We start from the raw sequence: 72,089 nt of genomic DNA on the forward strand, positions 1-72,089 counted from the left end.
TGCTATGGGATTTTTGCTTCATGCTCCAAACACTTATGCAATGCTTCCATCTCAGTCAAGTTAGCTGGAGTTATAGCTTACCGGATACCATAATTTTACTTTCAAAATAAACTACAGCAAGTAGCGTTGAATAAACCAAATTTGTATTAAACTTACCACAAATATTGCCATAATATTATTATAATATCAAACTGATGATAACGTCTGAAAGATTTATCCTGTTCAGGCTATTTGACGGCTAAAACTACGCCGTCTAAAGTATAACCAGCTTGCACGTTGCACTCGTAGATATGTAAATGCATTTCAAAACTGTGTTAAAATGCTTAATTTTTCCTATTTACTAATATCTCTCTATTTTCTATTCTTTCTTTTGGTGTCTTTTGGCTCAAGCGCTCGCGGGTAGGACTTTTATTTTGAAAGTGTTAATCTAACAGAGGTTGTGTCTGGCTTGATATTTGATGTCCACACACACACACACACACACACACTGAGGAGGAAGTCCGTGAGAACCTCACACTACGGTCGATGTTCTGAGCGAGAAGTCGTTCTTCTGGCCCCAGTGTTGAGCAGACATGACGTGAAGTGTGGAAACTCGTCGGAGGTTGTTAACAGCGGAAAAAGGTAAAACCTCACTCATTATTGTCTTTTCTAGGGGAGAAGCAGAAAGGTACCAAGTTCAGTTAGCCTACCTGTTTGGGTCGGTGAGGTGGGGCTGGTAAGGTGAGCCCCCTCTTCCTGTCTGGAAACATTTCCTCTGGCGGACAGGTGAGAAGTGGCGGCGGCCTGGAGTCGAACATTTATATTTAAATTCATACGTATGGAAAGAGGCTGAGGTCAAACTCTGTGCTGCTAATACTTTTTTCTGTAACACACCGACTTGCATGTCTTGTGCAGCAGCATTTAAAAAGTTTTCATGTCGACAAGAGGCTGTCGTCAATGATATCAAACAAAACTGTTTCAGTAAGAATGCAGTCTTGGCCACCTACCTGTACAACACACTGGACGCAAAGAGGTGTTGCTACTGTGAAGCTGGGTTTCATTTTTTCTCTCCGTAACTCGTTGATCAATATGTGCTACATGCCGAATGAAAGAGCAACCCAATCGACTCGTCTATGGTTTTGAGATTGAATATTATGATTTATGTTTTCCAATATGCAGAGAATATTACCTTATTTGCATTATTTTAAAATGGAGATTGGTCTGGTCTTAGAGAGCCGCGGGTCACTGTAAAGCAATGCTGATGCAGTGTGTGGATGGCGTCGACGGGACTAATTTTTTGAGAGATACTATTATAAATATCATAATTTAAAGAGCCCACTGTCACTAACTCCGGATGCAAATTGAAACCTGTTTGAGGTTATTTCTATGTAAAGGGTATTTCCCCACAGAAATTCCAGCATCTCAGTGACCCAGAGGTCTTGCTAATGTTGTCCCAGCGTGCAAAAGCTTGTAACCACTAAACGGACAGCCATTAAGTTTGCAGTTCACTGGACGTGTAGATTTTTCACTGATGCATGGGTTATTTTAATGTTTATTGCGTGTTTTCTGCAGTAACTTCAGTGTGTTCCATATCAAAGTGTAGAAACCACAAACTGTGAAATAGTTTCAGGAAATAGCTTTATGTCTAGCTCTAACAAGACAGAGCTGTGATGCTGTTGCTCAACTCAGCACACTGACTGGGTAAAAAAAAAAAAACATTAAATGCCTCAGAAGACTGTTACCATTTTATTGTTATATGATTATTAGGCATTTGCTATCAGGATGAGGATTCACACAGAGGTAATTTCAAAATTGTACTAGCGCCTTTATTATCGGTCTGTTTGGCCAGACAAAATCATGGCTTGTTTATCTTTAGATCTCTAAAATCAGTCCTGTCAGGAGTGCTTTCATGTGTAAAAACAGATTAACCTCCTTTTTTAAAACACAACCTTTTGTTATTTGTCCTCTCTCAGGCGTTTTGTGAAAACACTGTCTTCGTTTATTCAAATGGAGGTGAAGTCATTTGGGAAGGAAAGTAGAAATACAGTAGAAGTGCATGGTTTTCTTACAGTCATCAGTACAGTTCATGTATCAGCTTGTTCCAGCACCTGTAATAACAGCGGCTGAGGCTCATTGCATACAGAATCTCACCATTTCCCCACTCATAGCTGTCTGATTTGTGGCAATGCAATCCCAAGTGTGTAGAGCTGCAACGATTAATCGATTTACTGTCAACAATTAAATTAATCACCAACTAGTCTGATAATCAAGTAATTGTTTTAATTTCTAAAGAAAAAAAGTCAAAATTCTCTGATTCCAGCATCTTAAATATGAAGATTTTCTGGTGTCTTTACTCCTCTATGACAGTAAAATAAATATCTTTGGGCTGTGCACAAAACAAAACAGTTGAGGCTGTCATTGGCTCCATATGTATTTCTTATATTTGATGACGTTTCTGCTTTTGGGCCTTCTTCAAGATCGACAAACATCTTGAGGGAGGACCAAAGGCCAAAACATCATCAAAATAAAAGAAATACATCTGGAGCCAGAGTGTGCGACACTTGTTTTCTGCAATCAAGTCTATTGCCAGTGATCAGCATCTCATTATAATTTTTGGTGTGCGTTACTTTTCTGTTTTAAATTTCTCGTTAATCATCTTGGTCATTTCGTGTGACCTTTATACATTCTTTCATCCCTTATCATGTTAGGTTCACAGCCATGTTTGATAAACGCTGAGACCTTTGGCATCTGCCGTGTCGGCTGCTTGTTCATGGTGATGTAGGAGTCCAGTGTGGTTTAATTCTGGCCATCTTACTGAATTTCTCTTTGCGTAAGAGAGTCAGATAAACTGAAATGTGATGCAAGTGAGGTTAGTGAGACGGGTGTCTGGACAAGGTTGTCTGGATGGATAGATGCTTTGTCAGTGTTACCTTGAACTGGGCTGGCATTGCGTTACAGCCTTCACGTGTCCACAGATAGGGCTGGTGTTAGAAGTGAACTGTGAAAGAGACGTAATTTGCCATTTAAACTCAAACTTGAAATCAACATTTAATAAAAATGTAGTTCTCCCCGTTGAGAAAGTGGAATGTTGGCTGGTCTGACCGTATCTGTCCAGCTGTGGAGTCTGTGTATTCAAACTCTATCTGTTTAGTCCAGGTTAAGTCTGACTGACCCCTCTGGCTTGACTGCAGTTTGGATGAATGTCATGGCTCCCTCAGCTGTGTGGCCACCTGGTTGTATATCTCAGTTACACGATTACACCCGCACCCTATTTATTAGCGGTGGCCTGTTTTTTTTTTGGACCACACCAACAGTAAACACACATTATTAGCTGAACTCATTTTATAGTCAGAGCAGACAGTCACTTTCAGTGACGCTTCAGTAGTAGGCTACTGTTAGTACACATGGTCGTTGTGGGCATTTTGTGCTCCGATGATGCTCTCTGTCTATCCTTGTAGTTAGTACAGGATGCGCTGGTTATTGGCACTATTTAGAGTATTTATTGATATGGAGGGTCTTTGTATAAAGACTGCAGTGTACAGCGCATAACTAAGATCCACCTCAGCACTACAGTTTTGATCCCAGTCTCAGTAATGAAGATGTTGGCTAGAGCTGACTATGCAGTAGGCATGAAAAATTAATTGGCTACAACAGCTGCTAAATACCTCCAATACAAAAAAACGTTTTCTTCATGTTGCTTAGTTGCTTGACTTTTACATAGTCTTTCGGGGGTCGTAGACATATTCACTTCTACTGACCTTTGACCTCATTTCTGCAGGTTGCTTATAAAGTTGTTGGTCCTGGAAAGGTGACTGTAAGATGCTCTGACACGAGTGTAAGTTGTAAAACACCCTGCCAATACAATTCAGTGACAAGAGAGATGCCTGCTATTAGACCTGTAGGTGGTGAAACAGGTTTGACTTCTGTGGCCAGTAATAATGGTTGATTAATGACATTCCAGTTTCCTGTTTTCTAAGTGGAACTACAGCATGGTGCTCCCTTTAGGGCTCCTTTTTCTGATAACCAAGTCACCGTTCAATTGGGCTGAAATATTCATGCAGTCATGATTTTAGTGTCAGTTATTAGAAGAAGTAACAGAAGTATCATGTCTATATTTAGTGTAAGAGTGGGTTTTCTCCGAGTTCTCCGGCTTCCTCCCAAAAACATGCATGCCACCGTTAATTGGTTACTCTAAATTGCCCGTAGGTGTGAATGTGAGTGTGAATGGTTGTCTGTCTATATTTGTCAGCCCTGTGATTGTCTGGCGACCTGTCCAGGGTGCACCTTGCCTCTCGCCCAATGTCAGCGGTGATAGGCTCCAGCCCCCCCGCGACTCTAACAGGATAAGTGGTTATGGAAGATGAATGAATGAATACTTAATCTTTATTTTAACAGGTAATGTCATTGAGACATAGAGTCTCATTCTCAAGAGAGACCTGGTCAAGTAGGGAGTGATAAGATAAAAATCTCAAATAACTGTGTGCTCCAGACATCATCACCTTAGATGCCGTCTGAACTGACTGCTGTTTAACATTGTCAAAATCTAATGAAAGTTTCAACAGAAAATGACTTACTGAATACAGAAAGATGTGTATGGTGTTTTAGAGCCAGTGGATCTGACCTGCATTAATAAGCCACAAACACCTCAGAGACATATTAAAATCTTCTAAAATTGAAATAGCAACAGCCACCTCCACCTAAAGGAAACTTTGGTATTTTTTAAAACTGGACCCTGTTTATGTGTCTGAGTGACTAATGGGGACAACAGTTTCAGAAACTGGTCCAGTATTGAGAGCGTGCTGCAGCAGGCAGCCATGAAACAGGCTGCAGCGTACCTACTTGGAGTAATTACACTACATCAGTCAACTAAAAGTGCTTGTTTTTGCAATTGACAGACTCAGATTGTTTAATATAAGTGTTGACAACATTATGCAAAGGACCCTACAGAGAAAAAAATGTTTTTCTTTACTTCATCCTTGACTGGTCCATTTGTTAGCACATGTAACCAAATCTCGCTCAAGGAGAAGTCTCGTTCTGAATTTTTGCGAGGGGTGACTTATTGCAGCAAAAACAATGGTGGAGATGTCAGTGACAGTTGGAAAGAGGAGTGCTGGGAGGCGGTTGTTGTGTTGTAGTACAGAAAGTATAGCATAGTGTTATCTGAAATATTTCCAACATCAAGTTTTTGCTGATTTTGACAATGCTGAAAAGGTCTCTGAGAGTTCAGAATGAGACATCTCCTTGAGCGAGACAGGTTGGACACCATAAGAAACAGATTGGATCAGAAAAAGGTAAAGAAAAATGTTTTACTTCTAACCCTAACCATCACTTATGATAACAATGTGAGCATGTCAGTGGTAAAAACAAGTACACCGAGTGGTGGTAAACTGATGGTGCCACGTACTTTGGGTGGGCAAGTTGCAGCCTGTTTTGCGGCCTCTGGCTGCTGCTCTCTTTCTCAGCACTGGAACACTTTAAAAAATGATTGTGTCCATAAGTTGCTTTGACACAAAACAAGAGAAGAAGGCACACGGGTTGAAAAATAATAAAATTAAACCTTAAAACACAGTTATTTGATCCATTGTTAATATAAAAACATTGATCAGGGCAGCTTTTATAACAACTATTTGTAGATTTTGACCATTTCCAACTCCAGTGGCAGTTTCAGAAAGAGATTGGCGGACAGAATGCCCTCTGTTAGAGTCAAATCCTTAAGATGTCAGTGGATCACAAAAGTAGATGAAGGGAGTATGGAGAAATACAGAGCTCTGGAGCTGCAGGGGACTGTTAGTATTTATATACACCTCCCTTACCTGTGTTGTCAGCTGTAATCTGTGCAAGTGTAAAGAAAGGTTTACCCGCTAATATATTACTCTGTGTACTACCTATGACAGGGATATTGAACTTGTTTGCATGCCACTATCGCAAAATGACAGGAGGCCAGGGGCCGGATGGAACAGCCCTGTACAGCTCGTTTGAGGCATAGACCAGACCTCTGTCAGGGAGTCCAGGGTGTCCTCTCCTGCCACTTTATTTTATAAACAAGCTCTATTTTGATTCATTTTTATGCATTCTGACACTTTATTTATATTACAAGTACAAATAACCCAGTAGGAATCATTTTATTTTTGTTGTCAAATAGAACGCTGCACGCTGTAAGTTAAGTATCGCTGACCTCCAAGCCCAGTGAATTTCTTTTCTTTTTATATGATGAATGGGGTTAGCTTGTCACCCCCATTCATATTTGATTCGATAACTTTATGTAACCACCACTGTGTTTAAGATGAGTCATTGAAAAGTAGTTTGTAGCAGTAATAGGAACGAGATATTCTGATTTAAAAATACTAAAAAATATATTTTGAGATGTGGACATTGAAAAAAAAAATTAATTTCACTGTGACTTAAAAGTTTTAGTCAACTCAAACCTTAACAATTTGTAACTATTTCGACACAGCAAATCTGTTGAAACACTAATGGACCGGATCATGACAAAACTGTATACTTTGTATAAAGGATTCGTCTCAGTCAGTTGTCACGTGAATAAATAGACAGATCTGCTGTCAGGCCGCTGTCAGACCTCTGCCTGCTGTCTCTCTCTCACCCTTTCAGTCATCCACCATCTAATCCTTGTATTTGGGTCAGGCTAGAGAATTCTGAATCCAGGATATCTGAGTCATTAGTTTACCCATTCTCTCCAAACTAGATATAGAGATAAGTGGTTGTAGACTAATTCCTGGCAAAACAGCTTTGGCCCTCCTCTAGCCTTAACTGTTCATTCTGAAATCCCTTTTGGGGAAAAAAAATTTGTGAAAACTTTGATTACCTGCTGTTATTGTCGATGTACTTTTTTTTTTTTTTTATCAGTGTCTGACATTAGATGTTGCATTTAAAATGCTTTGACGCTAATTTCCAAGCTGTATTTTCATTTTCACTTCAGGGATGCACAATTAGTTATAATATTGTTGGAATCACAACATGGCAAGGTGAGATATCCAAAGTAAGCTTTAGTAAAAGGGAAGATGTGTCACAGCATACCATTATAAATGAAATATTGTGGTGCTACAGAGATGCTCCGGCCTACAAATCATATTCCAGGTGCAAGGGAAAGTCTCTGTGGTACAGACCAGCTAAACATTTTTCACATCACTTTTATACAGTTTTTTCAGTGAAGAAGAAATGCAGAACTCACCATTCCCACCAAAATTGCAACTCATATTGCAGTTGCGATATCTGTCAAAATAACCACAATATAGATAAATATTTTGCATGGCGTGCAGCCCCATTATACTTCCTAACATCTGTCATCTTTTCTGTGGGTTCTGTAAACACTGATGCTTGTCTTGTTCTTTCATCTGTCTCCTCCCCCTGTCTTCCTCCACTTCCTCCTACCAGCTGATAACATGGCGGGTCACTGGTCGCAGTTAATGACAGTACAAAGTATGAGGCCAGTAAGAGGCTTATGGGGCTGCTGCTGTACAAAATCAGGTTTTGTCAGAAGCAGCAGCGGGGCAGGTACTGTGCTGTTTGCTATTACAGAGATCATTTAGAGAGATGACAGCTTAAAGCATTAATGACGCAGCACAATATGCACCGACTGCTTTGTCTTCCTCCCTGCTGTTTGTTCACTTCATTTTAAATGGTGATAGAGATGTTTTACATAATGAGACTGACTCTACAGTGGGTAAACTGGATGACTGATGAATGACTCATCTAAATACACACACACACACACACACACACACACACACACACACACACACACACACACACACATTTTAACTAACAAGCCATGAATGACATTGTGAAACTGCACGCCAAGAATGACATTCGACGAAAAACACACCATGTTTTTATTGATAATCACATTAGGCAAGCCTCCAAAAGGTGGAGTGAATACCTGTACAGTGTAACACAAAGCAATTCAGTGGCATTACATAAAATACTTCCTCCATCACCTGGAGTCAGAGGTAGAGTTGTCAAAAATATTGCTTGATCAATACATATCAATTCTGATTATTTGAAAATGTTTCACTACTCATTTTTTGCAGTCTCATGACAACACTAGTCAGAGATGTCAGAAGACACAAGTTTGTACTGTGATGTATTGTTGTATTTACTTTTATCCACCACTTTCATGCATAAAATGAAAGGAATACTTCACAGGAACACACAGCAACATAATGTAGAGACGTAACAATTAGATGATTAATCAATTAATCATTGACAGAAAATGATTCTCCAAATATTTTGATAATTGAAGAACCATTTTAGTAATATTTTAAGCAAAGAATCCAACACTTTGCTGGTTTCATGCCACCTGTTTGTGAGAATTTGCAGCTTTTCTTTGTCATACATGAAAATAAACGTGAGTGTCTTTAGATTTTTGGACTTTTTGGACACCGAACATGCAATATGAAGATGTCACCTTGGGCCCTTGGAATTTTCACTATTTTCTGACATTTTATCGACAAAATGATTAATCGAGAAAGTAATCGGCAGATCAGTCAGTATTGAAAATAACCGTTTGTTGTAGGCCTGATGTTCCGTTGATTTAACCTGTGCCTTTAACCTGTCCCCGACTTAATTCTGGGATTAGGCTCATGTCTAGAGAGAAACGTTCTCATGTGGCCAATGAAGCAACAGTGATATTTTAAACTGGGTCTAAATAGCCCTCAGTATGCACACAGTTATTAAGCCCCACATCATATATTTGTTATGCACTGTGCTGACGGTGCATAACAAAAAGGAAGTGTCCTGTTCTTCCACCAAATGTTTTATTTTATTGGGGTTCATAGTGACTACTTTGAATTAAGGCACAGGCTTTATTGCATAAACAATTCAACATACTGTAATGCACAGCTTTAGTGTGAACACCACTAATAAATCAAGTCTGAAATTTAGGTAACAAAATAAATTTACATCAACCGCATTTCTCAAAATCTCATTGTCTTCTTGACTGATGCAGTGGAAAGATTTTAAGAGAAAATAGGTAGAGCTTACATTGTTTACGCAAAGGTCAACAAATTTTTCTCGATACTCAAGTGTATGAAAGTAATTTCTTATGAGAGGAAGGGTGGGGAAAAAACAATTAGCAGTGTTATTGTATCATACACACATTCTCCCATTCATGTTCACCTTGCAGTTTCTGCATAATTACAGTGTGTGAATCACACACAACACATGCCAAACTTGTTGTTTAGGGCGTTTTAGGGTGTGATAAATCTGCTGGATGATGTCATTACTTTTTGATTGATTGTAGGCAGCAGGGCCATGTCTATGTAATGTGTAGATTTTGTGGCTGGTCTAATATTGGAGGAATAATCTTCCATGAGGTTACGTACAGCTGGAAGAAAAAGCATTTAGAGTCACGTGTGAAAGATGCAACTGATTCTGGCATTTGCTGTCAAGATGTTGTCCTGCGTGTATGTAGATATGTGGCTGACAGTAAGAATACATAGGAAAAATTTTCAGCTGAACCCGACTGTTCTGGTTGAAAGACTTCTCTAAACACCAGACCATAATTTAGCCTCCTTGCTGTACTGTATGTTCTCTCTTGCTTATATGTCAGAAAGCTTATAGAGTCATGTTCAAACAGAAGCATCGCTGAGTCATGTGTTCTTTAATCTGAGACATTTCGACCTGTCACAGTAGGAAAAGCACAAGTGTAAATAATCAGACTGATGATTGAATTCTAGCTGTTTCCTGGTGTTGTGCACGCTGGCTCACTTTCATAACTACCTGCGCACTTGAATAGAACAGACACATTGTACATATAATGTGTAGCAGCTGTGCTTTTCCTTTCGTCAAAATGTCTGCTATGAAAACGAGTCTGTGTGTGAAAATATTTAATTATGTAAGTTCTTATGGATTAGATCCAATTACATTAAAACAGGCACTGATTACAATGTGTCCCAGCTCCACATGCTGTAATCTGGTGGTTGCAGGTTGTTGCATACAATTTGTTTTTTCCTGATAAGAACTCACAGTTAGGTTTTTAAGATAATATAAAATAAAGTTGGAAGAGAACCAATTTCCTGCTAAAATCTGCTGACATTTGACTCGGACGAAAGATTTATTATTTAATGATTATCTTGTGTAACAATAGATAATCATTAGTCTCCTGACGACTGTTTACATTGATGCTTGCTAAAGATTTTTTCTTTTCTTTCTTCCTGACTTCCGTCTCTGCCATTTTGTTTCTATTCCAAGAGCTGATAATGTGTTGTCTATACGCAATGGTCTCTGACATCACAGTATTTAGGCCTCTGTTCCTGAAGTGTGGTGTTGATTGCGTCAACAATGAGATATTTTCTGTAAATACACTGTCAGTGTAGGTATTCCAGTAAAGGTCAGCACTGTGCATTACTGAGGGTGATTGTGGTCACACATAATGATGACTGTATGTCTTAGGGATGACTCAATAATGAAAAAAAAGGACTTAAATGAAATTGATATATTTCTGGAAAATGCATTTACTTTCTTGGTTGGATACCGTGCACATGTTTCTACACTAAGTATGAACCCTCAGCCAGCTTCACATTTAACAGATTAATGAATTAATTTCTCAAACTATTGATATCAGTTACTTTCAAATCAGTTTCCTCATTTGTTTTATGTCTCTCATTCCATGGAGGATAATTATTTGAGGGCTGATCGAGACCTGATGGAGCTTTATTGTATGTACTTAACAGTTCTTATCAGTTACTTGTGGCCAACAGAGGAATATTTTAGTCAGATTGAGAGTTTCTCAGCCAGTAGTGAATGTCTGGAATTGTAAAAACGCTGAGGCAGGCATTGATGAATTGCAGTTTTATGTCATAGCTGAAGATAGATATGACAGCTACTGATTCCTCTCTGTTTGTTTTACTGTAGCTGTTGGTGATGTCCAGATCTTAGACAAAGACTGAAACTCTCTCCCATCATGGACTCCAAGAAGCCGGGCATGTTGCAGCATCTCCGCCAGAAGATGCTGCCACACCTCCGGCGAGGCAAGACAAGCCCAAGAAAGCACCTCGTTCAGCTGGAACACAGCATGGACCACCGGATGAGCTCCTCTGTTCCTGACATGAGGGACATGAGGCAGGAGTACCCTCAGGTCTCCTACAAAATGCACCTCCAACAGTACAACTCTCCCAGCTACAGCAGCCCCTCCACACCACTTGTCAAACCTGCTGGAGGCCTAGGAGGAGGTGGGAGTGGCCTGGTGATGGGTGTAGTGGGTGGAGGAGCTGGGAGGAGTGTGCCTGCAGACTGCACGGACTGGGCTTCCTCTCAGGAGTCATTCAACAGTCTCTGCGAGGAGGAGGACAAGAGCTCTCTGGAGACAAACTACAGGCCTGTCGGGGGCATGGAGCCTGAGGAGCTGGCCCTGCCCGAGATGATGACCGTCTACAGCCCAGACCCTCCCTCTGTGGAGGTGTCCCAGGACAGCTCACAGGTACAGACACTGCATTTGAAATGTTAAAGCAGTATAAAAAAGAAAGGATCAGTCCTCCAGACAAAAACAAAGGTCTTTACAATGTATAAAGGGTTTAACTACTTGGGTGATAGCATTCAGAGAGAGATATTTGTTTCCAATTATTACAGTGGATTAATATTTCATTTTTTATTTAAGGCTTTTGTACAATCATTAACAATTAGCATGACAGTAGAATACGCTTGTATTTTGTTCCCCTGTGACACACAGGTAAAGCGATAAGGTACGTCTACGTCTACCTGGTTTTTGTACATTGGTGGTGTGAGGTGTATTTGCATAGGATGTACAAAGTTTAACTTGGAGGAACTGGGTGAAGATAAGCAGTCCTTTCAAAATAAATAGTCTCCAGCAGCACTGAGCAAATGCTGTTTGAGTTTTTATACTACCCGTGCTTGAGATTGAATGACTCATATTTCACAGCATGGGTGCCAAACTGTCATGTTCACATTTAGAATGTGGTACACCTTGATTTTTCACTGACAACATTTAGAGCAAACCTTTCTTCTTCCAAGACAAAGAAAGGTTGTTCGAGATGTGATGACCTGTTGCTATTTATTTATATTATTAATGCCAGCCATGAGGTTTAAAATCAGCAGGAATCAATAGTTTATGTCTGAAATGTTTTCATTGCTAAGGATTTGTAATTTGTCCAGAGTTCCCAGATTCTGGAAAAGTAATTTGGTAATTTCTAGGTTCTGTTTACTTTTTTTAAATACTCCAAGTGTGTCGCCAAACCTGTAAATGTTTACATATGACAAGGCATGGCAAAAATGTCTGTCACAGTGTAAATATTGCAGTATTTGATGGGAGGGGGGGCTGGTAAATGTCTGGCATGTTGTTTTTGTTATCTGATAGTTAACAAACCACACCTGGTGTCAGGTAGATACTCAGCTGACCTGTCAATCATGTTTGCTACTTCACCCTGTAACAGGAGTTGAATAAGCTTGGCTTGCTAAATTTTGCAGCCATCAGAAATTTGTATATATCCCCGATTTAATCAACCACTATGACTGAGCAGTTATATGATATACTTTTTGCTTTTTCAGTGTTGCCTTGCATGATTTCTGAATTCTGTCTTTATCTGTGTTACACTGGAGACTCTTTGAGTATTCATTTCCTCAAATGTGTTGTCTGGATTCTTTTACTAGTCATGCAGTTATTGGCTCCTCATAGTCACTAGATGGACTAAGGCATGAACAATTATTGCCACACAGAGACATCCTGTATGTTAATCAGATGATCTTGTTGAGATCAAGATCTCTTTTGCACAAGAGGCCTGAGTACAGCAGAAAGAAAAATGAACATAGTCGGACAAACAGAGGCACAGATACAAACAAAACACTGTAGATGAATCGGTTACCAGTTTAATGGGAAACAGCTGTAAAAGTCCCAACGTTTATTAGGCCTATTAACTGGACACAGGTGCAGGTGCAGCCTGCAACGTGGCTTTGTTTTGCTGTTCCCTTGTTTACAAAGTAGGTGTGCAGCAGGTGAACCCAGTAATGCTACTGGTCCCCTGTTGTCATATGCAGTGACACAAACACTGGAGCAAGCATTTCAAAGACAGGCTATGTTAAATGCGGATGTACATTTAATATTGTTTTCATATGTTTACATAGGCTGAAGTATTAGCTGTGTTAATATTTTAACGTTATGCAAACTGCTAATTTGCTAATTTTATTTGTAGTTTTAAAAGCTCATTTTTACAGTACCATGATAATACTGATCACAATACTGGTCACAACATGATATGAAATATTCAGATCATTTCTTCTTTACAAACACATATCATCATAGCATCAGAGGCAATCGCAGTCATCCCTAAATTGGTTTGAAGACATGCATCAAGGGCAGGCTCACAGATATCCTTCCTTGACTTCTCCTCTTGACATGTAAACTGGACAAGATTATATGGTTCAAAATGATGTTGGTAGTGTTTGCCTTAAATTCTGGGTAGTGCAAAGTTCACACACTGAGTATCAACATCAACTTTTTATATGATTTATTCACATTTTTAATTCATAATTTTGCATTTTTATATAGGACTCAGGTCATTTCAAGACATTTCCACACAGTTAGTATTATAAGTAGCTGCATTACCTGGAAGTTAAGTTCTGTGTGCCTTATTTTCTAAAGCTGATTGTTACATTAAACTGCTTTAGGATTTCATACCTGTTGGACCAGTGCTGGCATTTAACTGTCACGCTATAAGGTGGCTGACTTTAGGCATCACAGCAGTCTATATTTCCCAAATTATTAGGCAAAATTGGACACAGAGACTTAAGTACTACAGCACTCAGGGTCTGTAAACTGTACCTTCATGATATAGTCTTGCCCTTGTTTACATGCAGAACAAAGTCTAGAGACATCAGTGAAATCATAATCTGATGGTCTTGCCATTTCATCATGTTTGCCACTAACATTTGCCAAAGTTCTTAGCTCAGTAAATACCTTGTTCACTGGATAATACTATGAACAAAGGTAAACAGTAGTCCCATGTCATAGATTCCAACCAGTCACTGACATTCTTATCAGCCTCAGCTGCAAGTGTTAACATGCTAACATAACATGATAAACTAAGATGGTTAAAATGGTGAACATTATATCTGCTGAACATCAGCATGTAGCATCACATTCGCATTGTGAGCATGTTGGCAAAGCTGACATTAGCATGTCGCACCACTGCGCCTGCAGCCCCAAAGAGCTGCTAGCTGCTGGTTGTAGACTCTTTTCAGTCCTGTCAAGATCAGTTTTAAGGTCGACATTATTTTAGCTTACAAATGTACTTACATAGCGTGCATTCCTAAATTACATTTCGTTAAAACAGTTCAATACAAGCAGTGTTTTTGCAGCATAGGAATACTGCAGTTCAATGGATTTAACATAATGTAACATACACACTAGATGTATTGTACACAACATAAAATCAACAGGATTTATCAGGTTTATTTTTGCCCCGAGACCCCAGGACATGGTCTCTTGAACTTCAGATACTCATGACTACAAACAGGAAAATCACCATTCTTGTCTTCATTCCTGAAACACTGACTTTTTGCACATGCAAATTTTTTTTCTCCCTCCAAAACAACAACAACAACAACAACAAAAAACAGATACACTTTCTCCTAATTATATGACCAGTCACAGAGGAATAATTCTCTACCTTTTTTTTTTGCTTTTTCAACACTACATTCTCTGAAGCAACATGAATATTGTACCTTAGGGCAAAAAGCTCAGTCCCTTGTGGTTTCTTTGAACTGAACCACGTGGCAGAAAGAGAGCAGAAAAGCAAATTCCCTTTTTCTTCATCCCTGTGTTCTTTGGTGTAATGCTGCTCAGTCCCCAGGATACAGGAATTTTTAATAAATGCTCAGAGGATTTGTGCTGGTGGTAGAAAAGCCAAAGAGAGAGTTCAGTTCCTGAACCTTCAAGTGATCAGCAGGTTGAAACTTTCCTCTTTCATCAGTGGGGACTTTACTTTTTTTCAAAATCCTCTTCATATATTAGGCTACGTGACAGATTCATGAAATGTATTTGTCTTTGTCTTCGCAGTATAACAATCATGATTTCAGTGGTCAAGGTTTCAAAGACGGGGGCAACCAAAATGTAAGTGCTGCTATCCAATTTGCATGTTGATTCTGTGTTGTTGAACTGATGTCATTTTACTTTTACTAAGGATTTATTCCACAAATGATAATATGCTGAGTGAATTGGTTGTTTGATCTTGAGCTACGTCTCTGTGGTTAAAGGACTGTTTCTGTCAAGTGGCTGTGGTCGTGTTTTTTGTTAAGTATCGTGCCAATGGCAGCATTGTGCTTTGGCTGACACACACTCGTGTCAAAGTTTAATTCCAGATTATTGTGTTGTGTTCAGGTCATGATGGGACAGTAGGCAGTGTGTGGTTAAGCACTCAGTGTGTGTGTCATCCTGGCTTTTGTGGCTGGGCAGGGTTTGGATGCTGAGCTGGGTGATTCCAGGCGCCCGGGGTTTTATTCTCTGAAAGATGCTTGGTTTGATGGACAGGCTTAATAGTGATTAAATAATCCATTGCATGGACAGGAAGCATAGACTGCATACATCTGTGTACAGCCTTCCATAGAGTGTGCTTTTTATATTGTATCCAAAACAATATTAAAAACATGGTCAAAACAGAACTAAAAGGTGCACAATACTGTGTAATAGACATAATGCAACAGGTGAATTCCAGAATGTGAAGAAAATGTCACTTTGAAATGAATATGTGAAAGCAGAACAAAACAGCAGAGCTTCAATCAGATGTCACAATGTTGTAAGTTGTTGTAAGCTGTATAGGAACAGCTTGTGTAGCGAGGGACATTGTGGACACAACTAAGGTTGTACCGAATGTCTTTAAATTCAAAGCTTGTATTGAGGTTTTTCAATAAAGCTTCAAATGTGTGTCATATTTAGGGCTGTCCTCAACTAAAGAACATCTTGGTTGAATTTCTACCTACTCTTCAACCAGTTAAATGGTCACTGGGGGAAAAATTCTCGTTATCTCTAGGTTAACTACTTCAGTCACAGTTCACTCAGTGCATTCTTCCTGGTACTGTTAAATGTCCACCAAAGAGTTGTTTTGTTTTATTTCACAGGGCTCAATATTAACACTTGTCCAGGGCAAGTAAAATCTGTGTTCAGGCAAGTGGAATGCCTCAAGTGAAAAATAAATGTGATGTCCACTTAAATATTTTCTGAAAATATACTGTGCACTGCAGCGCTTTTCCACCTGAGCTGTCTAACCAGTAACAAATGTATAGGACACACTGGACACTGTAGATGTTAATTTGGGGTTAACAATCATACAGTCATATACAACATAGCAGTACTAACATTAAACATCTCTGTAACGCTGCATGCAACTTCCTCATTAGCCATCCTGCCGCTCCAACAAGGGCTCCATTGTAATCCAGCCTTGAACTGCTGTGTCTTTTTGGAGTCTTAGTCAAATAAATCCATAGTGATAAACAACTGTTGTCAGGATAAAAGAAAATAAACTGTTTTGTTGTATTAATGTAACACTAGCAATTATCTGAACAATGAGAATTTGGTCTGACAAGATCAAATCGACCAACCGACCAGAATGTGACAGCCCTTAGTCATATTTATGATGTCATCACCTTTAAAAAAAACCCACAAAATCTTCAAATCCTCAATTTAAAATTTTAGTCTTTTTTCTTTCTTTTTTTCCAAATAAAATCCTCTAATAAATAAATTCAATGGTATTTTCAAAGATAAATTCAAGATATTGGCCTGCTCACTAGCAATATCAAGACTGTCTCTAAAAATCTGGGTATCCTGTTTGAGCATTTGAACTTTAGATGATATAGCAGAGATGTTGAGCCCCTGTTCCACCAGTTGGGTACTTGGATCATCTGATCAAGGCCTCCTGTCTGTTCCCTGTTTCTATTTTAAATCCAGAGATGACTGTGCTTTTGCCTTCCATATTTCATCAGTGCTGAATCTCTCTGTATGTCATTAGTTTTGTTCATTTTGGTAATGTAACTTTTGTCTATGTGCTATCCACATGTATATGTATGTATGTTTGTGTGTATGTATGTGTACTTGAATATTTATGTGTGTTTCCTGCCTAAATGTGAAGCACTTTGTAACTCTATGTTTTAAAAAGTGATATTTAAAAATATTATTGTTTTAAAATCCCAACCAAAATGTGTCTGTAAACTGTCAAAAGCTGTGAGGCACCAAAAGCTTTGGTTTTTAGAATCTGTACTGACACCCGGGTAGCTTTGCTCAGAAAGTATAGACGTAATCAGATTAAATCTACCAGTTGTGATGACATAAATAATGATAATGTAATGGTGTGTTTGTGTTCAGTCTGAGATGGGCAACGAGGGCTTGAGGGTGTCAGAGAGCATCAGTGATCTTCCCAGGTCCTACCTGCTCACCATCAACCTAAAGGAAGGATGTAACCTTGTCATCAGGGACCGCTGTGGTAAGAAGACCTTTCTCTTACTGCTGCTACCACTACTGTACCACCATTAACACTATCAGTAACACTACCACTATAATAGTTGCATCATCTGTGTGTATGATGATGATGTTGCATAACAAGGAAATGCAAAAGGGACACACATTATTTTACATATGACAAACAATGTGTACAGCAGGTTGGTCTTTGTGTATTCATGTTCTTTAATGTTGTTTGCAGAAGGTGAGTTCTGCAGCTCAAAGCTATGGGGTAGTATGAATCAACACAGTGCAGGTAGATTCATAAGATGTTTGTAGTCTGATATAAAGCAAACAACACTAAATCAACAGGATCTTAAGCAACCACAGTAACATGAAACCTAACAGGTCAGAGCAAGGAAGCTGGGCCAATACAGGAGCAAATCATCCTTTAGCACATTAGGAAACACAATGAGAAGGTATATTTATTTTCATATATTACTTTACCCTTCTGTCCTCAATGTTTGGCGAGAACTTCATCACTTTAACTTCCCTGCTACTTGATCAGCCCTTTACTTTTAAATACAGTAAACACTGGAGCTGTCATATTGGTCTTATTCATATGTTCCTGTTACTTCTGACACACTGTTTAACAGTTTGTCACCTGTGTCATCGTTTATGACACCCACGTGCTTATCTTTCCAAGTGAGTAAGTGCTACTACTGTTTTCATTTACTCCTCCTGTTCTCACACTCATGTTGTAACCACTGCTTGAATGTGTCTTATTCTTTTTCAATTCAAAATCTTGAGTTCTGTTTCACTTCTGAAATACAGAGATTATTTAGTAGACGTATTAAATCTCATCTTTCCAGTTTGGTTTCCTAAACTTCCGAAACTTCAAAGACAGTTGGAACCTACCAGAAAACCTGTGTCCTTCTATGCCAGTGCGTGTTTTCACTTGCATTGGCCTCAGTTTGTGTGTGTGTGTGTGTGTGTGTGTATGTGTGTTTAGCCTTAGCTGGTTAATGATGACCAGGAGTGTCTGTTTGATTACACACAGGACAGCCGAGCCTCAGGTTGGCTGTGAAGCTCCTGCAACAGCCGGGGCAAGATTCCTCACAGCATATTAGAACCTGTCTGAGCCGCACCCAGCATTCATTACAGCAGGCCTTTCACTCTAGGCATGTGTCTGGATTATTTTTCTCTTCTCGTGTGTGGCTTTATATTTACATAACCAGGCTCTGGGTAAAAACAATGCAGAATATAAAGGGGAGGATCGAGCTGTAGGAGGATTTAGTTTCTCCCGCATTATTGTTAAGAGCATAAGGTCTTTTAAAAGCAGTGCGTGAACAGCTTTTATTTTTTCTGTTTGATCAGCTTATATACACTGCATGCGTAGCTGTTTGCTGAGAGATAACTCTGATTTGTTGTGTATTATCTTTGTTATGCAGTGCTTGTATTGTAACAGCAAAACCATACAGAACCAGGCATGATCATAGGACGTGGATGCAAAGGAGTATACGTTGGTGGTCCACTATCTTTGTTTGGTGACCTGCTGCCCTCAGCTGGTCTATTGACAGCATTGCTAGAGGGCATAGAGTGTACTTTCTAAAAATGATTGAACAGAGCAGCATCAAATGTGACATGTAAAAGTATAAAAACACCCTAAATGAAACCTAATAATTAAAAAAATGAATGTTGATGTGAATCCAGGCACTTTCATCTTCACCTGTTGTTGTATCTACACATGACACATAAGATACTAATAAACACACAAAGTTTTTAGCAGTTTTCACAAGAAGCTGGAAGCCGAAATCTGATTGGCTACCAATTCAGGAAGTTGTGGTCCTGTCAGTTGGGGAGGAAAGAAACCACATCCTCCGTACAAACACATGAGAGATGACATTACAAGTAGACCGGTCCACCCTTTAACTGGAAACCAATACACGTCCCTAGAAGTTAAGAAACAAGGTGTAACGGCTATTTAGAAACCCGGTGCAGACATTAGATGCAGAGTCATTTCAGTGTCATTCATTTCAGGCAGTCACAATGACGAGTCAATGCCGCTTTTGAAAGACAGCAAAAGAAGGAGTGGTGTACTCATGTCTGTCGAACTATGAATTTCAGAAGTCAAACCGATGTCCTTTCACAGCTCTGAGGAAATGTTTTATGGCTTATAAATTAAAACAAAACCTTTGGGGTGTCGGTGGCTTAGTGGGTAGAGCAGGCTCCCCATGTACAAGGCTGTTGCTGCAGCGGCCTGGGTTCAAGTCTGGCCTGTGGCCCTTTGCTGCATGTCATCCCCCCTCTCTCTCTCTCTCCCCCCCTTCAAACTTACCTGTCCTGTCCATTAAAGCCAAAATGCCCTAAAAAATATCTTTAAAAAGAAATCCATCAAAATCATAATATAGTATATTAATTAACTTGATTCATACAGCACTTTTTAAAACAAAGTTATTATGTTCTTGCCGTGGTTGAAACAGGAATAGAATCAGACAATTACAGCCATTCAAATTAAAATGGAAACAGAGTACTCAAAAGTCATATATAAATAAAACCAATAACGATAAAAAGATGTGCTTGCATTAAAAAAAAAGTGTTTTGAGACAATATAAAGTATGTCGCTGACTTTGCAAGCTTCATGTTGCTAAATTCTCTCAGATAATAAAATTATAAAATCCTTAAGCCCAATTTTCAGTTGTTGTCAGTGGTAAAAACTTTCTCCATCAACAGCTATGTGTCCTGGTGAGGTGTCATTTAGCAAGACAATAACCCCACTACCAGTCTGATCAGTGTGATGAATACCAGCAAATAGTATGAGTGAATAATCTGAACTGCATTGTTTTTTCTTTTATATCATTTTTCAGGTACCAGCGACCCTTATGTGAAATTTAAATTGGAGGGGAAAACATTCTACAAAAGCAAAGTGGTTTATAAAGACCTCAACCCCAAATGGAATGAGACCTTCTCCCTCCCTGTGAAGGATCTGAGCCAGAAGCTGTACATCAAGGTAACCTACCATCACTTTTTACAACATATGTGCATTAATCTGTGAAAAAAGTTCGTTATTTTACCATAGGAGAGTATTACCGTTGTGTTTACAGCAAGAGCCCTGCAGTAAAGGTGTTAAATATGTTAGTCATGTGGTCAGTCAGAGCTTCTTTATAATACACTGTTTTTGGTGTTTCACAGGTTGGTGAGATTTTTTGCAATGAACAGTGCTTTGGGGGATTACAGTGATTGCATGTCAGGTGGTGCTGCCCCAGAGCCATGCACATAGGGGAAGTCTACTTTGAAGCAATATATCACTGTTACAATAACTGTCCCATGATGCTGTCTGTAATAACACTGCCTTGGTGTTTGATGTGACACAGGTATATGACCGTGATCTGACAACTGATGACTTCATGGGCTCCGCCAGTGTCACACTGAGTGATCTGGAGCTGGACAAGTGAGTGATGGGTGTAGTATGTGTTGGAAGCAGATGGAGTGTGCACTGTTAAGGTGAAGCTTTTTAACTGTCACTGGATCCTTGAGAGTTAAAAAACTATTTTGATAATCTGTCAGCCTTATATATATTTTTTATATTTTTCATTTTTTTTTTTATATTTTTCATTTTATAATTTTTTAAATTATGACATTGGTGTGGACTGAATGGTACAGTATGCAGCTGGAACATAAACTTTCAGTGCTCTCTGGTGGACAAATGATAGAATGGAGACATTAGTGTTAAAAATGCACTCCTTTTTAATTTGTCAAATATAACCTCAAGCATATCTTTGGCATTTATGTACTGCAATTGGCTGACACACACACACTAACTATATTTCTGCAATAAGCTTTTATTGGCTAATATATCACCCTAGTGAGATCAAGAGCCAAACTCAGGTGTCCCTTGGAGTATAATCGTTTTTGTTTTTTTTAGAGCAAATTTTAAGTTAATAGTTGAGGTTCCCTTTAAAAGGAACTGGTTGTCTGCTTGAAACCCTTTATCACACATTGCGTTACGTCTATGTTTGGTGGCCATTTCAATTAGAGATTCAGATTGGTTTATTTCAGCTTAAAGATGTAAAATTATCCAGTATTTCACAAGCAAAAAGCAAAGATTAAATAAAGTCTGATAAACTTGTTTGCAGCAAAGATGTGCTTTTGTCATTTCTGATCTTGTTTATCATCTTGAAACTCTTCTGATCTATCTTGTGACACCTGGTGGAAGTCTTGACACTTGGTTGAGAACCATTGTAGTAAACTATTAATCATGCTTAGTAGTGGGGATTCTTTTCTCTACTTTTAGTATGCACAGTGTATGCTCAAGAGTATTACATAAACTGTTAGGGGCTGTTATATGAATGGTTTCCCTTGTGTATTTTCATTAAACCTGAGTGACATATTTTTCAAATAGCAGACTGTATTACAGTACATCATGTCCCCCTTTTCCCTCTTTCCAAAAGTCCAGCTCAATTCTTAACCAGACCATTAATGCACAATCCACCTCTTTAAGTCCATACATTGAATTACCATGTTATTATACAGTAAACAGCACAGGTGCACAATCTAATACAACAGAATGCAATAAAAGCATGGCTAAATGGTTTGTGGAGCTTATTTCGTTCATTTTTGTGTTTTAACTCAACTCTTTGGTAGTTTTGGTGACCTCTCTATTGCAAGCAAATACAAAATTAACACGTGCTGCAGCCTTTAAAATGACCTTTGAGTAGATCCGTGTCAACAAAACTGAACCTGTTGAACTACATAATGGTAGCTTGTGTTGCAGTGCTGTTGTATATGATTTTGTTTGAACTATGCTTGACAAACTGGTTACTCAGTGAATATTTTAGAAAACTAATGTCCGTGCTTCCACTGCTTACATTAACCACATAACCCACATCTGTACCAGTGCAGCAACTACTCCCTGTCCAACAGTAGAACACTACTGGTTACTTTCTTCTCTCTGGTTGATGTTGTGCTGCATAGTGAAACCACATAGTGTTGCATTTTGGGTCTGAATAACCACCACGGGACATGACTGCCCATCTCTGATCTAGATCTGTTGAGCTTCAACTGAAGCTGAAATCTGCTTACTTTTTTTCAGGGTCAATGAGATGTCTTTGCCCCTGGACGATCCAAATAGCCTGGAGGAGGACATGGGGTTGGTTCTGGTGGACCTGAGTCTGTCTCTCAGAGATGGAGACAACAAGAGAGGCAACGTATGGCAGGCCCCCAGCTATACGCACTGCATGTTATCTTGCAGAAGGGATACTTGTTGTGCATTGTATTTATTGCACATGTATGGTTTCACTGAATGTTTCTGTCTATGTCCTACTAACCACAGTGTTGTTTTGTTTTGCTGCTAACATGCATGCTCCTGTCGGCAGCGGTGGCCCCAAAAAAGAAAACGAAGTATTAGGGTAAGGCATGGCAGAGGGAATGCATTGGACAGTCATTAAATTACATTTACTTTGTTTTATTTATACTCTGCAGATATCTGCTGAATGTTAAAGGGAGACCTCATCACATCAAGGATGAACTAGTAAAATGTAGAAAGAGAAACATAGAGCTTCCACTCAGGGCCTAAAATTGTGAGTCAGTGTTAACATGCCGTCATGCTGAGGGTGTGGTCTCCCGCAGTACAGTTCAAAATGGTCAGATTGGTACCACAAGTTGCAGTGATGTTGACCACTGGTGTCCCCTGGCTAACCAACAGTTTATTAAAATAGATATTTTGGCAGTTACCTGTATTTAAGTTGATCAGAATAGTTATAGTCTCTTTGCACAAGAGGGCAGCAAATCACCATGTTTTGTGATGACATTGTGTGTCTTTTGTAGCAAATGAAATCTGATAATTGCCTTTAGTAATTCTAAGATTACAATTTAGATTCATTAACAGTCACTTAGTGTTTAGGTATACCTACAGTACTGAGTAGAACCACTTCTTGACTCCAAAACAACATGAAGTACCTTACTATTAAGTACATTTCTTCATTACTTCAGAGTTGCCCTTTTACACAACACTGTTGCACTGTTGCAACACTGTAGCTCACAGAAGTCTAATGATATTCTTTGTTTTTTTTTCTTATTGTCAACAAATCCCATGAAAAGGCCAATACCTGCCTGTCTATGAGTACTTCGAAATGGGCATTACACACAGTCCTGCTCCTGCTCATGCTTTTATAGGAAGTTATGTTTAGTTTTAGGCAGACTAAGTTTCTATTGCTGATTCAGCTGACAAAGAACCAGATGAACCTGAACTAACAGATAAGATCAGATTATTAATATAATCAGATAAAACACAAACTGCAAAGAATTTTGTTCAGCTTACTGTGATGAAGCTTTTAAACATCACATTTTCATTATTAAACTGACATGTAACTGTATAGTATCTTAATTACTCAATATAAAAGCTGACTAAAAATGGTAACCATGTACTCAGTTTTGGAAACCAAAAGCTGATGCCTGATTACCAGCCTGGCAACCACTTTTAAAAGTTAGTGTTGAGCCATGTCAAAGCTAAAAGCAGTGTCTATTAAAAGTTTGTTAACATTAGCTGCCACAATCTACTGATCATACCAGACCAAATCAGGTTGGAGCAGATAAACCCCTGAGTTTATTGAATACATCAAGGCTGTGTTTTTATTTATTTATTTTTCCTTACAATCTAAATTTTTCATTTAGAAGAAGATTATTTTTTTCAAAGTTAGTGTCACTTTAAAGAAATGAAACAATATAGGTGTGAACTTTTCTAAGAATGTACGTTGTCAGTCAACCAGTGGGCGCAGGGCAGAGTACCACAGGGAGGGTAGGGGAATAGGACATTTTTGAGACAGATTAACACATTATTGGTTTTGTTGTAGTCATGGGATTTTTTTGACAATTAAACAAAGAAAGGAAGAAAGAATATTTGCAGCTTTATCCATGAAATGAGTCTGGTGGTTGTGTTCTCCTCACCGATGTGGTGTTTTCACCCACAGAGCAGCTGCTGAATGCATGGGTTTTTTATTGCTCATCATGCTTATTGTCTGTACACTCGTTTCTCTGTAGTGCATGAATCTGTGAATCTGAGGATGGCAGCTCTTTCTGTGATGCTGGAACCACCACATCCTACATCTGTGTACAGTCCAGTATGGTTTATAGATCGAGTTGCAGCCACTTGACTCTGTCTTAGTTGTACCTAATAAAGTGGCCACTGAGTGCATGTTCGCCTGCTACTTCAAATGGTAATTGTATTCTGCCAAGCACATTCAGTGCTAATTGATATATAATTTTCCGCCCATGCGTGTGGCAGAACAGATTTAGACAGGACGTCACTGTCGGCTTGATCTTCATGAATTGAATCTGGGTTAAATGTATCTCCCTATAGTGTCTTCATGTAAGCCCAACTAATTGTCTTAGAATATGGCCTCCTATTACATATAGAAGAGAGAGACGCTGCTCTGCATTGTAGCCACTGCAGGCTTTACCTAATCTCTCTGTAAAATGAAGGGTACAATATCCATTCTCTTTTCACTGGAGAAGCGAGATAACTCAGCTGTCTTCCAACGGTGCTTGTTGTAAAAGCACTGATTTGGAGTGTGATGCTATCTCATTTAAGCTTTGTGTTTTATAGGTTACAATTCGTAATTAGAATCTGGTTGGTGTGTTGTTTCCATTCTTTGCATGTATGCATGCATTGTTGTTAAAGAGACCATGGGTTGGTAGATATGTAAAATGAATTTGCTTTGGTTTAAGTATTAGATATCCTGCACTTTTTCTATTTGTATTCTGAATCTCTTTCCCCTTTGTTTCAAATCCCTCTCTTGCAGTCGGGAGGCTATACTCAGAGCCTTCGTCTGTCAGAGACATTGAGGAAGAATCAGCTGTGGACTTCTGTTGTGTCTGTGACTCTGGTTGGGGGTGAGGAGCTGCCGCTGGACTCTCAGGGAGGTCAGCTCTTTGTTCGCTTCAAACTTGGAGAGCAGAGATACAAAAGCAAGGTACTGGAAGGAGGACTTTTCATCTCCTCTTGGATTGTCCTTGTTGTTCTTACACAGTCTCTATTCCTCCCCTGCTCCTTTTTACCACTCTTTTCTTCTCCTCACAGAACAGACTTGCTCTGCTCATTGTCTCTTCTTCCCCTCCAATCCTGAGCATTTTTCTTTATGATTTAACCTCTCCTTCCCTAAACTCATCTTTTCTTTTCTTGTCATTTCCCCTTTCCTTTTGCGAATGTGTGATTATGCTAGTCTGAAAATGTATTTGGTTACTAAATGCAAAGTGAGTGTGATGTTTTGACTGAAGTATTAGACATGTTTATTATAAACAAGATGTTTTTTATTTGTGTAACTGTAGGTGTGACGGTATGCATTTCAAGTGGTCAGTCATCACATATATGTTGTGTATTTAATCACAATGTATTTAATTTTGCATTCACATTTGCCATACTTATAGTGTTTAAAATGACTTATTATTAATACTAAATGGTAGAATAATCTGCCCAAAAGTGCTTAACAGCCCTCTGCCCAGTGATGTGGTCACAGAGCATGTCTCAGAGACAGAGCAATAGAATAAGACGAGATGGATTTTTGGTGTGTGACATGAAAAGCTCTAATCACTGCTCATCCTGGCAGCTGGATGATGTCTGGCACTGATGCTCACTTTCTTGCGCTGCTGGAGCTGCGGCTACTGTCACTGATGATTATCTTGCTGTTCTGCAACATCATCCATTACACATCAAAGCTACATGCTAATGAGCAGCATCACGCCTTTTTCTTTTCTTATATACAGTACAGGTTCAAATTGACAGTAATTACTTTTTATGCCTTCATGTGTGATGGGAATTTGATTGATGATTTTTGCAGCTGCTTAAGAACCAAACACACTAATCTGGTAGAAAAACAAACTCACAAATGTGGTTAAAAAATCTGGACTTACTGCAACTGGTTATTTTTCTGAATAAGAGGTTCTAGACGAACCTTTACAGCTGGAGAACTGCAGACAAAGTTATGCTTTTCTGACATTTGACCAACGTAGAATTGACTTTTACTGCATGTAAACATGATTTATAGGGGAAATTAGGGTATCAGCATTTTCTGACTTTCTCATCTGAACTTTAATGGCTCCTCTCAGCATTTAATGTATATACATGTGAATTTGGAAAAAACAACAACAAAAAAAACATGTATATTTCATGGTCTGTCCTCATTTCTTAGAATCACTGCAAAGTGCCCAACCCTCAGTGGAGAGAGAGGTTCACCTTTAACCAGTTCATAGACAGGCCAGACATCCTGGAGGTGGAGCTCTGGTCCAAGGAAGGACGAAGGAGCGAGGACTGTTTGGGAGTGTAAGTCTGCTTTCAGAACCTGTGTGTCTGTGTGCTTATGTGCTCAACCTACAAAGCCAGTACGGGAACAGTCTCAAACTAATGATGTGATTTGCCTGCTGCAAAGCACCTAAACCTTGAGAATAGAAAAAAACAACTGACTGAGTTGTATTTTTAATTAATTTAATTTAAGAGAATTGACATTTCCAGAGCAGCTGCCTTGATTTTCCACTTGACAATGTGGAAGCAGAGACCAATGTCAGCCCAGTGAGTAGTATGTTTGTCCAGTCAGGTTAAGAAATGGTTCATTAGACATAATGTTGTTCCCAAGCAAATGCCTACTGAGCCTTAACATACAGCAATGAAAAATGTGAAATGAAGTAGGCTAGTGCTGTAAGGACATGATGTACATGTATGTTTACCCTGTGAATGTGGCGTCTGCACATGTGTAAACTTGCTTTTATGACCATACATGTCTGAACATGATGTATGTATATTTTTCATGTTTGCATGACTACAACTATACCTGCATGTGCTGCAGTACATGAAGGCCTGTGTATGTGTGTTTGTGTGCACAGGTGTGAAGTTGACCTGTCCAAGATACCTTTCAATGAGAGGCAGCTGTTCACACACACCCTGGACCAGGGGAGAGGACGCTTGGTCTTCCTACTCACTCTAAACACATGCAGCGGCGTCTCCATCTCTGACCTGTGTGCTGCACCGCTCGATGAACCCCATGAACAACAGCACCAGCTGGACAACTATGTCAGTACCTGTACTGCTGTTATATTCTGTCTGTGCTGAATGGTTGCATCAGTTCACCACCTCCAGTCCAGTCCAAGTGTCTGTTTATCTGACACTTTTATTGGATTGTTATAAGTAAAATCTTTCACTGGATTTTGAAATATAAAAGCAGCGTGAGAAGGAAAGATCAACTGAGCTCTAGAGAATCTGGGTCAGTCTAAAGCTAAGCTACTAAGAATGAAGAGAATATAAGGTAGTGTCTGGGATTATAAACATTCATTTCAAACTTAGTTATAGTCTGAAGCTTATAAAACATGCCTATATATTAGAGGGTTAAAAGTTAGTCAGTCGGTCGGTTAGTCGGTTGGTCAGTTAGTCAGTTAGTTAGTTAGTTATTTAGGTCCAAACTGTTCTTGCAGTACTTTCTGTGTTGAAAGGCCAAGAGGTGGCAGTATCTGCCAGATAATGTGCTGGAAGTCAGTAACAAAGACATCTGCTTTTGACTAAGCTTTTGACATCTAGTTTTTGACATTAGCTAGGCAGCCATGTAGTGAGAAGGTCTGCAAGTGTAACCTTAAAGGGACAGTTCACCCCAAAAAACAAAAATACATATTTTTCCTCTTACCTGTAGTGCTATTTATCAATCTAGATCAATCTTTTGGCGTGAGTTGCAGAGTGTTGGGGATATCAGCCAGCAGAGATGTCCGCCTTCTCTCCAATATGATGAAACTAGATGGCACAAAATTGAAAAACAGCAATGTCTCTTTCCAGAAATCATGATCCAGTTACTCAAAATAATCCTCAGACCTTGTTGTGAGCAATTTCATGGAGAAACTGTTTTCTTTGTACCAAACTACACCTGCCAACTGTTTCACCACACAGAAGAAAGTGTGCATCTGCTCCTAGCTCACCTAGCATCACTGAGCTAGCTAATGCTACAGCTCAACTGATGAGGACAAGTATGTACACTTCCTTCTCAGTGTTCATACAGTTGTTAGGTGTAGCTTGGTGGAAAGAAAACGGTTCCGCCATGACACTGCTCACAAGGTGTGTGGATTATCTTGAGTAACTGGGTCATGTTTATTAGAAAGAGACATTGCTTTTGAGATTTTCAAATTTTGTTTTTTGATGCTTTAAGCACCACAAACGAGTACCATCCATTACCATTATACTGGAGAGAAGGCAGCTATCTCTATGGCTGATATCTCACACTTGGCAACTACCAAAACAATCTAGACTGATAAACAGCTCTACAGGTAATAGGAAAATTATATTTTTGAATTTGGGGTGAATGATTCCTTTAAGATATAGCTACATTGCCATGAGAAAGTAGACACATTGTAAAGCAAAAAGATCCAACGTGAACCCTTCTGGGTTACTCAGTGATGTACACAGAACAGATATTTAGCACTCAGCTGAAGATATCAGCCCATTACATTTTGCCTTAAATATTCATCAAAAGCTGCACTTAAAGTGCAATGCCTGTTTTTTAAGTGTACATTTATTTACTAAAATCCATGCATACTTTACCATCAACCATTTTCCAAGCATGACATAGGTATGTAGATATCAAATCCAGTTAAATCAGACCCGTCTTGCAGCGTCTGGTTGCAGGTCATGCCAAAAAGTATGACTTTAAATTGGCAGTGACTTCACGGTAATACAGTTGAAGGCAAGGGCTGTTTTGAGAGTATATCTTGGTGCATTGAAGTTCTCATGGAAAATAATGACGTGAGATTTCTGAGTCAGGCGCTAAAGAAAAACCTCTCTGCTCCAGAATGAAGAAAGACCTTAATCATTCCCTGCCTTCATCGAGTATGTGTTTTCTGACCGGACATAGTGTGCAGCAGTCATTTCCCAGCACAATGTTTTTTTTCCAACAACATACTGTAGCTTGCAAAAGCCCTGCTGCTTCCAAAAATGTATTTCATTGTTCTTACAACTTTTACAATACCTCGACAAAAACTCTTTTCTTTTGTCAATAGTGGTAAAGAGCGCCACCTTTTGGCACTGAGGTGGTAAACATCTGCCTGTACAGCTAAGCACAAGTCTGTTGTTAATGCTGTGGATTTATTATAAAATATGCAAATAATATGGATGACATGGCTAATTTACACATATTTATAGGCAGTATGAACATGTTATGTTTTTATGATGTGGAAAATTGGGCTTAAGAACACATAATTAGAGTTTTTATATACATAGATATTTTATTCTCGTTTTTTTTTTTTTTTTTTGTATCTCCAAAAAAATTTCTATATTAATGAGACCATTTGAACATTTTTGCTATGTTTTCTGATCACTGCATTTGAATTTAAAGAAAATCTGGCTCATGTATCTTGATACATTAAAAAAAAATAGAGTATTATGCAGGCTTGGTGGCAGTAGGTGCTCTTTCTCTGAGTGTTGTCATATTTAACCGTACCCACACCCTCATGCTACCCGTCTGTCCCCCACAGAGTTTGAGAAAATCCCTCAAAAACCTCCGTGATGTTGGTTTCCTTCAAATTAAAGTTATCAAGGCTGCAGATTTGCTGGCTGCTGATTTAAACGGTGCGTCACACATTTGGATTTAAGTTCATTCTTTGTTCTGTTGTTCCATCAAAAGGGACAAAGGGAGCCCAGTGTGAAAGTGTTTTCTGTTGTTGTCTTCTGCAGGCAAGAGTGATCCCTTCTGTGTGTTGGAAGTGGGGAACGACAGACTGCAGACCCACACAGTCTACAAGAGCCTCAACCCAGAGTGGAACAAAGTCTTCACATTGTCAGTTTGAGTCTTTTTTTCCAAGCACATTTTCTCATTAATACTGTGTGATGTATTGATGCTGTATGTTGGGACATAATGCTGTAGTGTCTCTGCTGATTTGTGAGGAGTATCTGACCTCCTTGTTTGTCCCTGCAGCCCTGTCAAAGACATTCATGATGTTCTGGTGGTGACAATCTTTGATGAGGATGGAGACAAGGCGCCAGACTTCCTGGGAAAAGTTGCCATTCCGCTGCTCTCGGTACACACTACTTCACTAACAGTCCGTCATGCAGACAATACACTCATCTATTTACACTCTGCGTCTAAATTAAAGTGAAGAGGGCAATAACACTCGAGCGCGTTGAAGACTTGCTAAGATGTAATCGAGCATGACTGATGGTCAGGTTCATGGATGAGTTCAACACCTGATGCCCTTTCTGTCCCGCAGATCCGCAGGGGACAGCAGATCACCTACCCACTGAAGAAAGAGGACTTAGGTGGGATGTCGAAGGGGAACATCACTCTGGAGCTGGAGGTTATTTTTAACCCTGTGAGTAAAAGTTCAGCCTGCAATGAGGACATGAGTGCATGATGGCCATGAAAGACAGGCCTGATTCTGTCTGCTTCTCACCGCTTCATGACTTTTTCTTTTCTGTAAATCAGGTAAGAGCGAGTATAAGAACCTTCCAGCCAAGGGAGAGGAGATTCATGGAGGATAATCCCAAATTTTCCAAAAAGGTTTGACCCAGCTCTGATGAATTTACTGTACAATATGGAGTCTGAAAGTCATTTTGCATTAAGCCAAAAAAAAAAAAGTTGCACACAGTACATATAGATTTTAAGTGATTCATTTTTTCATCCAAGGCAGCATGTGCTAACACACAAAATCTAGAGTACTGCTTTATTAGTGCTGAATCCATTTGTAGATAAATAAATTTTCTGCAGATTTGCTGCTTTATTTTCTTTTACAAAAGCAAACTGAATATGTTTGGGTTTTAGACTGTTTGTTGGACAAAACAAGAAATTTTAAGACGTTAGATTTGAGAAAATTGTGAAAATTTGTAGCTTTTCTAAATTGTTTTGACGTTTTATCAACCAAACTATGAATTATTTATTTAAAAAAAAAATGCCCATATTTTTTTTAAAATAAAAAATATGGGCATATTTATTGATAATGAAAATGATTGGTTGCAGCCCTAAACACCATAGCATTAAACATTACAAGCAACCAGCAGTAAAGAAGGCAAGGGTCAGACGTCACTGCACTTTGGACAGTATTTATGTGACGCTTGGGGTAATTGATTTTTTTTTTTTTTAAAGACAGAAGACCAGTTGTACAAATGTTATATGTTTATTATCAATTAGCTCTTTATAAACCAAACATGTTGAACATTATAGTGTCTTTTTTTCTCTCAAAACCAGCGCCTGCGAAAGCAGAGACTTTCCTTTGCCTGAATTAGTTGAATTGAGCTTTAATTGACCCCAACTGTGACTGAGTTCTTGTCCACTGTTCTGCTACATTAGTTTGATATACAGTGTGCAAGACAGGGTGCCTGACTGTCTGTACTTCCCACAAAGACTCATTGTTGTCAGACAATACATTGCTCACTAACGCCGAAATTGGCTTACACACTGAGGACTGGGGCTGTAATTTGCAGGTTTTCCTTCAGATTTAACGTTGAAAATCTTGTTTGACAAAATCAGGTCAGAATACTGAATTCTTTTGCCCCTTGACCACAATGGCTCAAGCATGAACCTACCAGCTACTCTGACTATTACACCAGCCAACTGGATGTTTCCTGTTTAGTATGAATACATTACTCATAAAATTAAACCTGTACACAATAAAAACATCATTAGGAGCTTTTTTATCTATATTTTAAGCATAACTACTGTAATATTTATATGTTTTGCATGTTTATAATCTGTATCTTTCAGGTTCTGGCCAGGAACGTGATGCGTGTTCAGACACTGTACAGGGCTATCATGTCGACTCTGCAGTACATCAAAAGCTGCTTCCAGTGGGAGAGCGTTCAGAGGAGCCTGCTAGCCTTCCTGGTGAAGTGCTTTAACTGCTTATCAACACACTATCTGCATTTCCCTCTGTTTTCCCTCCAAGCTGCGGAAGACAACCGCAGTCTGGCTATCCCCTACTTGAACTCTCCCAGCGAGATTCTTAATCAATGCGGTGTTGGGCTCAGCAGAAATGCAGGCTTGGCCCTGTCTCTGTATTGGAGTGGACTCTCTCTGTGTTGTGTGTCTCGTGGATGCAGAGTTAAGCCTCAGCTGGAGAGAGTAGAGTCCCAGTGGAGTCAAGATAGAGTCTATTTTTGTTCTACTTCCCTGACAACTCATTAACCCTCTGTCCAATCTGTGCTCGGTTTGATTTAGACCCCATTATGCAGACAGAAGTCCAATTAAAAGGCTCTTCAGAGATAAGGCTTATTCTCCATCCTCCCATTGTTGAGTACAAGTGTTAAGCAAGTGTGAAGACAGAAACACGGGAGAAGCCTCTCAGCACTTGTCTTTAAACTGCAAAGTGGAGTGGGTGCTGATCTTTCTGACATTATTCTCTCCCAGATCTCGCTCGATTGAAATGGCATACAGCAAGTTGTGCATTAACTATGCAGGCAATCAAGGTCATGGAAAGTTCTTTTTGTTTTTGCAGCGCACGCCCTGTAGATGGCACTAAAGTTTTGCTCAGCATCTAAAGACTTTCCTGAAAGACTTGTTAAGAGATACTGTACGCCGGCCAATAGTACAGTTTGTTCAATTTGCTGTGAAAAATGGGAGCTGCAACAGAGAGCTGTTATCTGAACAGAAGCCACTATTAAGCTCTGAGTCGTGCTTCTAGTTTTGTAATTTCAGACCACTTGGACATGTAGAAACTGTGTCGTCCAGCATGGGGTCAGGGGTCAGTGTGTTTATATCAGAAAGTGGTTGCAATAGAAATATTTACAGCACAGTCAATGCACAGCTACTCACATTGGATCATAAATGCCTAAGAATACACCCCCTTCCTCTTTTATATATGAATTTAATTATTGGGGATAATATTGCTGTTTTGCCTGACGCACACACTCAAGCACTAATCATACAAGCATGAACAAGCGCACAATGTACACACTCATCCTCCCACTGTATCTCAGTGTTTGAAAGACAGTACCATCTGTACTCATGTTTTCACACTAACGCTCCCTGCCATTTCAAGCCTCAGTGAGAAGGAATAAATGCCTGTTTAATACAGCCACATGAGAGAAATGAATCAAAGCTTCACTCTGCATGACAGAGTGACAAACCACCTGCAACATCTGCCGGTTGTCAGACACCTTCCTGCAGAGTGCTGTAGTCAGTGCAGCGTAGTTTAAATGTATGGGTTATCCCAGTGAGAAGCCTAAATCCTGGCAGTGTTAGTGCCTTGCTCTACTCATTGAACCCTAGCAGGTCACATACACCAGCCACTCTACTTTATTTGTAAGAGGTGGTGAGAGGTGCTGTTGAGATTTTATTTTTTATGATTTGCTCTTTTCTTTTGAAATATAACATCAGTATTGTAAATCATAAAATTTTTAGTTTCCCATTCCACCTGTCTCAAATGTAGAAACAAGGGGGCTCACCCATGGGCAAAATCTTCAGACATTTAGGGGATTCAACAACAACAACAAATATATATATATATATATTCACTGTTCACAGTCTGTTAAGGTTCAAGTAATTGCCTATGTTGCTCCTTTTGGTATCCCAATGCACACACACTTGACACTGTCTTTATATTAAGGTGTTTTGTACAAACAACAAACACTAAGTATTTCTCTGTATTTTTAATATTACCTCTTTAACCAGCAGCTACGTGTGGATGTTCGGTAAAACACACACACACACACACACACACACAGTAGAACGAGTCATGCATCGCAGACAGTGTGTGCTCCTGTGCACTGAATTGCCGCCCATGAGCTTGTGTGCATTTTGACCAACAACACAATGATAAGATGGTTGGTTCACAATGATACAAATTAACTACACACCCAGTTTTCAAAAGCCAATTGACAGTATGAAACTCAAATCATTTTCCAGCTTCATACACTGAAAAACACTGACCAGATGTGTTCATCAGCAACAGTAACACACCGGTTTATATTCAGCATGTGCATCAGAGATGCAGCGATATAAACAGACAAAGTTTTGTGACTGTGCATGGCCAAAACGTTGGCTGACACCAACATGATGCAGGAGGAGTTCAGTGACCATCCAGTGTGTTTAGAGTCAGTTAAACCCTGAAGATTGAGGGAAGAAAATGACCTTTTGGGGGCATTTGATGACTGGTGATTACAAGTATTGAGGAGAAAACATTTCCATAATTCATATATGAGGGGGGGCATAACCCCAATTAAAAGCACTATTGCTCAGTTCAACACGCTCAGCCTTACTTGTCCCAGTATGACCAGTAGCTTGTGCAGGCTAATGTTTATAAACTTTGTGTAGATATTATGGTTCACTGACTTTATGACTTTTGACTTATCCACTTTTAGTATTATCCCATAATTATCCGTAATAATCAGTAGCTGCTGCTGAGCAAAAGTTATCCAGTCCAGCTTTAATACAACGAATGTTGTCAATGATGTCAGTGATTTCTGTGCTCTTGGGTTACTGCTGTGCCATGCAAACCCTTCCCTGAGCATGAGTGTGGAAATCCTGCTGCATTCTGAAAATGTGTTACCCTCCAGTTCAGTAGCTCTCCCAACATTAGGTAGCTTTTCTTTCTTTATTCTTTTTTTCTTTTTTGTCTCTGATCTGGATCGTATTTCCAGAGCGCTTTTTGCTGTCGAAGACTATGTAATGCCTCTCAAGCTGAAATGGGCTGCAATTATCACAATCTTTATGGGCTGGGTATACATTTCCACCAAAGCGTGACTTGGCTCTCCCCCTGTCCCAGCTCTCGCAGTCATTACAAAGTCCTCTCTAATAAAACATAACCCTTTCAGTGAGGAACTGGTTTCATCTCCTCTCCCAGGCCCTGTTTTGGCTTGTGATAACACAGACAAGAGTATGCTTGGCTTTTTGCACATTAAAGCTGACGGAGGTGGTGGTGGTGCAGGGGGGTGGGTGAGGGGAGGGATCTGCCATCTTTTATGTCAGTTGGTGCCTCAGAGGAGAGTGATGTCTTTACCAGATGTTCGCTTCTATTTTTATTAGCATATAAAAACCTGTAAACCCTTCCCCACGCCTTGTGGCTCGCTGCCATTTTGGCCGGCGCTGCCTCTCCAACAGGATTATTTTATCGTTCCATTTAGCCGTGCAATTGAGACATCACAAGCCATATTTCTTTATCCTCTTATCCCTTTTACCTGAGCCACGCACAGGTGGAATGTCCATCACAAGTGCCATTATGGATGCTAATGACATATTCACACACGGACTCCCTGTGGCTGCAGTGAATCGCGTGGTCGGCTTTAATGTACACAAGATAAGAGACGCAGATCAATTAGACTTATGTGGTTAATGTCAATGCATATACAGGGGGTGGAGGGAGAGTCAGGTCCAGCTGAGCAGAGTGGCCGCCCTGCACAGCGTATGCAGAATAACCGCACATAGGCAGCAAGCCTTTGATAGTGGCAGGGTAGCCTTCATCAGCTTGACCACAGCTAATTAAATCAATAGCCGAATGGATCAACCTTTAGCTAGCAGGGATTCAGGAACTATTGAAAATGTCTTTGGATGTGACTTAATGAAGAGCAGTTTGTTTCATACTCTCACCCCCCCCTTGCGTCTGACCCCACAGATATCTGACCTCTGTGCCCTTCTGCCTGCAGGTGTTTGTGGTGACAGTGTGGTACTGGGAGTTTTACATGCTGCCATTCTTCCTGGTCCTGCTCATCTCATGGAACTACCTCCAGATCCGGTCCGGTCGGGTCAGTCAGGACCTGGTGAGTCCAGAGTAGCTCCGTCATCCTCGTTCATCTTCTTCTCCTTCAGCCAAATGACCTCCTGGCTCCCGTTCACACTGTTTTTTTTTTTTTGTTTTTTTTTGTGCAAAAACAGCTCCCTCAACCACATTTTGTGCTCTTAATTAAAAGATGGTTTGTTTCCATAGCAACCAGCTGCACCTAGCTACATAATAATAAAATAACACATAATACATAAGCATAGAAAACTGACTGAATAGACTAATGCAACATATTATTATAGCCTAAGCTAATTTGCAGTGTTTGTCCCTTTCTAACACTGCTCTCTGTGTTCTTTTTTTCCAGTCGGCTTCTTGTTATTTTTCCGAAACCTTCCTCTTCTTCTGTAATTGGTCTGTTGGCCTCCTCTCGTTGTGACTGGTCAAATTAGACAAAGTTTTTAGCACTCTGCTCTGAAAAGGTCACAATTCACAGTGTTATTTTTCCACTGCGACCACACTTAGTTTCTCAGATAAAAGACTGTGTATCTTGTCTGTGCTTAGTGAGGAGTATCAGCTGTATTTACTGTATATGCTTCAACACAGACTACAGGTTACAGCAAATTACATACACAGAGCACTGTCCAGACTCCAGACAATAATGTGCTTTATTATATATTAAAACCAGTGAAATATGTGCTGATATACAACCATGCAGCTAAAGATTATTTTTTATTATTGAGTAATCTGCTTATTATTTTTACACTTATTAATAATTGTTCAGTCTCTGGTGGTCATAAATTGTGGAAAATAGCTGGTCACTAGTTTCCAGAACCCAAGCTGACATTCTCTTAATTGATTTTTTTTCCCTGTTTTTAATCTAACAGTTTAAAACACAAAGATATTACAAAAGAGGAGTAAGCCACTCGGGCTTTCCTCAGGCACACTACGCACCGAGACAAGGAATAATATTAAAAAGCCTTTATTTTAATCGGGCATGTCAGAGATTAAAATATATACGACCAAATGCCAAAAACGCAGACCAGTTTCGACCAACAGGTCTTCTTCAGGGCATTCAAAGGCTTTTTAATATTATTCCTTGTCTCGGTGCATAGTGTGCCTGAAGAAAGCCCAAGTGGCTTACTCCTCTTTTGAACAGTTAATATTTTACTTCAAGAGCACCTCGTGTTTACCTGGAGTTTACCTGAGAGCACCCGGTAATTTTTCTTCTTTTTATGGCTACAAAGATATTACATTTCCAATTATTTAAAATAATGATAAATAACTGAAGCAATTAATCTATTTAAATAGTTGCCTGTTAATTTTGCCAATCCACTAATCAGTTAACTGACTTGTCATGTCAACTCAACAACAGTGTTAATGAATTTACTGTACAGGCATTACTACAGAATATTGCACCAAACGATTTACAATAACAAACAGATCCATCATGTAACATTAAAATCATCTTACACCCGTGACAGATAATGGGAGAAGAAAGCTGATGCTCATGTTAAAGGAATTCGTTGCCCACTCAAAATGACCATTTGTATGTCTATTACTCTGCCCACGTTATGTCAAATTCATGTAGAAATCTTCTCACATGCCTCCATGGTGAACGAAGAATCCAAAAACAGAAAAATTCTTGGTGGATTGAAGTAAAAGGGCACTACGTTTAACAATAGCAAAACTATATCAAGACATCCGTTTACAAACTCACACACAACTTGTGCAGTATAATCCAAGTCTCATTTATCCAGTCGTGTGCTCAGTACTTCCAAAAAACAAGCATTTTTGCTAAAACTTTACTTGCCCAAGCGCTTTACTCGTATGTGGAAGTGTTTTTAAATCACAAGGTTTCAGCGAAAATGCACGTTTGCGAAATACTGAGCATACAACTTTATAAATGACACTTGAGTTATATTGCACAAGTTTGTAAACAGATATTTAATATAGTTTTGCTGTTGTTAAACGCAGTCCCCTTTCACTCCAACTCTTCAAGAATGCTCACCAATTTTGGATTCTTCGCTCACCGTGGAAGCATCCGAGAAAAAGCTTTCTTCACAAATTTAAGGGTATCACAGGGTGAGTAATTGACATACAGATTATATTTTTTTGGGTTAAGTATTCCTTTAATAACTAAATGGTCAACAGAGTTAAATTTGTGAGATATTATTTATCAAGAGTTTAACGCTGTGCTCACAGTGATGAAGCAGATTAGCCAACAACCTATCAAGTGTAATCAGATTTTGATTTAAATGTTGCTCCATCCAGATTGGTGCACAGAAAAAGTGTAACATCACCTTTTTTCACTACAGGTTTGACCCACTTTAAACCAGAGCAAACAAAAATGAGAGAAAGATCTTTCATATGAAACAACCTAAACTGTTTGAACTTTTGAAAAATGTGCGTTCATGTAGGATGAACATTACTCACAGCTGGAATCAGGTTGAAACAAAAAGTGTTCTCAAGGCCAAAACTCAAGCTGAAAATGCTTAATCGTCAATAGAGCTGAGGGGAACTGCTGAGTCTGGTTATTATCCAACTCTTTTCATAAACAAGTAATCATGTAATTGATAGCAAATATTGATTAATGCCACTTCAATATATTCTGGTGTAGAGTGTGAGTTGTCTCACCTTCAGTTGCCTTGGTTTCTTGTGAACGAAGCAAACATGGCCCGTCAGTCAGCTGTCTTGCACTGCTGAGTGTTTTTGGAGGCTGACCTCAGGGTCACTGCTGATCCCTGCATTTTGTCAGATGACGACTCCATGTGCACACTGGAGTTAATACGAGAGTCGAAATGAGACGAAGTTTATATTGTAGCATATAACACAGGTCTCTTTTTTTCCAGGACAGTATGGATTTGGCAGATGAGGAGGAGGATGAGGAGAAGGTATGTACCTGTGGTTTTTTGTTTGCAGTTCTTTGTTGACAAAGCTTCTGTATTTCTATATGCTGATGAATAGAAAAGATGTTAGCTTTATTTTTACATGTTGACAAAGGTATCTGTCTATGATCTATCATTTAATGTCGTTAAGCTCTTTATTCAGGACTAAATCTTCCGATGCATTTTGATTCCTGCCAACCACGAGTTGCATTTCTTTTTTTTAAACTTACCAAAAGACATATGGGCTTAATGAAGACCTCACCAACCCGTTTCCACATGTCACAACACATTCATATGCTAATAGAGGGGCGGGGGAAAAGGTTCTGCTGCATTTGGGAAAGTCCCTGAGCTTAACACACCATATAATACCATCAATATGGAACTAATGACAGCACTTAGACATGCTTTTTCAAAGCTCATTTTAGAAGTTGGCGTTGAAAGTGTTACAATGCTTTTAGGCAATGAAATATTCCTCCAGAATGACAGCAGTTTATTGTAGATGTTTTGAATGGTCTGCCGCGGCACCATGTAAAGTGGTTCTCATACTGGTTTTAGTGGGAATATGACCCTAAAATGGCTGAAGTGGTTTAGTGCAATGAGGGGGGTTTGATGGATATTTGACTGAGGTGAAAGTAAATTGTCTTACATGTGGGTTTTGAGACTGATAAGTCACTGTGCATGTGGAACATCCCAGGTTTCATCCCCTTTTCCCAGGCTCATCCCCAGTGTCTGGGTGGAACTGAGCCAGCAATCCCTCGCTGTGTTTCTGAGCAAAGCACTCGTATATCACAGAGATCACATAGTGACAAAGACCATGGCTTTGGCCAGTAAACAGTCCCCCGATAACCACCACCCCACCAACACCGGCTCCTCTCTTCAGTCCTCTAACCCTCCCTCAGCCTCCCTGTGTTTGATGTGGACATGTGGCCGTGTCTCTGTCTGAAGTCTGGCTCTCACTCCAGAGATCTTCAGAGAGTCTGGTCTTCTCTGTTTACTTTAAAGCCAGCCTTCCCTCCTGGGATCTGGATGAGCCTGAGAAAGAGCCTCGTCTCTTTCATAATGTGAAGTCCAGTCCCATTCTGAAGAGCTCGCACTTTAAAAAGCCACTTTCAAACCTGCCTGTTTAGTATCTGCCTTGATTTTTGCATTTTGCAGATGCAGAGTGGCAGTGAATGAGTCTGATTCAGTGTTCCGGTGTCTTTCTCAGTGACATTTTGATAGACATTATTATTAAGTCAGGTAGGGATGAAATCTGTGGCCTTGAGAATGCGATACGTTGGACCACATAAAGCTGTTAAAGCTTTGTTACTGTATAGTTGAGCTGATAGCGCACCCCCCATCTTTTGATTTTTTTTTAATCCATTTTTTTTTCTTTGTTAAGCAAACTAAAATTAAGATATTCATGATATTCAGATTTAGTCTACTTCAGAAGAGCTCTGTTTTAATTAATCATGTAATAAATAATACTTTAACCTTTTTTATTTTCAGCAGTTTACTTCTTTTTCTTTAGCCTTTCTTTAACCAGGAAACATTTTGTGATATATATAATCTAATTTAGAAAGTCAGGGTGAAACTGTTTACACAAAACCACATCATAACACATACACACATACAGCTCAATAAACAATGGCCAAAATATCTTTGTAAAACACTTTAATGTAAATTAACAAATTACAAATTATTTGGTTTTTTTTAATTGTTTGTGCTTGTATTGGAGTTTCACCTCCTTTTCAGCCATGGATTTAATCAGTGTTATTTGATGCTGATAGTAATTTCAGGAGTAATTTAATGAGCTGCATGTCTGACAGTCTGTCACTATGTATTATAGCAAACACCTCTTTCAACCAGCACAAACTTTTTGTTTGATTCACGAAGGCAGTCTTTTCTTTTATAAGTGTGCACTTGTGTTGAAATTCTAATATAATTAGCTGCTGAAAATGATCCATTTTCCTCTCAATTAAATTCCGCACTAGTACAAACTGTCATGAGTTAACACACCCTTCTGAACCGTATGAAGACTTTGTGTCTTGTTTGTTCTGTTTTCTGCTGTAGGAGTCGGAGAGAAAAGGGCTGATGGAGAAAATCCACATGGTCCAAGACATCATCATCACCCTTCAGAACCTGTTGGAGGAGATCGCCTGTTTTGGGGAGAGGATTAAAAAGTAAGAACTGAAGATCCATTGTCAATTACAGCTCAGTATGTTTGTATTTCAGCCAGAGGCATCTCAAATGTGTATGATTGCAGTATGAAATGGATGAGACTGTCATGAAATATCCGAAATTCTCTTGTCCCGTAATTAACCAGTAAAAAAAAAAAATCTGCATTAGAGTGGCCTCACATACATTTTCATTACCTCAACAAGCACTGTATTTTATGACCTGTCAGTGAATTAATCTGATGCATTCTTCCTCGATACTTACTGATATTTATGATCTTAACTTGGCAGCACTTTCAACTGGTCAGTGCCGTTCCTGTCTGGCCTGGCATTCCTGATCTTTGTCATCGCAACCATCCTTACATACTACATCCCAATACGCTATGTGGTTTTAATATGGGGTGAGTCTCAAGCACTGTGTTGATTGTTTACTGTTTGTTTACTGTGTCATCTGTTTTGTGTTGATGCCTGTTTGCCTTTATTTTAGCTGAGTACCGAACTAGTCTTAATTTGCCATGATAGTAAAAATTCTCCTTCCTCTTTCCTTTTATTTTCATTTATTTCCATTTGATCTTTCTATTATTCATAAGATTTACAAGGTTGCAGGAGTATTTGCTTTTTATATTTTCTGGCTGCTGAGAGTTCTTCCCCATTATCTTTTTAACATTAATGTGCTGTATGAATTGAAGCGTATCCTATTGTTAAAAAGTCAAGGTTATTGTCTGAATGACTAGAGTGTACAACACTGCAAGTCTTCCAGCCAATAAAGTGAAAGTAAAAGAAGAAAAAGCCACATACTGTTGTACTCGCAGCAATAGTTCTTGGACAACGAGAATCTCCTCTGCAGGTATTTGTTTGTGTGGAAACAAAGAGCGCAGCCACAAGAGACTAGTGTTAATGATATGTTGGTGTGAATTTCTGTTTTAGGTATCAATAAATTCACCAAGAAATTACGGAACCCGTACAGCATTGACAACAATGAAGTGCTTGATTTCCTGTCGAGGGTGCCTTCAGATGTGCAGAAGGTAAGCCCCGCTGGATCAGCCGGCCAGGAAGCCCAAAATCCCAGAGCCCGCTTGCTTTGCATTTTACTACAACAACTCCCAGGCATTCTTCCCTCTTGTCTGTATAATTAGCTTCATCTGTATAATTATGAAGCCCTGTATAATTTCTGTTGTGTTTTGGTCATGATACATCCCTGGTGGAGGTCTGCTGTTTAGCTGCTTTGCAGGGCAGGCTGTTCCCAGGCTGAGATAGGAGACGCTGCTGCTGCTGGTGTCTCCTGCATGAACCCCCCGACCTCAGCAAGAGCAAAACATCAGTCTGAACACATACATCAACCAAAAAGAAACAAAATAAGTTTGAGCTAGGGCTGGGCGACACAATGTTTTTGAGTTGACTTTTGGTGCTTTCACCAAATATTTACACGTTGAGATTTATGATAAGTTATCATCAGTAATGTGAATAACATGACAAACATTACTATCATTTTAATAGAAAAAAAAAATACTTGTGATAATACTCTTTTGACAAAAGTTACAAGGGTTGCAGTATTTTGCAGTGATGGCCCCAAATGGCTACCTTATGTCTTTAAACCAGACACCTTTAAAAGGTTAAGCTTTTCACAAGAAAACTACTGGCTTCGCTCTTTTTTCCCCGTCTCTCCTCTTCCATGTGTGTCCCCTTTCCTTCCTTTATTTCCTCTCTGTCTTCTCTGTTTTTACCCACCGTATCTCTCTTTCTCTGTCCTTTTGTCTCTAAGCTGTTTGACCCCATTTGCCTCCTCCCTCTCCTTCTGCGATGCCCCTGGGCCTCTGGGTTTAGTGACGGTGACTCTCCCTAGTTTCTCAGCTGACCACTGCTGTTTTGTCTGTACCACAACCACAGTCAACCTGCTTAGTCGCTGTAGTCCTTGGTCATACGCTTCATCTGTGAAAATGTTTATTTTGAATGGTGGTCTCATAAAAGCACTACGAGATGGACAAAGCGTAATGTGTCAGTGGTGAAAGGTCTAATAGCTTCACATGTATGTTTCTCTGACACTAATGTGACTCTTTTTCCTGCAGGTTCAGTACAGTGAGATGAGAGGCAGCAAGAAGAAGAAACTCTTGTAGGCTTCCTACTTAGAAACTGTTTCCAGAGGAAATGCTTGTCTCGGGGTGCGTGGTAGGTTTGAATCTTAAGTTGCTGTGGTGATTCACAGCTCAGCACCGCTCACATCAACCAGCACCTTTCAACCAAAGATGTCCATACTGAGGACCCCGCACTGGAGGAGTTTGTGAAATTATTTCCAGTGATTGGAGGTGTTTTATTGTATATACAGTTTATTCTTTAAGATTATCAATCAGAAGCTGTTTTGTTTTATATTTCCTGGCTGCTGGTTGTGTCCTAAAACCAGCTGAGATGTCACTTTGTATTATATTGAATGTATATGCTTGGTTTGTAATATTTGTGTGTATATTTTTACATAATTTACATTGATAGATGTGCAGACTCCAAAATGGATTATAAACCATTTGAAAAAAATAACAAAATTGTTGCTGGGATGACAGTAAAGTGCATCAGTCAGAAGACATTATAAGACACTTTTTCAAAATTGAGCCTCTTGTATGTCCACATACAGCAACATAAGTAAGTAGCAAATATTCTGCATCATATCACTTTGTTTCTTACATTTAAGATATACAGTGATGTTCATACAATATTGACTGATTTTACTTCAACATGTGGACTTATTTTTATATGCAAATATGAGTGCCTGCATTATGTGTTTATTCATCCTACATAGAGGTTGCCCTGTACTCTGTTATGTTTTACTCTTTGCTTGTGAATGGGATGGGGCCAGATCTGTACACACTTTATTTATTAATGACAATCAATGATGAAGACTTTGTGTCTCATTTCTAACAGCAATAAATGCACACAATCACAGTTTAGTATATATTCTGCCTCTCTGTCTCAGCTCTGTGCTGCATCTCTTTGAATTCCCCTGCATTCATCCTCTCCGTGCTCCCGTGCTGCAGGATTGTGGGCGTCTAACAGCACAGTTTGCAAGCCCCCCTCTCTTCATTAGGCTTTCATGAAGCAAGGCGAAGCTGTGCGAGACCTCACCGGCACCCGGGCTCCCCGCTGTGTTGATGGCCCTTGGGCGTCGCCATGAGCAGGAGGACCTCCGCGACCTCCTCTCAGCTGCTGTGACGGGATGCCTGCAGCCAGCATCCTATCAAGCACAGCAGCCACACAAACCTCTGGTACTGGGCTGCACGCCGCTCAGGAGCAGGAGGAGGATTTTAAAACCAGCCACAAGCAACAACAGCCGCACCAATTTAGGGATTGGAGAATTGGAATAGCTAAGATGTTGGCGTTCAGAGTAATACCCCGGGATTTATGGCTTTTAAGTCAGAGCGCGTGGGCTCGAAGTCAGCAGCCTCTTAAATGAGAAATGAGTCAAATTAGAGGAAAAGTGCTTTAATGAAATACACTAAGAAATCCCATAATTTTGGTGTCAAATGCTAAACAACTGTGTTGCATCTGAAAGTATTTGATGATTGATCAGATTAGATACTTCAGATGTCGGCATTTAGAGTGTAATTGATGTCTGTTAACACTGGATTGTTTGAGAAATAACAATAACACCTCCTCTAAAGAAGTAATCTATAACTGCTCCATACAACATACACATCATATCCTACACAATGCTGCGCCATAGGAAATAATTTGATGATTTGTCCAATTGTCTTGAGGACAGAGGGTGTGGAGAATGTGGCAGATGATGACCTGTATATCTCTTCATCTAGTTATAATGTTGACTTAGGTATTCAATATTAATAACCCGCTGTCAAGGACACTGGAAGGACATCTCAATTTGACACTTATAGGCTCAGCATGAATATGTATAGGCAGCGAGACGCTTCAAAATTACCAAGTAAAATCACGGTTCACACGTGGGGACTAATGTGATGTGGCACACGCATTCTGATGAGCCACAAATACAGCGGCTGATCGGTCTCAAAAGACTTGTTATAACTCAATATCAGACCTGAGAACACTCAGCTGTGTCTGACTCAGTGTGTGTGTGTCTGTGTGTCTGTGTGTCTGTGTGTCTGTGTGTGTGCAGTCAGAGGCACTGCATATAAAGCTTTGTAGAGGGTGTGAATGTCTATTATTGTACATTAACAGTCTTTACTAATGCATTAATAACTATGTCCAGCATGGACCATTTGTGTGTGTGGAGACGGCATGAAGGGGTCTAATGGGCAATACAGTGTTTTAACTGGTTCCCACCATCAAATAATTCCACTGAGCAACAGCAACTGACAGCAAGCCTGGTTGGTTGGTTTGTGGCTCATTTTGTCTCTATTTCTGTAACACTACACCCTCACACTCTCATGTTGTTGTATTGCCATTAAATTCTAATTATGATTATAATTTTCTTGAGCATCTGAAAAAGAATCATATCTGTTTATTTTATTTGTCATTTCATCACTCAAATTAAAGGAATGCTTCACACACAAATGATCATTTGTGTATCAGTTATTCACACCATGTTCCACTGAATTCGTGAAGAAAACCTTGTTTTTCTCGCCTGCCTCTACTGTGAATGAAGAATCCAAAAACAAAGAAACGTCATGATGAATTAAAGTAAATGGGGGCCACTTTTAACAACAGCAAATCATCTGTTTACAAACACTCACACAACTCGTACAGTATAATCCAAGTCTTGTTTATCCAGCCCCTCGTTTGTGGGAGTGTTTTAATTACAGTAGTAAGGTTTTAGGGAAAATGCATGTGTCTGAATGTGTTACTGAGCATACAACTGGAGACTTGGATTGTACTGCAGAAGTTGTGTGACAGTTTGTAAATGAATGTTTTGATATAGTTCTGCTGTTGTTAAAGAATTTTTGGATTCTTCGTTCACCAGGGAGACGTGCCAGAAAAACAGTTTTCCTCACAAATTTTAGGTAACTCAGGGTGAGTAATTGATATACATTGATCATTTTGTCAGTGAAATATTACTTTGAGAGATGTATAATTATCACAAAATTGCTCTGACAATAAGAAATCATTATTATTATCACTGCTGTTGATCGTTTGCTAGCAACTATTAATCTGCTGATGGGTTTGTAAAGTAGGGCTTTTTAAACTGCTGGGTTGGAATTGGCAAGAAACTGAATAAGTAAGAAATAAGTAGGTAAGATCAGTATGTAAAATTCATTGTCTCAAATGTGTTCAACCATTTTGTATTAAGTTTCTTTCTTTTTTTAATGTTTGGCTTATCACGGTTGTTTTATCCTCATTCAACAATCATTACTCTCAGTAATGAGCTTGATTTTGGCCATGTGGACAGCTCACATGCCCCCCACCACTCCCCGTAGTGTTAACAATCCTTGAGGGAGTCTGGGTCCAGGTAAATCACAGGCGGAGTGTGTACTAGCTGAGCTGCTGCCCAGAGGCTGTGGGGCGACGGTGTCGTCCCGGAGCAGGCCAACATCAAAGCCTTTGATCCAGAAGAGCCTGAGGCTACCAACAGCCGACAGCTCTGATTGACAGAGGAGATGCAAAATGATTTTATGACAGAGACCAACATGCTGATATTAAGTTGGCCTTTTGTTCGTACTTTGTCTTTGTATCTGTTTTGTTTCAGACAGTTCTTAAATAGTACCCATTTTTATCAACGATCTTTTCCTCAAAATTGTGTTCGGATCACACAGTGCCAGGTGTAAATGAATAGAAGGTTCACAGAGATACACAGTGTGTATTGACTTACTTAGTAAAAGTCTGTACGGGGCAACAGACCTCAAACTGCCCTCCAAGAAACTGCAACAATCACAGTCATATTTTTGTGTTTATTGCCATTTTTAAATCTTTTGAAGGGTTTGTTTTTTTCTAAAGTGTTTGCTCTTTTCAACAGGCGAGATCCACTGATCTGCAGGATGTGTGTGATTCACCCATTCTTCTGTGTAACTATTTAAATTAATTACATGTTCCTACTGAGGATGCAGACCTTCAAAAACTGTTTTTATACATAGTTATATGTTTTTCGAAAGCAGCTGGGCACAGTTTGTAGCAAACACTACTCAAACAGGCGTAAATATAGTCCATTTGTTGGGGAATATTTTCAACTATGGACAAATGAGTGTATGCATTGCTCCTGCGGTGTAGTCCCTTATTCACTTTTCAATTTTCGGTTAAATTAAATAAATAAATCTATATACACACACTCAATTTCAGTGACTTGTCAATTTTTTTTTTCTTTCAGTTTGGTGAAGTTTTTAAGCTACCCCTCTGAATGGCCTAACACTGTAGAAATAAACTCTTTGTTTCAACTTAAAAAAGTTAGTGTCCGGACTGCCTTAAAAATTGAAGTCAACTGAATTTTAAAAGACAAGTTGAATCAGTAAGAAATAAACTCAACTTGTCTCAAATTAAGTCAACTTCAAATTTTAAAGCAGCCCCAACAAGTATTTTAAGTTAAAACAAATAGTTTCTCTTTACAGTGAAGCTGGAAACTTCAACTATTCATAATATTTGTACCTCTCTATGTAATTCTTAATTAGGCCTACTTTTAGCTAACTGTTACAACCATTTATCCATTACATTTAGCTATTTAAATCTATTAATTTATCAGTTACTAGTTTTACCACGCTATTAGGCTACTACCATTTATCCATGAATTTGCGATATAGCCTACAGTATTTTCAAATATTTATCCTTTACAAGTAACAGCTAGCTGTTTGACCAATTTATCAATTATCTATTTATTTATCTATTTATTCCAACCATTTATCCATTACTTTTAGCAAGATAGTTAAATCTTTTTCCATTACTAGTTTTAGCTAGCTCCTGGACTACTACCATTTACTTGTGAATTTTAGATAAATATGCAAATCAGTACTAATTACTATTTGAACAATTCATCAATTACTTTAGCTAGCAGTTACAAACCATTTATCCATTAATATGAGCTATCCATTTTAGTCTTTATCCATTACTAGTTTTAGCTGGCTAGTACAACCATTTATCCATTACTTTCAGCTTAGCCTACTGTTTTAACTTTCTGCATGCTTGCTATAATTTTCACACATTCTTAACTGCAACACATAGGCATAGGTGTTGTAGTGGACACTATGTGCTGATATATTTATATTTTCTATGTAGGCCTCATCATTGTTTCTATTTTGTCAGATCATTTGAGCCACTCTCAGTCTTTTCACCTACCTCCTGGCAACAGCAGAGGTACCTCAGATCCTGTTTGGGAATCACTGATGTAGCATTCACAGCAGCAGGACAAGTGGGACTGAGTTAAAATAAACCACAGTGTCCATGCTCATGGTAATGAAGGAAGGATAACTATGGAGGTTTATGACAGAGTGGAATGAGCTACATAAGGCTTTGGATACACAGACAACACTTGTTGGTAGGATCAATTCATTGTTGGTTTTGGTCTTTTCATGGGATTTGTTGACAACAAGAAAAATATATAATAGAAGCTGACTAATCCTTTAAATGAAAACCTGGTGAGATTAGATGGTGGATGTTTCAAGTTTGCAATTTTGCTAGTGTATATGTGAGCTTAGTTTCCTGAGTAGAAATAGATAAATGATACATGAAACAAAAATTGAATGTTAGCTTTAATTTTATTAAGTACGGTATCAGACACTTCACAGATTCATGACTAAATCTGAGATTTTGCTGTCTGCTCCTGAAAGAATATTCTAAGACAAACTTGTTTTCAGAAATGACAACTTTGATCAGTACATTGTTATTAGCAGCTATAGAGTGCATTGATCCTTGCGATGTCCCAGTAGGACAGGCCCTGCCTCTGGCCGATCTGGACGTTGGGGTCGGGGATGGGGGTGATGGTGTCCTTCCCGTACTGGATGGTGAAGGCTGTTCTTCCATAGTGCATGATGGAGGAGTAGTCGTAGGGAGTGTTCAGGTTGTTGGTGGCCTGCTTGTAGAAGTTGTAGGCCATCTGCGGGTTGATGTTCTCCCAGTTGATCCTGACGTAGTAGTCGCGGTCGCTCCTGGTCTGTTCGTGCTGGAAGCCCAGAGCGTGGTTGATCTCGTGCTGGATGATGCCGTGGTAGAGGCAGCCCTGCTTGTTGAGAGAGAGCACCTGTTTGCCTCCTGCTCTGCCCAGAGCGGAGAAACATCCGGCTTTGTTCTCAATGCTGATGTAGTCGTACTCGCTCTGACGGGGGACGAAGCGGAGGCAGGTGCTGCTGTGGAAGGCATTCATGGCGTAGTCGATCTTCTGCCTCTCCCAGCTGCTGAACTCACTGCTCACGGTGAAGGGGATCATCACCATGCCGTTGGAGGCTTTCTTCCACAGGCAGCTATTGTACCAGCACGTCATGGCATTTCTGGTTGTGGGAAGCAGCAGGTCTCCTTCCAGCAGCATCTCATTGGTGCCGTTGTTGGTGGTCAGAATCCTGGTGGTGATGTCCACGGTGTCTGGGACTTCTTCTTCTCCTCCTTCCTGCTGGAGAGGAAGTGCCTGAGAGAGGCCAAGCAGCAGCAGCAGCAGCAGGCTGGCAGAGAGAGTCATCTTCAGGGTCGGTCTGGAGGCTGTGGAGCTTCTGTGGAGAGCTGCTGTGGAGAGACTCCTTGAAGGTTGATGTCTGACTCAGTTCAGTCCAGGGTCTTTATACTCTCCTCTACAGGTGTGTCTGCAGGAGGATTATGGGTTGGGGTCTACACTGCTAGGCCTGAACAAACCTCTGAAGGGAGGACTCCACAGACAAACCTACTTTTTAAACATAGCATTTAATCCCTCAAAAGTTTGTGTCCATTTTGTCCCCTCTGCGTACCACATGGCTCCTTAGCCACACCAAGCTTAGCTGGTTTTATTTTTCTTTGGTTTAACAAATGGCTTTTTAGCAACCTTTACCAAAGTATATATGTTCAAATTAAACATGTGTGACCCAAATACAGTTTCTTCACTCTCTGATGACCTGCGTAATTGAAATCCCCTGTGCGCCTCTTATGACAAGCTGTTAAAGTTGTAGCAAAAGCTGCGTGTCCCTCTGTGAGGATGATAGACAGCCTATTGGAACTCTTGCATATGTAGAAGATGGTAATAGGCTCCTGTGGGACATGTTGCTGTGGCCGTGCCCGAGACAGCTCTCTAGTCAAAAAAAAAAGAATACTAAATTGTATGAAACAGTCGAACCTATTGTACAAAACCATCATGGCTGCCCCTCCATCAGGGAAGTAACATCTGTTTACTGATGCACACATGCTAATTTATTATGCACTTTCACTGAATTAGTTTGAAGCAACTTTAGCACTTTTTCTACTTTTCTGTATATTTTCTTTATTCTGAAATTAATGGGCAAGGTTACATACATGGTTTTCATATCAGCCCAGCTATTGAAAACAGTTTTATTGTATAATACATGTTAAAAATCAATGAGGGATGGTAGTTTATTTGTGTTTAACATTATCGCAGGATGCAATATATCCTCCTGTCTCATGAAAATATGGACTCTAATTTGTTCAATTTAATTATCACATATAAACCGACTACACCTCCCTTGAATCCTGGCCTCATATAAAGTGTAAAGATGAATTGTGAAAAGAATGTGTGTTTTCTCTCAAACCCCCCCCCCCCCAATCTCATCAGCCACCGTGATTAAGGTTTGGCATTGGGGATTGTGCTGTCTTTTTGGAGAGATATTTCAGCTGCATTTCTGACACTCTGAAAGGAGAGGAAGATAAAGGAGGCGTCGGGGAAAAAACTCCTTCCCGTTGTGTGAGTCCTAGAGAGGGCCTTGAACCCTGCCATTCACGCCTTTCTCTCCATCAGCTGAGTCTAATTGCCAGAGAGGACAGGAGACCCCAGGCCCGATCGTTCCTTATCCTCTTTAGCGCTTTCAGGCGAGTGAAAGGCGAGCTTCTGCTTTTGATCTTTTCTCTGATTCGCTTTTTCTTCTCTGTCATCCCTACCATCCTCTCCTCAGGAGTGACACCAGCTCCTTTCACTGCCTGCCCCCGTCTCCATCTGCCCAAAATAATGACCAAGGCCCAGGCATTATTAAACAGAGGTGGAGAAGGGAGGTCAGCACTGGGAGAGGGAGAGGGAGGTCTGGATGGGGACTCCAAACTCGTCTAAGGAGGGGTGCCCCTATTCCAAATCTACTCCGTAGCCTCTCTGTGTTCCCCTAGATTCATCCCTTACAGTTTTCATGGCCGTAGCCAGGAGAAAGCCCATTCTTTAACAGACTACGGACGTGAAGGCTCGTCCTTTCCCAGAGGCGCTGCTACAATAAGACCCCGGGCTGCTTGAGACAATGGGGCCTGTGTGATCTCTCAGCCAGACTCGGGATGAGACGATGCCTTGCTTGCCAGTCCCATGGGAGGGTAGACCCAGTGGTCATTGTTGACAGCTAATGGACAGCATCTTTCCACTGGCAGGCCCCCCTGCAGACTGTGTCATTTTAGGTTGCTTAATAACAACACTCAGGCTGGAGCGACTGAGGAATTCTATCAAGACCAGCAGTTTGTTTGCAGATGAAAATCATTCCCCTCACAAATCTCAAAAGCTAACACTGGGGGGTTATTGGATGAATGCAGCCGGCGAGCAAAGACAGCATTCAGCCGGGGAAATTCAATATAACTTATGAAAAGGGAAACTGGTCATATGTCTGAAAAGCCCAGAATTAGAATCTCTTCATCCAGTGGGAACAAAAAATTACAGGCATTTGTTTTTCTTAAACCAGTGCAGAGACATATTGATCGCTAAGAATAGCGCTGTACATGCTGAAGGTGCAGGACAATGCAAGACTTCATGGAGGAAAAGACGTATCACATATACGGCAGTTTAAAATGGAGACCTTGAGTTTGGCGTGAGTCCGATCAGTGTTAGAGATTCTGGAAGAGCCGTCGTCTCTCTGATGGCTCCCTCTGGGTTCCCATAGTGATGAAGTACAGGCTGTTGCAGTGAATGTATACTATACTGTATAGACACATTTCATGTTGTTAAGATTTATATGTATGAGCACTCTAACAGTACAAGTGCACTTATGATGATATTAAAGCCGTTGTGAGGAATGCACACAGTGGTGTGGATAGTGTTGTCCTTGCTGTGCTTTTCAGACTGTTCGTCATTAACACTGAGGGGCTGTGAGCTGAAAAGGACATATAACAAGTCTGAAGGGCAAATACGTGGCTTTGTTTCCATTATACATGGCCAAATTCCCAATAAAACAGAAAACATCCAACTTTTTGCAATCAGCATCGGCATTATACATCATATCATTTGTTAACTTGTTGCTCGAAGCTTCCGTTGTAACATTGTAAGATGATAGCCAATAACGTGTGCAGTGATCAGACTAAATGACTGTTTTCATCCTCTGCATGAAATCACCAGGCATGCTCTTTGATTTTCCCCATCTCTGCTCTGAGCAGAAAATCTGGTCTGTAAACAATTTTACATCTGTTGCTATATCGATTTTGCTTTGTCACACTGGTGGTCTAAAAGTAAGCCATATTTTCTCAAAATGCATGTAAAACTCCATAAAATCATTCTTACAAATCCTCTTCTCTTGTTTATGCCTTGTATAGCATCATATTAAATGCCTGCAGACGCCAGAATCTCTTGTTCTTTGGCCCTTAACTCTCAAATCAAATTATTTTTCATTTTTAGGACCAGTGAAAAATCAGAAATGCACATTTCATTTAATTATATACAAAACTGTTATTTAGAGTACACAGCCAGCCTTGTTAGTTTGTACTGAAGCACAGTCATGTTCTGAGTGGAATGTAGCATGCTAACATGCAAGCCAGACAGTCTAAATGTTCTGATGTATAGCATGTATAAAGTTTAACATATTCAGCATCTGAGCTGAGTGTGTTAGCATGGCTGGCACTAAAGCTAATAATGGCACAAAATGACGAGTTGGAGGATCAGCAAAGTTATTACCATTTATCATGAGTGGGGCGTGCATGTGTGTTCCAGACAGCGTTGCCAGATGGGAAACTATGATACCAGAGGCTTATAATTATAGTATCTTGAAAATTATTGTGTGCAAGTCATAACACAGCAATTAATAGTCGTAAATGTGTAATTTTACAAAACACATATTTAAACAACTTTTTGATGCACCGACAAATCTACCCACATTGTTTTTTCAAAGCAAGAAAATATAGCTATGATGCGTGGAAAGTAGTATCTATAAGAACATAAGTCTATCAGTCTGACAATTTTTGTGAAGCCTACTAATACAAAATATAATTACATGACTGGAAGCCTGCTCGTACTCTGCATGAAAACAGTGAAGGCCATAAGACAAGCTAATTTGATAAATAACTGGGCTTACTGGTGCATTCATAACAATTCAACTCGTAGCGTACCTTAATGAGGGAGTTCAAGCTCCACAACGACAGCTGTGCTTGCGAGTAGACCAAGTATGATTTGCTGGAAAGAAGTCACATGACAAGGGATGCGCAAACACAGATGTAGGAACTGTATTAAAATGAGACAATGCAGACTAAAACCAGTCACTATGATAATTAGAAGCATCACAGTATGGTCAAATTATCATACTTCATGGCACTTTTTGGCATTACTGATAGTACATTGTACAGAGGGCAAAATAATTATACACATATAATGATTATTGTACTTTTGGCAACACTGGATCCAGATTTCACGGCAAAACATCCAACAGTTGTTGAGACATTTCACACAAAACCAAAAGTATTATCCTCTTGGTGGCAGTAGAGGAAAAGTCTGAGGTTCACCAGGTTATTAGTTATTAGGATTCATCCTCTGGGGACCATCAATGTTGTAACAAAATGTCATTGAATAGTTGTAGAGATATTTCAGTTTGACTGACAGACCAACTTTGCCGTCCACTGGGTAACACTGTTGTAATGCAGCAAAAAAACATTTAAGAAAGAATTCTGTGGAAGTGCTTTTAAAAGTAGATTTTTATTTCTATCATATTGCACACCTGAAAAAAGAAATGGATGGATGGGTGGGAAGGAGCATGATTAAGTTAAAGGTCCCTAATTTAAACACATCACAGCTATGTAGTCGATAACACTTTAGCCGACTAAACCACAGGGATGCCCCTCTGGAAATATCTCTCAGAAATGTCTCTGAGTTGAAAAAGAGAGCAGTCTTATCAAAATGACTGTGGAGTGCTGGAGGCAGGGAAGTGTTTATTTCATGTGCTGCCTGTTGGAGAGGGAAAACTTAGTTGTATTTTTCTTTTTGTGTTTTTGTTTTCCCCTTTTATTTTTTTTTTAATGTGAGGTAGCGAGCGGCTCAGGCCAGAGTGTGATGGATCCTGGAGTGTTGGAGGAGGAGAGGAGAGGAGAGGGAGGGAGGAAAAGGGCAGAGTGTTAGGTCAGGCTGATAGAGATGTCAGCACTGCTTCAGTAATCTTGTGACGCCTAAGAGAGCGGCAAAAAAAAAAAAAAAAACAGGGAGGGAGCGGGACGGCTGAAAGACCGGCGGCTTGGTGACAGCAGAAGCAGAGACCACCCCAACAACAGCAGCAGGGGATGCTAGGAGGGGGAGGGAGGGCTGGGGTTGGAGGGTGGAGGGTGCAGCAGGAGGGGTGTGGGGGGAGTGTGAGGAGTGAAGCCGGAGGGGGAAGCTGATCTTCAGTTACACATTATGGCTGATAGTTAACCCTCCTCCTCGCAGCAGTGTGTTAGAAAGAGAGAGTGCTGAGCCAGTTATCAACGCAGTGGAGGATTTAAGCCTTGTCTACCTCATTTAACATCTCCAACAGGCTGGAGTTATTTGTTGTGCTGCCAAATGTAATGTACCTAATGTGAGACACTGGTTCACATGCCGGGAGGGATGCCACAGGAGACCCTTTAAAATAAGTGAAAATGGATTAATATGTAATAATAATGGAACTTAAATTTGAATTTGAATACATTTTATCAGGTTTTTATACAGCACATTTATACACATGCTTACGCACATTGTCTTACTCCCTGCTCTCCCCTGATACACACACACACACACACACACACACACACACAGAGTACCTATGTTGCCTATGTCATCTTACAGACATTAAATCTACAAACTGAAACAATGCCATGTTGTGTATCAGGCCGTAAAAGTGGGGCTTCTGGAGTCTGGCGTCCTCTTTAATGGCTGACCCAGTAATGAAATGTGATTCAGGTGGTAGATGGATATCTGCATTGAAATATCCCTCCCTGCTCACTGGCTGCAGCCCAGACGTCGCCTTCTGCTCACTCCTGCTGTAAAGTGTGATTTGCGGTGTTTGGCCTTTTGTCTGGGACAATTATGCTCACCATTAACAAGCTTTCTTCTGTTATTGTTCATATCAATTAGAGGTGGACAGTAATTCGAGCTGATGGTGGAGATGGTGCTAAGAGATTTAGTGGTGATATTGTGGGCTGTATGGAGGGTGATTAATGCCACAAAGGAGGAGAATTTGGAAACCACTGAGCTTTGTTCTCTCATTTTTGTTTTAAGTTTTTTTTCAGCTATTTTGTGGCAGCATGTAGAGTGCAGCAACATTTATCTGTATGTTCTTCCTCACTTAGGCCAGACTGTGTCAAAGCGAGAGTTCCTCATTTATTTCAATGACACTAACGCACTGGCACACAAGGACACTGTTAACAATTCTTACAGTTGACCCTGGCTAACCTTTTGTTGCGGAGCTATACAGTGTCATCTGCTAACATGCTGCATGGACCAGTCAAACACATGCAAGCCCTATTCCTGCTAGATAACTTGTAACTTGAACAGGGTACTTCTGTTTATCTAGTGATCATAGAGATGGATGATAGCACAATCCCATGCTTGTGAAAATACTTCCTCATAGTATTATTAAGGACTGTGAAGTGTTTTGGTGTCTGATAACACCTCAAAGTCATGAATGTATTCCACTGACTGGACTTCCTGGATTGAGAGCACAGATTTAGTTTCAGAAGTGGGAACTGAAACAATGAACTCAGTAGCACCTTAACCAAAATATTTAAACAAATGGATAAAGTCAAATCCTGCATTTATATACGTTTATAGCAATCTAGTAAATAATTTTGATGACATTAATTACTATTCTTTAAAAAAAATCATAGTATTTGAAAAATGTTTATTGCACTAACCTTATAATCACGTCTAGTTTCCTTGATAAGAGACCTGATACTTATAATGTTATTTTCATCTTTACAGCCCACAGCACTGTCCCTTACTGCGTTATCTTTACCTTTCAATCATAACTGATTCTTAGCAGAATATTAATAATGGGTTACATCAAGGAAATTAAATCAAAATTGTATTTGGCTGAAATACATCCAAGGAGATGTAGATGAAGGAGATGGAAGAACTTTTTTCAGTCCTAAGTAGTGTCTGCATACGACCCCAACAACCTCCACCAATAGGAGTCAAAAGCCTCTTTCACACATAATTTGTGATAAATTACTGAGATAACTTCTTAGGCACAGCTAGTGATTTCTACTCTGTTGCTGTGTTTCTGTATTTTGTTAGTTTCTTTTATGCTTGTGAAGCACTTTGGTCTACTCTGGTTGTTTTTAAATGTGCCATATAAATAAATTTGACCTTGACCTTTGACCATTCAGGGGCATTACCGTAATGCACCCTTTCACACATGTCATGGCAATGCTGGAATGGATGGGGCAAGGGATGGTCCAACAGATGGCGTAATTCAACACTTAAATGCGCCAACCACCATAAAATTGAATAGAGGAAGATGATGGGGCAAGGCTGGATGAATGTGTATGTGGCCAAAGACATCTCTCGTTATTTTCAGTAACATGCCAGGTGAGGAGCTGTTTTTGCCCAGTGTTCCTGCAATGTATTTAAAATTCAACGAGTTTGTGAGACATTACATTTGCAACATAATGATAAGCTAAGCCGTAAACAAGTTGCACATTTAAAAATATCATCAGCTCTGTCTTGTGATTGGTTTGCTTGCTCTGTGTGTAAGCATCTGTCATCAGATGCATGTAACCCTTTATGTGCCTCTTTGTGTAATGTTACTGCTTTTTTCCCCAACACAGATGTACCAGCATTTTCCCCAAAATTTCACCAGGTCTTGCAGAGGGAATAGGTAGGACAGATTTTCCTGAATATCCCTGCTCCCATTTTAGGGATAGACTGCATGTGTGAAAGAGGCTTGAGGAAAAAATCTAGGGCAAGAAGATCCACAGAACACTTGTAAAGCTTATTTCTGTTAACTCATTGTAATACTTGATTTCGCCCCAAATTAATGTGTCAACATTTTAATCAACACAGAGCTTCTCTCCTCTAAATAATAGTGACAGTATTCAGATTATTTAGTGAGTAAATAAGTCTGAACCTGCAAAAGTGTGAGGGGACCTAAATACAGTCTGAACACCCATTTATGTTGTGGTGGTGTTCATGCTCCTTTTGTGGCATGATTCACACCTCATACATGGGCAGAATTCCAACATTCCCTCGATCCTCTTTGTCTGAGCTGCAGAGAGGCCTGCAGGATGCCCATCAGTAGCATGGCTCAGATAATGACTTATTGATAGGAAAGGATGACGGGTGCCCCGTGCATATTAGCATGACGCCAACTGGTCGCAGCACTGCTGCTTCAGCACCAGGAGCATTGCTAAGGCAATTACCTGCACAGGGCCCATACACAGAGGTCGCTTTGCTGTCAGCCTATGTCTCCATTTATACATCTTAGTGCTGGCTTGCAGTGGTTCGGTCAGTTTGGTCATCAATTACTAAAACTGTGAGGAAAAAGTGCATCTTAGGTGCTGCAAAAAAGAAAAAAAATGTAATTAATTAAAGAAAGGTTGCACATAAAAAAAGTGCAGATTTTCTACTTAAAGCTGACATTATACTGTTTGTGTTTATATCTTTGTGTGTCAGGGTTCCTCAGTGTGCAGCCAACCAACATTCAAACAACAGCTTATTTACATGTCAGGATGTTATTACTTGGTCAGTGTGATGGATTGATTGACTGTAATTAGACAAAGCTCCCAAAACAAATATCAGCTTAGAGAGAACATTGATTTATCGGGAGATGATATATATTTATATTTACATGTATTTATATCTCTACATATAAATGTATTTAGGCATGATGGACACATACATTTCTGCTTGATCTTTTCCCTCCTTCATATTGATAAAACCAACAAAAGCATGGACTCCCTCTGAGCAACGAAGAGTTCCCACATGTTACCCAGTTGACATCCTTGTACCCTGAGATGAAAAACATTTCTAACAGGGCCAAAAAAATAATTCTGGCATATCAAGGGAGCTTGGGAGAGGGGAGGGAGGGGACACGGTTGCGAGATTCCCAGCATGTCCACAGATGACAGTCCTTCGCCCAGGGCTGGCCGACGCAGCGACATTGTGCGCCTGTCATAGCTGCCCTTCAACAGCAGATGAAGCTGTCAGCAGGACGATGACTTTATTCTGACAGCCGCTCCACCCTCTCTCTTCAGAGCGTTGCAAATAAATATGTTGGGTTTCAAAGCTGCCAAGGCAGACGTTGGACAGTGGGTCAGGGGGCCAAACGCAGAGCAAAAGCATTCCCTTCCCCTCGTAACCTGTTCTCAATGAGCCTGGTCACCTCGCCAGGGCAGCCATTCAGCGTGAGCCATCCAAAGGGCCCCAGGGCCCCAGATCTCACACACTGCCTGCCGGGGGAGTTCTGTGAGCCTCTGACAGCCATCACTCTCTCTCTCTCTCTCTCTCTCTCTCTCTCTCTCTCTCTCTTTCTCTGTGCATCTCTGTGTTTGCCACATTGGAGAGCCAAAAATATCCTCAGCACAGAGAAATAGCGAGTACACCAGCAGTTCAAACCATTTATGACAGAATGTGATTCAATGTGATGAGGACGAGATGACTTCTCCCCACCGACTCAGTCTGAAAAGGAATATCTATTCATAAACTTCCTCTTGATGATGAAGTGAAAATTTCATCATCAGAGCAATGTGCAGGTAAAAGCGAAGCGCTGATTGTATTTGGTTGTTTGAATGGAGCTGACAGACCATCTGCAGGATCGGAGGCCTCTCTTCCTTCTCCTCTCATCTACTTTTTTCTCCCTTCTTGTGTAATGCAGAAAATTATGACTCATTTCAGCTTCCTTCATCCTCATTTTGCAAACTAACTAGACCTCATAGGAGGAGATTTTCGGGGGGATGCAGGGGACATGTCCCCCTGAATATTAAGAACATAAAAGCATGAAAGTAGCAGAGGGCTTTTAATTTGACAAAATTAAAGACATTTCCACTTGAGACTGATGGAGGAAAGGCACAAATTGGTGCATAGAAAAATCAGTAAATGCAGTAAATTAAATGTTTGACTCTCAGTATTTCCTGGGGGAGGACCTCCAACCTTCCCTGTTTCTTATGTGTCCCCCCAATTTTGAAACAAAATCTATGCCCCTGCTAAATGTAATGTAATTGGTTGAAGTGGTCAGTGGGGGGTTTCACATATACTGGCAACCTTCTGGTGCTGATAATCAGTATATAACATAATAGAAATATGCAGCTCATGAGAGATGTTCAGTTCTAAAATGCCTGTTTGCCTTATCAGAATACAGCTGAAACCATTCACATTTTTAATTTCTTTTGGTCAATTACCCCAGCAATCTGATGTTGTCCCATTGGACTCTGGGAAATGTAATAAGAACTTTCACATTTTATAGACCTAAAGGTTAATAAAAAATATTTATGCCAGATTAACAGGACCTTTAAATGGCAACCCTATGTCTGAGCAAACCTGATGTTAGTGTATCCCTAAAATTCATCAGTTACACCAACAATCTCACACTTTTTCTGTGGGAATCAGCCTTTGGCACACAGGAAGCAGCATTTCACATTTCTTACTATAGCAGATAATTGAAAAAAGTTACATTATCTGTCAATAATAAATGACATATTCTATGTTCCTGTGTCCTGTATGTGTGGATCTGTATGTCCTGTGCAGTGCATTACTGTGTCAGTATTACACAGGTTGAGAAGGAAAGTACACAGCACCCAGTAAGTTGCAGACTGAGTAGGAAAACAAAAGTGGAAAAATCCATCCTGACAAAGAAAAAAAAAATGATTAAAGTTTCTCTGAAACACATTTCAGTCATTCTATCCGCAGCTGCAAATACACATTCTGCTTTTTTTTCTTAAATCTCAACCCAAACCACATTCCCTAACTGTATTAGGTCAACCATGTCATATTCTGTTTAATAAGCCTGTTGTGTCCTCTGAAAAACATTCCTTCACACATGGCCACCAAGACCTTTGAGAAAAGAACAAGGTATGTGAAGGTCCAATTCAAAGAAAACTGGATGAAAAAAATATATTTCTGGCTCAGAGCAAAAATAAATCTGAAACAAAATTCTTTTTTTTTTCTCCAAAGATTATTTTTTGGTTATTTTTTGTCTTTATTTGAAACAACACAACAACACTGTGAGAGCTGTGTCAAAATAAAAACTGTGACCCATATCTCACACTGTGTCCTCTGCTGCACCTATAAAAGCCGAAGCCAGGCTGAGAGGTTTAATTTAACATTATGTAAGCAATATTTTAACTTTAATTTTTGCTATCTTACAGATGTTAAAGAGAACAAACAATTTGGGCTGTGAGATAAAAACAAATCCTGGAACCCACCAATGTAAGCGCGGCACATTTCACTTACTCTGTTATTATATAACAGATTACAGCCTCCCATTACATAACACGTCTAAATGGAGAGACTCTCTTTGCACGCAACCCAAATGCAAAACTGATGCTAGTTTTTTGATTAAGATTCATTTCCTCCATTTGTTTCGAATCATGGACTTAAAAATGGGACAAGATTATGAATGTACTGTTTGAATGAAACACTGTAAGTATGATGTGCAATTATAGAAAGTGAGTCATGGCAACACAGACACTCAAAATCCAGATGTACTTTTAGCACAGAGACAGACAATAATCCTGACCTACACAGGCTTTTCAACTCATTAACATGTAGAAGGAAAGATTTTCATATGTCATCTGCTTTACATGAAATATATGCTGTTAATGCTCTTATTAAAGTTCCCTCAACAGCACTCTGAATAAGGCCCACAAAGCTAATTTCATGTATGTAAACTAATGCAATTACAACTCAGCTCAATAGACGAATGCCTCGGTTTGCACTCAGACACATTTGGAGTTGCGAACTTTTGAGTTTTGAGCTGATATACCTCGCTTGCTAAAGTGACCATTACATTTCCCCTCGAGGCTGCACTGAACAAGAATTTTCTTTCGGAATCCAAATGTCCCATTAGATAGGCCTACATTTTAAACAAGTACCTGCAGCAGAGTGGAGAGCCCCACCCCCACTGTAGACTCTCCCTATTTATCCAAATAACAGTCTAATATCAACATGGACACCAGTGGTGACACCTCTCCACATGTCAGGTGACAACTTCAAATTTAGAGTATATAACAGTATCATTTAGACAGTTTTGGCCCATTTACTTGCCATTATATTTGGTGCACAAGTTCCAAATAGTTTTTAAATGCAAGTGCATGTCATTACATTATAGTGAATTGGAGCTTACTACCTTTTCACATAATTTATGCACACAACAAACTGTCATTTAAAAAACAATTAAAGCCTCTGGAAACCCAAATCCACAATAGCCTTCTAACTATGTAATTTAGGGTCTTATGCACATAGTATTAAACATGTAAAACAATTAGAAATCAGTTTCCATCCAAATTCGAAATATCTGTCTTTTAAGTTTTTGTACATTCTTGAAATTGGGTTTACACAATAATTGGGTACGCAATAAATTCCAAACCAATCATAAATCATCTGTCAGTTGTCTCATCCCGCCCCCAGTGGCAGCGCAACAAAACCTTTCTGCTCCAGCTAAATCTGCCTCTTTGAGTCTGAGCCAACTCGTCTTCCTAGTCTGATGTTTAGAAAATACAGATCGTAAACTGGCTGAACTGCTCGGCTGCGACCCAGTGGAGGCTCTGCCTCTGGCGGGCTCCCAGCAGCACTCGAATCAGGTTGACCGGCTCCAGAGCCCGGACAATCCGAGCCTTTGCAGCTCGTGGAGCTGCAGGAAGAGGCGGCTTGTGAGTGGCCGGGCTTGCCCTCTGGACACGGTGCCGGTGTCGGCTCGCAGAGAGGGGTTGTAATGTGCACCCTTCCTCACCCCTAACCCCAACCCCAAGCAGTTAGCTTTGCTAAGCACGAACATATCCCCAATTGTGGAGGTGATGCTGCGGGAAACAACACAGTTTTAGCCGGAGGGGAACATTACTCGAGGCGGGCAAATACTTCTACGCAACGCCAGAGAGACAGCTGGCCGGCACCGGTCTCTCCCGCTTTGAGGGTCAGTGTGTGTGTCAGAGTAAAGACATACACTACAGGCCAAAAGTTTGGACACACCTTCTCATTCAATGCGTTTTCTTTATTTTCATGACTATTTTCATTGTAGATTCTCACTGAAGGCATCAAAACTATGAATGAACACATGTGGAGTTATGTACTTAACAAAAAAAGGTGAAATAATTGAAAACATGTTTTATATTCTAGTTTCTTCAAAATAGCCACCCTTTGCTCTGATTACTGCTTTGCACACTCTTGGCATTCTCTCCATGAGCTTCAAGAGGTAGTCACCTGAAATGGTTTTCCAACAGTCTTGAAGGAGTTCCCAGAGGTGTTTAGCACTTGTTGGCCCCTTTGCCTTCACTCTGCGGTCCAGCTCACCCCAAACCATCTCGATTGGGTTCAGGTCCGGTGACTGTGGAGGCCAGGTCATCTGCCGCAGCACTCCATCACTCTCCTTCTTGGTCAAATAGCCCTTACACAGCCTGGAGGTGTGTTTGGGGTCATTGTCCTGTTGAAAAATAAATGATCGTCCAACTAAACGCAAACCGGATGGGATGGCATGTCGCTGCAGGATGCTGTGGTAGCCATGCTGGTTCAGTGTGCCTTCAATTTTGAATAAATCCCCAACAGTGTCACCAGCAAAACACCCCCACACCATCACACCTCCTCCTCCATGCTTCACAGTGGGAACCAGGCATGTGGAATCCATCCATTCACCTTTTCGTCTCACAAAGACACGGCGGTTGGAACCAAAGATCTCAAATTTGGACTCATCAGACCAAAGCACAGATTTCCACTGGTCTAATGTCCATTCCTTGTGTTTCTTGGCCCAAACAAATCTCTTCTGCTTGTTGCCTCTCCTTGGCAGTGGTTTCCTAGCAGCTATTTGACCATGAAGGCCTGATTCGCGCAGTCTCCTCTTAACAGTTGTTCTAGAGATGGGTCTGCTGCTAGAACTCTGTGTGGCATTCATCTGGTCTCTGATCTGAGCTGCTGTTAACTTGCGATTTCTGAGGCTGGTGACTCGGATGAACTTATCCTCAGAAGCAGAGGTGACTCTTGGTCTTCCTTTCCTGGGTCGGTCCTCATGTGTGCCAGTTTCGTTGTAGCGCTTGATGGTTTTTGCGACTCCACTTGGGGACACATTTAAAGTTTTTACAATTTTCCGGACTGACTGACCTTCATTTCTTAAAGTAATGATGGCCACTCATTTTTCTTTAGTTAGCTGATTGGTTCTTGCCATAATATGAATTTTAACAGTTGTCCAATAGGGCTGTCGGCTGTGTATTAATCTGACTTCTGCACAACACAACTGATGGTCCCAACCCCATTGATAAAGCAAGAAATTCCACTAATTAACCCTGATAAGGCACACCTGTGAAGTGGAAACCATTTCAGGTGACTACCTCTTGAAGCTCATGGAGAGAATGCCAAGAGTGTGCAAAGCAGTAATCAGAGCAAAGGGTGGCTATTTTGAAGAAACTAGAATATAAAACATGTTTTCAGTTATTTCACCTTTTTTTGTTAAGTACATAACTCCACATGTGTTCATTCATAGTTTTGATGCCTTCAGTGAGAATCTACAATGTAAATAGTCATGAAAATAAAGAAAACGCATTGAATGAGAAGGTGTGTCCAAACTTTTGGCCTGTACTGTATTTAATCTATTAAGACTGGATGTGTTTGAATGAAAAAGGCTATTATCAGAAAAACGGAGCAGATTTATGTTTTCAATGAAAACGTATCTCAATGAAGAAAGGCAAAGCGCTAGCCTCCCGTTGACATTCATCTCAGCTAACGGCCGGGCTCCACCGGGCACGTCTGCAGCGCAAGTCCCATAGCAGCTCCCATAGCCCTGTTAATCAATTACAGCAGCTCCACCGGCAACGGGAGCGGCGCGACAACTCTCTATTTTACGCAGCTCTCCTATTGTTTATCCATGACACTGTGTCCGTGGCGGACATTTGAAAGCGAGTAGATGACAAACAGTACAGTAAACTTGTAGATAACTCAAATATATGTAATAACTTAGGTGGAAAATGCTTTAACATTTCATGCAGCCTACATGCAGCCTCTCGGCTCAGCAAACGGTAAACAACCCCGCTGGCTTCTCTACGTGTCGCTTCCGTACGCAGTCAGTGGAGCCCAAATGAATGCGCCGCGACGCTACGCTGTACGTTTACAGCCGGTGGAGCCCGGCCGTGACATTGCATATAAAAGTTATGCTAACTATTCTACGAAGTAACATTAATATGAATCACAAAACATTTTGAAACTTACCATTCAGTGACCACCTGAAAGGAATCATTTTCAGCTGGCAGGGCTTCTGCTTCGTCCTCTAAATCACCAGAGGGCTCAAACATGTACGGCTGGATTAAATTTGTGGCAGCCATTGCTGAGCCAGGGAGATATCAATCAAAACGAGAGAGCTGTCAATCAGGGTGCTATCTGTCACGCCCACTTTGTCCTGGCAAGTGGTCCAAACAGCAAAATTAGCTGTTTTTAAACCAGGTTTTCTAATAGTTATGAATGGTTATTTTCACTCAGACTTTTGTGGATGATTGAGACGCTCGACTTTGATATAATATATGGATTTTTACTATTTCAAGCTGTGTTTCCAAAGGCTTTAAAGGCACTTAATGATGTCACTGACCATATGATAAATAAATATACAAATTAACAGATTTCATTTTCCATTGCTTTTTAATTAAAAGAAATATGGCGACAAATGTAGTTTCAGATTTAAAAGTTGTCCTGATGCCTGAATAAAAAGACGTGGATTTGTTTTGTCACATTTTACAGATCTCGTTCATCCAATCCCAGTCTGAGGTTTTCCCCCATCCATTGAGACGTTTCAGACGCAGTCAAGTAATGAGAAAAACAGGAACATTGACTGAACTAAATGAGGGCTCCATACTCATACATGATGGATATAACCTTTGTGAAAGATTCATGCTCTATGAGAATGAATAGCTGCAAATGGCTTCCTGTGAATGGAGGAATGAGCCATGATATCTGTGTCCATGTGGGCTGCTTGTCAGGGAAAATGTAAAAGCAGAGGGACAGTCTGATCCATTGACTCAGACTCTGAGTTGAACAGTTGGAATCCTTTATGATCAAAATTCAGAGGAGTGTCCCAGTGAGCTGGATTCATTATTGTGATGTCTTTTGTTTTTTTTTAAAAGCATCAGAGAACAACTGAGGCTGTGACAGTATATTATTACAAATACATTTTATAAAATTCAAGCTGCATCTGTTTCCTGCAGTTTTTTTAGTCTGCTATATGCCACGTCACACATTGCACAGTGTTACCTATTGCTTTAAAATCACCCCATTTCCAGCTTGCTGCTCGTGGCTTCCAGAGCCCCAGCCCCCGCCCCACATGTCCTAGCATTATCGCCATACAATCCTTACAAAAGAGACAGAAAAACAAAAGTGACACCTATCAAGTTAACCTAGAGGAATTTCAGTGATTTTCTGAGCCACTGACATCCAGTCTCCTAGATCTGCAAGATTACAAACAACCAGTAGTCAGGAGATCAAGAGGTCAAAGGTCACAGCACGCAGACAATATTCCCGTGACCCATGAATGATCACTGATGATTAAGAAGTGCTGAGGAGGAAATCAACGTCTTTCTGTCTTTGTTGGGGACAATGCTACACAATAGGCAACAGCAAACACAGGAGACAAGTGTCCACTAGAAATCCTCTGTGATATCACTCATCCCTTTGTGCGATGCTACCTTATATCATTGCCCACGAATGTCTGCATGCATCACTGTCCCCTGTCAACGAGATGTTTGTTTGATAGTTTCATGTCCAACATTGCCCCAAGGTACCTTGTACCGTTTTTTTCTTGTAACATCAATTGGCTTCTGTCCGTCTTCATAGGTCCCTAAAACAAAAACAAAAAAGCAGAGCTCGAACATGTTTTATCTTTTTTTTCTTTACTTTTTTAAAATTATTCACTTAGAGCATTACTTTTGTAAGACTGTTGTATAAGACTACATTCATTTTGGCTAGGTGTACCTAATAAACTGGCAAATAAGTGTGATTGAAACAGACGTTTTTTTAATGTTCAGTTTATCTTGGTGACCAAGTATGCTGACGGATTGTGGTAATTCAGATCATTGCTCCTACCTGATCACCAGACCATCTCAACCTAATCTCCATTCTCCAGAGGGTCACAGTGACTTTTTTTCTAACCTTTTTGTGAAATATTGGATAATTTTACTTATTTGTGCCCCAAACAGTTCTTAAAAAGAAACCATGAGAATTTTTTTTGTTGGAAAATGTGTCTTTGCTGCTCACAACTCAGTCATCTGAAACATGTCAAGGAGCTAGACACAGTTTTTTATGATGAGTCACAGGCCAAAAGGCTGGAAGCTGGAAAAATACTGGAAGTAGCTACTGTAACGTCACCCATTGGTTTGTAGAATCCCGTTTCGAAGCATGGAGTTTGGCATTACAGCCGTGGCCATCTTGTTTTTTTGGAGCCAGAAGTGACCTTATTTGGACGAGAGGGTAGAGCTGTGGAGGAGTGATTGGTGGATCTGAGCTAAGGACACTACAGGCAGCCTGTCACTCAAAGCAGCCCGCCCTCAAGTCTATGGGGACTGACTGGTGTCCAGAGCCAGTCATGGTGGCCGTTCAAATCGCAGTTTTTGGCACTTCCATAATGGCTTCATTTTTCAGCCCTGTACTTTGGATTTCTACTCAAACATATTTGCATGCTTTAATGTTTAAAGGCATTTATTTTCCTAGTACTATCTGTGCTGGAACACTTATGTTCACCCTCTTTCTGAGACACTCTGGTTTAGGTCTGTCTCTAACAAAGCCCAGTCTAATCTAATCGGTCAGGGTTTCAAGGTGCTCCATCTCTGCTCCTTGGCATGGTCATTACAGCTGGGGAAATAACTGTTTAGTGACAGTTTCTCCCATTAAAAATCACCAGTTAAAGTTTCTAAACATGACTGAACATGATACAGCAGGAATATGATCTGAAATCGGGGAAATTCACTCTTGTTGGCTTTGCATTTTTTTCAGCACTATGGACACAATTTCTGGAGCTTCCTCTTATAGTTTGGCAATTAGTTGCTACCTTTTTATAAAGTCCTGACCTCACCTGAGCACTGTGCCCAGGAACATCCTAAACACAGCAAAATAGGAAGAAAAAAAGAAAATACCGGCAGAGGGCAGAGGGCAGAGGGCAGAGTCTCTGCAGATAAATACAGCTCCACACACTTACAGCAGTTCATACGTGATGATTGAGAGGGATTACTTTAGTATGAGTCTTAAATGTTTCCCTGATGTTAGCATGTAGCTACATGTAGCAGTGTATGTTATGTAAACACATGCGGTAGCCTGGAGCAGATGACCATATAAAGATATGTGTCATGATCTGACCTCATCTTGTAGCCAAAATAGAAAAAACACAGAGAATGGTTTGAAGCCTGAGGTTTTTGTTCACAGGGATAACATTTACGTACGTTTACCTCATTATATAAAACTTTGGCCACATTTGACATGAACTTTCAAAACTGTAGCATTATATGACAGAAAACAATTTTTAACAATGCATCATATTTTATTAGATGATTGTGCAATCACTTACTATGGCTGTCAGATAAATGGAATACAGTTAAAAAGCAACAATATTTCCCTCTGAACTGCACTGGAATTGTATGTGAAATGACAGAAAATTAATATACTCAAGTGAAATACATACCACAAAACTGTATTTAAAGTGTAAGTTAAGTATTTTTCTAGCTGAACCATATCTACACGTTTATGCATCTAAGTGATTAAAACAAGCAACAATTTTTGAAGTTGGTCCAATATTGAGCAAGACTGCTACAGTCAGCAACAGCAAACCCAGCTGCAATGTAAACAGTCGGGGCATTTGTGCACCGTCAACAAGTGCTCAGATTATTATAAGTGTCTGTCAATCTATGGACAGGATCTCTACAAAGATAGACCTCTTAGTTAAAGAGTAAGATCCTTTTTGTTTAAGCAGAAACAGCCCTGAAGTCACCATCGCCAACCACACCAGACTCCATTTAAATAAACTGTAATTTTAGTGTCTATAGAGCCAGCGTGTTTTAACAGCTAACTTTGTAAATTAGGGGTTTATTTCGAACAAAGCAGAGCTGGAGTTTATTATTTGGAGTTTATTTTGTTTTTCCATTGACTTTTAATGATGTTTGTTTTATCATGATAACATTACTGTTTATTTAAATGGAGTCTGCTGGGTTTGGCGATAGCGACTTCAGGGCTGTTTCTGGTTTTACTCTTTAACAAAAAGGTCGTCTCTGTAGGCATCCTATCCATAATGTTGTCGGACACTTAGAATAACAATCTGAGCATTTCAGGGGCAAAGACAAGCACTTCTAGTTGACGCAAACTGATGATGCTCAAATGCCCCGAGTGGGTTACATTGCAGCCTGTTTTGCTGCTGACTGCAGTGCTCTTGCTCAATACTGGGCGGACTTAAACAAATGTTGTTTCCATTAGTCACTTAGACATTTTTATATTAATAAAGTATATAAAAAAATAATTAAAATAAAAGCTTGGGAAAATAGGGTGCAGGTTGAAAAATACAGGAGGTACCCTTTAAGTATGTACTTGAACTTAGTTTCTTTTCACCACTTGAAGAGAGTGTCAACAACAAAACCATACAGTGAACCTGATACTCTAGGTACCTCTTTTATATAAAAGTAGATAAGTTTTAAACCAATCAGCTGCTTGTTATGACATGAAACAACCCTGATTGTTACAATCTGACTGTATCTTGGACATTCTGGACGGCTGACATTTCATTTGACTCTTCCATGTATCACTACATCCACAGAGAAGTTTCACGTGACCCACTTTTGTCACTGCACTCATCTGACTTTGGCCATGATGTCTAGATTTAAGTCTTGGCATTATTTTCTTCATCCCAGTATGATTTTTCCTTTTGCCCCAGTTGCCTTTTCAACAAAAAAAAGGGAAGATTTGCATCTTAATGGATCTTAGCAACAGCAGAGGCCCTCTCAACACTGTGCTTTTCACATGCACTGCTGCAACAGTAGACCTTCATATTAAAAAACAACAACAACCACAACAACAAAAAGTACTGTTTCACATGGGCCCAAAAATCTATTGTGCCTTTGGTCAGATTAATACCAGTTCCAGGAAGCTTGTTTGGATCGTGTTGTAGAAACAGATCACTGATAGCAATGTATTAGTGGGGGATTAACATGACTTTCGCCCTGCTTTCTGTGCACAATAAAGCTTTAATCTAGGCTCTGACTGGGAGGCAGGGCTGCAGAGCCAGTCCAATGAGGTGCCTCCGTGTCTGCAGCATATCTCCGCCCATGGGTGTCTCCTGTGGTGGTGGTAGTGGTGGTTGTGGGCCCGGCCTGGCAGCAGACGCAGTGACAGACGTGCCCCTGGGATTCCACCTGTCAGCCACAAACGCACTAATCGACAGGCCTCATATAAGCTGAACTCTCAGCCACCTCTCTGTCAAATCTTCATCTTCTCATTCGCCTGACAGACTCCCTCTGCCCATCCCCACCCGCTTCTTATCCATCCCAAACTCCGCCCATCCACCAGCCTGCATAAAACACACCACCACCAGCCCTTCATGCCTGCTGCACCCAAAACAGATTCATTCTCCCGTGTAAAAAAAAAAAAAGCTTTATTTTTGCTGTAAGGAATAATCCAAAATCTTGTGTGCAGCTTCTTACCACTCTTTAACAAACCCCACCCCTCCTCCACCTCCCTGCCTTTCAGCTTTAATGTGACAGAGGTGGGCTTTAATGTTCAGTAGTAATTGGGTAGGAGAGGGAGAGACTGTTTGGGAGGAGGAGGAGGAGGAAGGGTCATGGTCAGGTTTCTCATGGAGGTTATTCTGCATCTGTCTCTTAGCAACGACAGACCGCTCTTTGTACAGTCCTTGAGTTGATTGGTGCGTTTTTTTTTTCCTCCTTGGTCGCTGAAATGTTTTGCGAGGGGGCTCCTCGGCAGACAGCCTTCCTCCCACATTCACTGCTTTTAAGAATTTGTTTTCATGAGCATCAGATGGGCTCGCTGAGGCGTGGCACTCGCCTTAGCTTTGCCTTCCCTGAGTGTAAATGTGCATTATTCACGTGAGGGGGAGAAAAATGACAGGAGTAAAGCCAAATTTAAAACAAAACCAAAACCATCATCTTTGACAGAGAGCAATTGAGATCAGTGTTCCTTTAATGATGATTGCTCTGTGATTAAAAATCACCTTTTTAGCCAAGTTTAGATACATTACATTAAATCCAGAGACTGTAGCAATGTTTGACAGCTTCATGCTGCAGCTCATCATCCCTGAGCGTCTCGGCACCATCATATCCCCCTTCTCTTGAGCCAGTGTCAGGAAAAGGGCAGCCAGGGGTCAAAGGTCACCGCAAGGAGCCAGGGGAACCTCTTGATTCACAGTGTCAGCTTGGAGACATCAGAGCAGGGAGCCAGAGTGGCGTGATGTCAGTCTTACACATGGAACAGGATTAAAAGGGCAATTTGGGGACAAGGAAGAGAAATAATGGAAGAAGAAGAAAAGAGCCTGTTCTCTTTTCCCAGCAGCTTGGATGTGCCCACATAGATAGATAGATAGATAGATAGATAGATAGATAGATAGATAGATAGATAGATAGATAGATAGATAGATGGTCTGAGTTGGACTTCACCTATTTCACAGAGCAAAGTTGAAAACACATGATGAAAGAAGTGTGGAAAAACGCATTTCACACAGTGTAATATATTTCCAGCATGTAATTAAATGACAAAAATGTATTTAGTATGTCAAGCGGAGCTACTGATCACCTGTAAAAGATTAAAGGAGATCTTCCTCTGATGTGATGAGGTTTCCATGTTCAATGTGTCCCACAGATATTGCTTTTGAACAGGCTTTCCGCACAAAATGTGAAATTGCTTCTCAGATGTTTTAGCCTGCAGGTCCGTTTAATGCCAGCTTCAGACAGATGGAGCTTCATTCCAGCCATGAAAGTGCTTTTTTTTTTATCTTCTCCTGAACGTACAGCATCTCACAACAACACCAAACTCAAATCAAAGAAGTCGCTCAGAGCTGCAATACCTCAACTTTTATCGACTTATATTCAATAGACCTACAGAGTGGCCGCTGTTACGACCATTGGTGGTACATCTGTCGATAGGGCGACAGGAAAACAGGATTCTGCTTGTTTCAGCTTCAGTCTAAAATAAGTCAGATTAAAGGCGTTAAGTTAAATCCCTGTACAGGCCTGTGTATGCACCTATTTCCTGCAGGACAAAGTTCAACACTGCGGCGCTTTGTAACCTTTACATTAACCACAATACAAGCTCAAAATAACCTAATAATAACCAAGGGGAAATAAATAAAATAAAGACTGTAGGAGACATTAAAAAGGTGTGGAATCAAATACAATTCAGCGGAATTATCCATAGACCTCCATAAATCATTTGCAGTGTATAAATATCAAAAGATTTATGGAGATAAAATACCATTAAGTAAGATAAAGCCTAATTCTATCGGCCCAGACTCTCACACACAACCTGTGTGGAATATTTACTGTCTTTTGTTTTATCGGTTTTTTTTGTTTTTCCACTCTGAAACTAAAATGCTCCCTTTAATCATCATTCATTTCCAACACTGCGCTTTGTGGTGAGCAGTG

At 40.1% G+C, this 72,089-nt stretch overlaps 2 protein-coding genes across 4 annotated transcripts; one reads left to right on the forward strand and one right to left on the reverse strand.

The window, feature by feature from the left end:
- The first annotated feature begins 479 nt into the window (after nucleotides 1–479).
- On the forward strand, nucleotides 480–44,028 carry mctp2b (multiple C2 domains, transmembrane 2b). 3 transcript variants are annotated; one of them, XM_049600302.1, is made up of 23 exons: nucleotides 480–621; nucleotides 10,852–11,416; nucleotides 15,008–15,061; nucleotides 17,306–17,423; nucleotides 20,245–20,387; nucleotides 20,752–20,828; nucleotides 22,470–22,584; nucleotides 22,753–22,785; nucleotides 25,177–25,347; nucleotides 26,563–26,693; nucleotides 27,251–27,437; nucleotides 29,876–29,969; nucleotides 30,075–30,177; nucleotides 30,316–30,418; nucleotides 30,608–30,709; nucleotides 30,823–30,897; nucleotides 32,098–32,217; nucleotides 35,973–36,086; nucleotides 38,896–38,937; nucleotides 40,984–41,093; nucleotides 41,379–41,488; nucleotides 42,015–42,112; nucleotides 43,154–44,028. In XM_049600302.1, exons 2-23 carry the CDS (start codon nucleotides 10,901–10,903, stop codon nucleotides 43,199–43,201), a joined length of 2,664 nt encoding a protein of 887 aa, XP_049456259.1. In that variant the 5' UTR covers nucleotides 480–621; nucleotides 10,852–10,900; the 3' UTR covers nucleotides 43,202–44,028. The 3 variants fall into 3 exon arrangements, with proteins under 3 accessions (XP_049456259.1, XP_049456267.1, XP_049456274.1); XM_049600310.1 differs by lacking the exon at nucleotides 22,753–22,785; XM_049600317.1 differs by lacking the exon at nucleotides 15,008–15,061.
- A 4,824-nt stretch (nucleotides 44,029–48,852) lies between these two features.
- LOC125902834 (high choriolytic enzyme 2-like) lies at nucleotides 48,853–49,638 on the reverse strand. Its single transcript, XM_049599469.1, has one exon. The coding sequence runs from the start codon at nucleotides 49,636–49,638 to the stop codon at nucleotides 48,853–48,855; it is 786 nt and encodes a 261-aa protein (XP_049455426.1).
- Nucleotides 49,639–72,089: the final 22,451 nt, after the last annotated feature.

The sequence above is a fragment of the Epinephelus fuscoguttatus genome, linkage group LG2 (assembly GCF_011397635.1).
Source record: "Epinephelus fuscoguttatus linkage group LG2, E.fuscoguttatus.final_Chr_v1".
In the NCBI taxonomy this organism is placed as follows: Eukaryota; Metazoa; Chordata; class Actinopteri; order Perciformes; family Serranidae; genus Epinephelus; species Epinephelus fuscoguttatus.

Excerpts from the sequence above, each read along its gene's own strand:
- mctp2b (XM_049600302.1), top strand. The coding sequence starts at position 10,901 with ATGGACTCCAAGAAGCCGGGCATGTTGCAGCATCTCCGCCAGAAGATG. Across the intron at positions 22,585-22,752 it reads GAGACAACAAGAGAGGCAAC|CGGTGGCCCCAAAAAAGAAA; the intron begins GTATGGCAGGCC and ends TCCTGTCGGCAG. Across the intron at positions 29,970-30,074 it reads GCTGGCTGCTGATTTAAACG|GCAAGAGTGATCCCTTCTGT; the intron begins GTGCGTCACACA and ends TGTCTTCTGCAG.
- LOC125902834 (XM_049599469.1), bottom strand. The coding sequence starts at position 49,638 with ATGACTCTCTCTGCCAGCCTGCTGCTGCTGCTGCTGCTTGGCCTCTCT.